Here is a 72,089-nt window from a genome sequence, read left to right on the forward strand (position 1 = left end):
ACAACACGCTGCGTATCTGCACTGGCATGCATCTTACCTTGTCCTCCTGCTGCAGCGCCAGAAGTGTCCAATTGGGTGACCCCCACAACAGCTTTTGGCTCAATGGTAGCCTCAACAATGTCCTCAAGGGCAGTGTTTGGTGTGACGCTGGATGTTCCCCCTCCTGTGCCAGCTGCATTCTTCACCCTTTCTGCAATCCTCTCCTTTGCCCTTTTCCTGAGGTTATACCACCTATTCTTCAGATCGTCTATGCTGCGGTGGGTGACTCCTACAGCATTTACCCTCTCCTTGATGTGCAGCCAGATCTTGTGCTTCTCTCCCTCAGGCACCTTTAGGGACAGCTTGCCAAACAGCCTGTAATGTTTGCTGCTCACCCCCTCGATGAGTAGTTCAAGTTTTTTATCTGAAAACTTGCGCTTCCTCTTCCTGGGCGTGTCCTTGTCCTGGGGTGCATCCTTACCCATCCTGGATGTGCAATAGCTGGTTTGTGCTATTACTGTTTAACTCCTCAGCTCCTGTGCTCTGCATCCTCCTCCTCCTCTGAGCTCCTCAGGGCACTGAATGTAGCATGGGCTGTGTTACTTCCTGCTTGTGATGTCATCAACCTGCTTCCGATGCGACTTAATTTTTTAGCGATTCCGCTAATACCGAAATCGCAAATACCGATTCGGTATTTGCTATTCTTGAATTTAGAGTCTCACAATCGTATTTTCCGATTTATTTAGCGAATATTTGCGATTCGGTATTTAATACCGAATCTGTTGATGCATCGCGGTATGCTAGTCCTTATTAGCGATTCCTTATTTTTCGCTAATAAGGACTTGTTTTACCGAATTTTGATGCATATGCCCAAATGTGCTTTAATGGTAAGAATATGCCCAATTGTGCTTTAATGGTAAGAAGAAACCCAAACACGTCAAATGCTCTTGGTTCCTGGGAACCCAAAAGATAGAAGTAGTCAAGTCCTACACCTTTTTTATGAAAATAATGTGCCCCAACCTGAGCGATAAGGCTCATGTTGAGAATAATACGAACAAAGCACAGTTTCAGGCCAGAGGGTTGGATGCTCTTTACAGGGCAACAAAGCAAACTCAAGGAGATGATGGACGGAGCGCTGAAACTTATCAGACACTCACCCCCAGTTCTGGGTTGAATCCATCATCATCGTTCTTTAGCTCACTTTTCCACCCCAGTTCATACACAGCTTTATGCAAATCAGTCTTGAACCTGTGCCTCATGAGAACAGTCCAGCCTGAACTGCCAAGCCAGGTCTTCCATGGCTCAATGGTAGCCTCAACAAGGTCCTCAAGGGCTGTGTTTGGTGTGACGCTGGATGTTCCCCCTCCTGTGCCAGCTGCATTCTTCACCCTTTCTGCAATCCTCTCCTTTGCCCTTTTCCTGAGGTTATACCACCTCTTCTTCAGATCGTCTATGCTGCGGTGGGTGACTCCTACAGCATTTACCCTCTCTTTGATGCGCAGCCAGATCTTGTGCTTCTCTGCCTCAGGGACCTTTAGGGACAGCTTGTCAAACAGCCTGTAATGTTTGCTGCTCACCCCCTCGATGAGTAGTTCAAGTTCTTCATCTGAAAACTTGCGCTTCCTCTTCCTGGGCGTGTCCTTGTCCTGGGGTGCATCCTTCTCCATCCTGGATGTGCAATAGCTGGTTTGTGCTATTACTGTTTAACTCCTCAGCTCCTGTGCTCTGCATCCTCCTCCTCCTCCTCTGAGCTCCTCAGGGCACTGAATGTAGCATGGGCTGTGTTACTTCCTGTTTGTGATGTCATCAACCTGCTTCCGATGCGACTTAATTTTTTAGCGAATTCACTAATACCGAAATTGCAAATACCGATTCGGTATTTGCTATTCTTTAATTTAGAGTCTCACAATCGTATTTTCCGATTTATTTAGCGAATATTTGCGATTCGGTATTTAATACCGAATCTGTTGATGCATCGCGGTATGCTGGTCCTTATTAGCGATTCCTTATTTTTCGATAATAAGGACTTGTTTTACCGAATTTTGATGCATATGCCCAAATGTGCTTTAATGGTAAGAATATGCCCAAATGTGCTTTAATGGTAAGAAGAAACCCAAACACGTCAAATGCTCTTGGTTCCTGGGAACCCAAAAGATAGAAGTAGTCAAGTCCTACACCTTTTTTATGAAAATAATGTGCCCCAACCTGAGCGATAAGGCTCATGTTGAGAATAATACGAACAAAGCACAGTTTCAGGCCAGAGGGTTGGATGCTCTTTACAGGGCAACAAATCAAACTCAAGGAGATGATGGACGGAGCGCTGAAACTTATGAGACACTCACCCCCAGTTCTGGATTGAATCCATCATCATCGTTCTTTAGCTCACTTTTCCACCCCAGTTCATACACAGCTTTATGCAAATCAGTCTTGAACCTGTGCCTCATGGGAACAGTCCAGCCTGAACTGCCAAGCCAGGTCTTCCATGGCCTTGAAACAAACATCCTGGCACCGGTTTCAGGGTAACACCCCTTATCAGCCAGGCTAGCTTGAATCCAGTGGCAAAGTGAGCAAGGGACTGAAGTCTGGGCATACCCTGCCAACTCAGGGCTTACAAAGCAAACACAAGGAAATGATGGATGGAGCTCCTCTGTCAAAGGCAAGGTTTGTTGAGTACAAGACCATTTTATTGCCACTACACCCCACCCCACCCGCTCAGATTGCTGCTACACAGCCACATTGTCCAAGCGCTTCAGGAATGGGGCAGTGGGCTGCACTCACTGGGGTGTCTGAGAACACAGCTTCGAAACGCCTTATAAATTACATTTAGTTGGAAGTGGATTTTAAGCACACCTGCTCCGCTCAGAATTTGGGCAGCACCTCGTAAAGTACAGAAGGCAGCAGGGACGCTCGGAAGCTTTAATTTACTTTAATTAGTAAGTAATGTAAACGGAAAGATGGAACATGGGCTAATGATGATCACTGGTAAGTAATCTAACATTGAGGGTCAATTCACATAAAAGGAGCATTGCAAGTAATAATGTAAGAATTTGGGATTGATTTAGAGATGAGCGCACGACAACTCGGTCACAAAAGAGACAGATATCCTATCTTCCGTAATACAAATGCATTATAGGATAATACATTTTCAAAAAGGCAGACAAAATATGTGTTTGCCTAATGCACTTGTACTAAATCTGTGATAGGGGGCGAGTGTCGGAAAATTTCAGTGCACCATCCATTATCTCCTTGTGTTTGCTTTACTGGGCAACAGGCAGAAGACATTTCTCCTATTTATTAGAGGTCTACCATGTAAAAAATCCCGCCTCACTGCTCTATGTTGTGAAATCTACTGATATCGTTAAATGGGGATCTTAAATATAATAGACAGACATGTTAAGAAAAACCACCTCTTGTAACTCCACAATTTCAGTGGCAGCATCAAGGCTGCAAATGGGTTAAAAAAATGCTTTTACTCAGGGTCTGGCGGGGGTCGTTCACTGGGTGGCTTGCCTAGAGAGGAGTGACGTAGATACATTAAGGTTTCTCATGAGAACAGAAATTCTGGTAGACAAAAAGGAAAAGTCACTGGTCTATAGAAATAGGCTGTAGATCAGCTTCAAATAGATCTCAACTAAGTCCTCACATTACCTGATCTACAACTAAAGGCTAGCCTAAAACAGGCCACAAGGCCAAGCTTCCGCCTGGATAGGGAGTAGTATCAAAAAAGAAAGGGGATTCCAAATTACGATAGATTCAATCATAGGGAACAGAATACAACCATGTTGGACTTGGCCTTTTCCCCCAAAATTTTTCGCTTTTGCACCCCCAATTTGAAATGTCTCCCCCATGGGATTAAACCTGTATAGGCCATGAGTGGTGTGAGACACCTTGTTAAAAATGTAATGTCATGTAATGGTGTAAGCACTTGTAAATTTCCCCATTTTAAAAATGCACCTGACTAAAATGTACTGTGTTTAAAATGGATGCCATGGCCATGGGTTTTGCCACTGTACTGCCATAGGTCAGCAGTCTAGCTATTATTACCCAGCTACCCCTAGCATTTGGAGGGAACGCCTGCCACCCAGGGTGCTCACCCCCTCCCCTTGAGCCAGTTTAGGCTAGTTATGCCAACATTCTAGAAGGTTCTGGCACTGCCTGGGAAGAGGGTATAAGTAAGGGGGTGTGCCACCAGAGAGTCAGTCAGCGCTGGGACAAGAAAGAGAGGGGACCTGCTACAAGGTGCTACCGCCACATGGGCCTGTGAGCTGGGCCCTGTACCCCTAAAACCCCCTACTCTACTGTCCCCATGGCCCCTGACAAGGGAGGGCCCCTACCCAGGTCCCGGACACTGTGGGGGACCGGGAATTACGCCAGCGCTGCGCTGAAAGAGCGCCAGGAAGGGAAGGAGCCGAGTGGATTCCCCCCCCAGGAGGTGAGGAGTGTGCCCCTGGGACCGGCTGTGGGATTGTCCGCCCCCTTGGGAAGCTGTGGCCCCTTTTGGATGCACGGGGCTGTGAGGAGCCTGCTTAGAAGCCCTGGACTGCCTACCTAAGCGCTGTGAAATTCAAGACTGTGGCTGCCCAAGCCCTGTATTCTGAGCGCCTGCTGTGCTCCCCCCTCAGAAGCACTGACCTAAACTGTACTGCCTAGGAAGCGCTATAACTTGGAAGCGCTAGAGAAGGGCTGGAGTTGTGCCCCCCGCTGCGTGGCCCGAGTAAGGAGCTGGGGAGTGTAGCCTGAGGGAACTGAGGTGATTACCAAGCGCCCCGGGAGCCTGCCCCGCGTTTTGGCGTGCTTCTGTGGTGAAATAAATAATTAAATACAAGGGAGCCTACCCCTTATTGCAGCCGTAAATCACCGCCGCGGCCCGGCGCCGCCTTGAAGGGACTCCCTGCGTCGTGAATATCGTCACGGCGACCCCCGGTGCCAGGAGAGGGCCGCCGAAGTGCAGAGAGGGCCGCGATAGGCCCTGAGGCCGTCAGGTTCCCCCATCACATGACGGGGGCCCGGCCGCGTCATCGGCCCGCCCCCTCGCCGCGCACCGATTGGCCTGCGCGACCGTGACCCAGAAAGGCCGCGCAGGGATTGGCTGCCGGCCGGACAGCCAGCGGAAGAAACCGAGCCCAAGCCCCGGGTCCCCGTGAGGTAAAAGGGGGACCCGGGTGAAGCGCTGGTGTGGAGCCCCGAGGATTGAGCGACCGGAGCGGGAGCCCACCCCGCCTGTCTGTGCCCTGGAGAGAGGGCCAGGTTAAAAAATCGGGGCCGGGGAACACTGTCGGTACCAGCCCCGTGTGAAGTGGGAGGAAAAGTCAGGCAGGCTTCCCCCCACGTGTGCCGAGACACCGTGTGGGTCCCCGCGAGGAGGAGGGGCCCGGGTGACGCCGCAGTTAGGGAGAACCCAGAGTGTTGCAGCCAGAGCCCGGAGGGGAAGGAGGGGGCCTCGAGGCACATTGTCGGTGCCTGGTCCCCTCGGCAGAGGAGACCCCAGAGGACAGCCTGCAGAACCTACCGAGCCCCTCAGGAGCCATTGAGGGGAGCCCGGTGAATAGGGGCGACGTTTAACTGTGTGGGGGATAAAGAGGGCAATGGGGTACATTGCCGGTGCCCGCCCCGGGGACTGTGTTACTTTATCAGGCGGCCGTCTGGCAGAGGGCACCTGCAACTTGGGCACGAGAAGTATTGAACTGCCCTACATCGCCTGCACCTAACTGTCCTACCAGGCAACAAGGGAGCGAGCCGGTTGCCCTTATTGAGTATTTTGGGGTAGAGAGCCTCATACCCCCTCATTGCAAATATGAGTTCCTACTGTATGGGTGGCCCTGAGGTCCCCAGTTATTAAGGAAGCCTGAGGAAGGAAATGTCTAAGGGAGCCTAGAAGTATAGGGGTGCCAATGGGTGCCTGCTGAAAGTTACCTGCTCATGCCAAGGCTTGATACGCAGAGCCAGGTGATATGCCCAATGTAATGTACATTTTTATCTGTTGCCTGAGGTTCCCTTGATTTAGGCCTGCTCCGCCTGATGGCTGATTCCCCTAGTTTATGGTGGAGGAAGCCTTGCTGTTATCTTACAGGTGTTCCTGGTTCAGAAGTAGGGCCCCTACCTGATGTTAGTACTGGGGGTTCTACCTAATGTTGGTCTACAGGTTGGCCTGACGTGTAATACCAGGCCCCTGAGGGGTCGTGTTGGAGTTATGAGGTTACTGATGCCAATGCATATTAATGCTTCCGCCTAATGTTTGATACCCCTATGCCGATTTATTGCAGGTGTTCCTGTATGTTGGGATTTACTATGATGCCCTGATGTTTTCTTTTACAGGGGTTGGGTTGGCGTTATTGTGCATGATGTATATCTATGCTAATGTGGTATTTTGCAATTACAGCCCTCCCCTAAGGATGAGAGTCTGAGTTGGCCCCACCAGATTGGCCCCAGATCTAATGTCATTTTGATCCCATCCTTTTTCCTTTCAGCATGGACTTATAGACTCAGCCCTTACTTCCCATGTAAATAATCCCCCCTTTATACACTTGGCTCTGGCGCCAATTGTCACCCTGTTGTGACACTACTGTTTTGCATTTTATTTTGCCTTGCAGGTTGGAAACACTACTAAACTACTTATCTTTTTCCAACTCAAACTGGTGTCCTGCCTCTTTTGTGATGTGCCTGGTGTGTCGTCTGTGGGTACTGCGTGAGTGCTTCACATGTCCTCGAAGTTTGGCCTGCCCGCTTGGTTCCATGCTACCCCCTTGGAGATTTGGGTAACCCCATTTCTTACAAACCATATATACATTGGAACCCATCCTATGAAGTGAGGAGATTCTGTTATGACTAGGTATGCTACCTTTAAATCCCATTATGGCAAAATGGTACAGAATCTCTGCTGAATGTAACCTCTGCCAGAATCGGATTCAAGATTTGAATCACATTCTTTGTCTGGTTAGCGCTTCTATTACATCGGCAAAATTGGCTGAGGCTAATTTGCTTGCAGGTATGAATACGTACTGCCTTGGAAATGCAGCAATCACTTAATTTTTTAGGAAAATGAATGCGTATGAGAATCTGTACTGATTAAATATAAGATCACATGTATATTTTTTATGACCTCATTGGAGTTCCACAACGTAAACTTGTACTGCCAACCCTCCTATTTAATATATTCCGCTGACCGTAGTAGGAAGTAGTGAGACAAACTAATTGTCCCACAAATGTGGCAAATTTTCTCTCCCTATTCTACAATTTCCTGATGACAGCTATGCTGGACCAAAGGGATCTTTCTTTTTTTTTTTTTTTATTAATTTTATTTTTTTGAGCAAGTTCAAAGGGTACATAAACAAGAAAAAGCATAAAATATACAAGGAATTTACAGAAATGAGATCGAATAACAAATGAAAAGTGGTTTGGACAATAGAAATAAGAGCTTATAATACATTATTCATTCTGTACAGATATATTAAACTAAATAAGTAATGCTAAGTTACCTAGATCATTTCACAGTCATTTCATATAAGCTCTCAAGTATCTAGAGAATTTTAAGGAAAGAATATCTACAGAGAGGACTTTTCTGTAATGATTTCCAATTAAGAGAGTTATTAATTCCTATAATTCTCATACCAGGTGGCAATTGGGGCCCATATCTGTTCACCTAGTGATCTCGATTTTTTACCTCTGGTTCTATAAATTGCTGTTTCTTGTTTGTATATACCTAGCAATCTGTTCAACCATCCCAGAAAAGTAGGGGCGTCGGGGTCTTTCCACCGTGCTGCCAGGATAATTCTATAGACAGCCGTACCTACATAAATAGCCAAGGTTTCTTTATTGTTATGACCTAGGGAGTCGTGGTATCCTAGGATAAAAAGAGTTGATGATGCTCTTACTTCATGTCCGAAGATTTCGGCCCAAAACTTAACAATGCACTTTTTAATCTCATCAAGCTTTGGGCATTCCGCGAACATGTGAATGAGATTAGCTGGTCCTAGTGAGCATCTTGGGCATTGATCATGTGCCCTTTTCCCCCCAAGTGAATAGTTTAGAAGGGGTAAAGTATAGATTATATATTGTTTTGTAGGTTTGAGCTTTTAAATTAGAGGCCAGCAAAACTTCAGATGATAAGTGTAGAGACATATCTATATCAATATTTACATTATTCAACTTGTTGACCCAGTTTGTTTTGGTATAATCGAGATCGTCAGGATGATTCCTTATAAATAAATCGTAGTTATTGCCTATTCTGGTTGTCTGTTTGCCTATGAGATCTAGAAGTGGTATGGTTTTTATATCTATATTTGATATCGACTGTCTGAGGGATGTAGTGATTTGTATGAATTTCAAGTAGTCTGTGCGAGGGATTTGATATTTAACACAGAGTTCTTCAAAAGTAGTTTTACGTTCTCTACCTAGGAAATCACCAACTGTTACAAGGCCTAGTCTCTCCCACCGCCTAGATGTATTATCGTTGAGATAGAGTGGAATTATTGAGCTCTGCCATAAGGGTGTATATTTAGTATAACTTGGTATTGTCAGTGTTTTGGTAGTTTTTTTCCGAATTTTTAAAGCATCTGCAAGGATCTTAAATGTAATCTTTTTAAAGTAAGATGGTTCAACTTGCCTTAACAGTAGGCCCCTGGCTTTGCTTCCCAACATTAATTCATAAATTGAAGGTATAACCTGGTCTCGACTGGTATCCATAGAAACTCGAGCTGTAAACAAGATGGTCATTTGTTGTAGGAGGGTTGCCCATAAATAGTATGTTAGGTTTGGAATTGCTAGTCCGCCTCTAGAATATGGTAGTGTTAATTTAGGGAGCGCTCTCCTGATTTTGCCGTAATTCCAGACGAACCTAGATATCGCTGACTCTAAGGTTTTGATTGTGTCGCTGTTAACTAAGAGAGGAATTGCCCGAAACATATATAAAATCTTTGGAAATACGTTCATTTTAATGTAATTTCCTCTGCCAATTATAGAGAGGTGAAGATTATTAAATCTAAGTAATTCTTTTTTAATAAGTGGGTCATAGTTTAGTTGGTTGATTTCACTAATTTTGGGCGAAATATTCACCCCCAAATATTTTGCATTATTGACTCTATATTGGCTGACAAAAGGCATGTTCTCAGTACAGATGACCATCGTTTTATCCCTATTCAGGGAGTATCCTGAATATAAACCAAAGAATCGTGCGATTTCGTCAATCTCAGCAATTGCCTCTGTGGGATTTGATGTTACTACCGCCACGTCATCGGCGTAGGCGAGTACTTTAGTGCTATGTATGCCTACTTTGATTGGTTCAATTATGGTTGAAGTTATGAGTTTAAGGATTAATGGGTTGATATATAGGGCAAAAAGTAATGGGGAGCACGGGCATCCTTGCCGCGTGCCTCTCTGGATGTTAATATACTCAGACTCGCACCCGCCTACCATGACTTTTGCCTTGGGGTCAACATAAAGGGCCTTAATAGATTTTATAAAGACCGGGCCAATATTGTTTGCAGCTAATATCTCCCAGAGGAACTGCCATGAGACCCGGTCAAAGGCCTTCTCTGCATCTAATAGGATCATCGACATCCGGCCTCCCTCTACTCCCATGATGTCAAAAAGGGAGATGACTCTACGAGTATGGTCTGTCGTACTTTTGCCAGGTATGAAGCCGTGCTGCCAGGGGGAGACCAGATGTTCGATGATCCCATTTAGGCGATTGGCAAAAATCTTGGCATAAGTCTTTGAATCCGAGTTAATGAGTGATATTGGTCGGTATGAGGTTGTTTGTTCCGGTGATTTATCTTTTTTTGGGAAACTGTCTATGTTGGTTTGTTTCCATGATTCGGGGGGTTTACCATGCCATTGTATCCCGAGAAAAAGATCGTAAAGAAATGGAATGATTAAGTTACTGAGTATTTTATAGAGATCTAATGGAATTTTGTCTGGCCCTGCTGCTTTTCCTGTAGCTAGTTCTGATAAAGCTAATTCTACCTCCGTTCTAGATATTTCTTTTTCGAGATCTTCTCTTGTAGCTTCATCTATGGTTTTACCCAGATTTGTCTCTATAAGCCAGTTATTCAAAAACTCTTTAGTATCAGATGTTGACTGTCTGTCTTCATTTTGGTATAATTTCTGATAATAATCTTGAAATGATGCTGCTATACCGTCCTGGGTAGTATGTTTCTGTCCCCCATACTCAATAATTTGGATGGAATTACGCGATTGCGTCTGGCGAGTTCTGAGAGCCAGATATTTCCCTACATTTTCTCCAGTTTGGTATGTTTTATTTCGATTTACTTGGAGAATTTCTGCCGCTTTTTGTGTAAGGTCACTATTAATCTCGGCTTTTAGAACTAGGATCTTACGGAGGGTGTCTTCCGCGTGACTCCCGTGATGTATCTGATTGGCGTGTAGATGTTCTAAATTTATTAATTCATTTGCTAATTGTGCAGCTAACCTGTCACACTCTTTTTTACGAGTCGCTACAAAAGTAAGTTTCCCCCCGTAGAGCTGCTTTGTAGCTATCCCATACAGTCAACCTAGATGCACTATATTGATTAAAATTAAAGAATTCTTTAGTCCATTGCCTTATGTGCGTTATATATTCCTGATTGGCAAGAAGTTTACGATCGAATGACCACTGGGAATAAACTTTCTTATACCTGGCAGCTTCAAATGTTAAAGAAAGTGCATTGTGGTCTGATATCGTCTTGGGGGCTTTAGATATGATGGCGTTTAGGGCAATATCAGTAGTCGATAATATATAGTCTATACGTACGTATTTTGTTGGACAGGCCGCATGGTCGGGCTGTCCCCCCTCCCCGCAACGGGACCCGGACCCTGGCTCTCCCTGAATCCCCAACCAGAGTCCCCGGCGACCACCCGAAGTACCCTGCAATCCCTCCACCACAAGACACCAGCTCCGGACCCAGCTGGCCCGGGTCACCATCCACACCCCGGCCTCGGCCCAGCCGCCATTTTGGGTATTACAGCACGAGGCCGCGTGGCCTCAACTCGACCCTAACCCTGGGCCCGGCCGGCCCCGACATCGAGGCACCAACCTCCGCCCAGGAGGCAGAGTGACCACTTGGCGAGTCAATGGGAGAAGGAATCGTCAACGGCTCTCCTCCGCCAGGTGTCGATCACCCCGGGCCGCCCTGGGCGCTGGCTCCACACCCCTGCTGGGTGTCTGGACTCCCTCATCCCGGACCTCCCGGCCCCCAGGCGCGAGGATCCGGACATCAAAGGGGACCAGACCTATAACTGAGGCAGGGCCAGACCAGGAAGGCAGTTGTATCCTGGAGTCGAGAGACCCGAGAAGAACTCATCCGTGACTGGCCTGCTGGCGCTGCCGCGGCCCTCTGCCTCGTGAAACCATCGTCTTGGCCTGCTGGCGCTGCCGCGGCCCTCTGCCTCGTGAAACCATCGTCTTGGCCTGCTGGCGCTGCCGCGGCCCTCTGCCTCGTGAAACCATCGTCTTGGCCTGCTGGCGCTGCCGCGGCCCTCTGCCTCGTGAAACCATCGTCTTGGCCTGCTGGCGCTGCCGCGGCCCTCTGCCTCGTGAAACCATCGCCTTGGCCTGCTGGCGCTGCCGCGGCCCGACTCACAGACTCCCCAGCTCGAGGATTGTGAGCTCGCCTTTTGCCACCCCCTGTACCGACCCGGTACCAAGACTGTCCCGCTACCCCCTTTTCCCTACAGAGACTAGAAGTGAGAGGACCCTCAGGTCCGAGATATCCTGTATCGCCAATATCCTTGCCTTACGAACCTTATATAAAGTATTGAACTCGACCTGGTGTGGTGCCTATTTGTGGGGAGGGAGGTGACTTGTCTGTACGATCGCCGGAGACGGTCCTCCTCTGGGACCTCTCCCTCAGTATTCGGCCAACCCTCAGAGTCCCCGTCTAACATTGGTGGCCAGCGGAGGGATCCGAACCTACGCATAATCGTACAGAAAGTCACTCGCCCCACGACACACAACCACCATGACAACAGAGAGCGGAACAACGGAAAAATTCCAGATGGAAAAATTGGAAGACTACAACCACCGAGAACTGAAGCAGTATTGCATAGAACTTGGCCTTCCAACCACCGGTCTGAGCACAAAGGAAGACTTCAAACGGGCCCTAGAAGCTTGGGCAGAAACGGGTACGGCCGTACCCCGAACACGAACAACCGAGACGAGCCCCGCACCAACTGAAGAAAGAAGAGCGGGTCTCTCCCTGGAAGAGATCCGAGAAAGAGAAAAAAGCAGACTCCACGAATTAGAACTAGCCCGACTTCGCTTGGATGGAGAACTCAAGCTGGCGGAACAAAAAATAACTCTGGAACACTTACGGCTCCGAGAGGAGCGAGAAGAGAAGCAAAAACAGAGAGAGCTAGAGGAAAAGAAACTAGCGTACGAACATGAGCGCAATCTCAAGGAACTGGAAATCCAGAAACAGAATAAAGAACTCGGGTTCCCCGAACGACCGACCCTGCCTGCCTCTACCGAGCCCAAGGTTCACATCCCCAAAGATGTCATCCGGGAATACCACAAGAACGATGATATACAGCAGTGGTTTAAAGCCTATGAGGTGGCCATGACCTCCCACCGGATTCCACGGAGCGACTGGGGAGCCGGATTATGGGGGAGGTTTGTCAACGAAGGGCGGGACGCCCTGCTGCAACTCCCGGACCATCTGATGACATCCTACGACCACATGAAGGCCGCCCTCCTCACTCGATACGGGCTCACACCCGAGATGTACCGCCAGCGGTTCCGCGACTGCAAACGGATTCCGGGTACGACCTGGGTGGAGTACGTGAACTTCTTTAGTCGAGCCTTCGAAGGGTGGATCAAGGGCAACAAAGTGACCACCTACGAACAACTTTTTGACCTTATCGTATGGGAGCACCTGTCGAACAACTGCTTCGTGGAACTCCGGCAACACCTCTTGGACAGTAAACTAACCGAACCTCGACAACTCGCCGCCGAAGCCGACCGGTGGGAAAGCACCCGAGTTGGCCGGAACGGACCCAGCGAATCATCCAGACCGTACCCAGGGCCCCATCGCCCCCGGGGAGGAGGAGGAGGAGGCCAGGGTCGGGGGAGAGACCCCGGCCCCTTGTCACCCACAAGCAGCCCCTCGACCCCGGTCGGCCGAGGGAGCCCAGCCATCCGGGCCCGTTTCCGGGCCAACGTTATGTGCCACAGATGCCAACGACCCGGCCACTACGCCAGTGATCCCAACTGCCCAAAGCATCCGAACACTGCCCCCCACCAGGTCGCAGCGGCCGCCCTAGGGGAAGAACTAATCCCGGAAGACCAAGAAGAGTACGAGACCGACCCCTCTGAGTGGGCACCAGCCGCCATGGCGCTGGTCTGCTTGGGGGAGAGGGAGATGATTCCGCGGGCCCCCCTTCCCGCCAACACGCAGAAGTACAGTCAGTGGGTCAACATTAATGGCCGCCGGGCGGAAGCCCTCCGCGACACCGGGGCCAGTGTAACGGCGGTCCGACGCCACCTTGTCACTCCCGACCAAATCCTGCCGAACATTCTTTGCCCTGTCCGATCAGCAGACAATTCCGAAAGTCTATGCCACATGGCCTGCGTCCCCTTCGAGTGGGGAGGAGTAACAGGGATGTTAAAGGTAACTGTCCGCGATGATGCCCCCGTGGATTGCCTCCTAGGAAACGACCTCGAAAGCTCTCCCTGGGCAGCTGTCGAACGGAGGGAACACCCAGGGATGCTCGGCCTCCCCGAATGGGTCTGCGTCACGACCCGGTCCATGACCGCCCGCGCGGTCCCCAGTCTAGAAGAGCCCGAGTGGCCGGAACCTCCTCCCGCGCTCATCCCAGAGGAGGCCGCCCCAGAAGCCAGTCCCTCGACCCAAACAGAAGAAGGATCCGACCAGCTTCGGGACGTCCCTGACCTGGCACAATGGCGTCAGGAGGGAGGCCCCACTCAGGAACAATTCCGGGCCGAACAGAAAACATGTCCCTCTCTCGAAGGACTCCGGCAGCAAGCCCTGGCCCAGAGCACAGGGGATACCTCGGGGGCCCACTGGATCTACTGGGACCAAGACCTGCTCTACAGCGAGCAGAAAATTGCAGAACTAGGAGCCAGTCGGGTACTGGTGGTGCCCCTTCGCTTCAGAGACTTTCTCCTGAACTTAGCCCACGATGTCCCCCTTGCCGGACACCTGGGACAGGATAAAACCTACGACCGCCTGGTGACCCATTTTTTCTGGCCCCAAATGCGAAAGGATGTCGCCAACCACTGCAGGGCCTGCCCCACCTGCCAGGCCAGCGGAAAAAGTGGCCGAAAAATCAAAGCACCTTTACAACCCTTTCCTGTCGTCACCACCCCGTTCGAACGAGTGGGAATAGACATTGTGGGGCCCCTCGACCCCCGAACAGCCCAAGGACACCGGTTCATCCTGGTCCTAGTAGACCACGCCACCCGCTATCCCGAGGCCATCCCTCTTCGGACTGTGACGGCCCCCGTGGTGGGCCGAGCCCTGATGGGAATCTTCTCCCGGGTGGGGTTCCCCCGGGAGGTCGTCAGCGACAGGGGCACGAACTTTATCTCCCGATATATGAAGTCTCTCTGGCAACAATGCGGGGTCACCTACAAATTCACGACCCCCTATCACCCGCAAGGAAACGGACTGGTCGAGAGGTTAAACCGCACCCTCAAGGGAATGATTATGGGCCTAGAGGAACCCCTTCGACGCCAGTGGGACGTGCTACTTCCATGCCTCCTGTTTGCCTATCGGGAGGTCCCGCAGAAATCCCTCGGCTTCAGCCCATTTGAACTCCTGTACGGGCACCCCGTCCGGGGCCCCCTCAGCCTAGTCAAGGAAGGTTGGGAGCAGCCTCCCCAGAAAACTCCCCCGGACATCTACAGGTATCTCCTGGCTCTCCGCAACCAGACCCGGCGGTTCCGAGAAACCGCCAAAGCCAATCTCGAGGCCAGTCAGGAGGACATGAAGAGATGGTACGATCAGCACGCATCCTCCATTGAGTTCGAACCGGGACAACGGGTCTGGGTGATGTCCCCGGTTGAACCCTGTGCACTCCAAGACAAATGGTCCGGACCCTTCAAGGTGATCGAGCGCAAGGGGCCCATCACCTATTTAATCGACATGGAGACTGCCCGGAACCCTCTACGGGTCCTCCATGCCAACAGGCTCAAACCCCATTTTGTGCGATCCGAACTCAGCCTCCTGATGGCTACCGATAACGGGACGGAAGAAGACTCCGAACCCCTTCCGGACTTACTGAGGACCCTCGAGCGGGATGGCTCAGTGGAAGGGGTCCAGCTCTCCGAGGCCCTGTCCCCGGAGCAACGCCAAGACTGCCAAGCCCTCCTGAGGCGGTTCGCCTCCCTGTTCTCCCTCACACCCGGAGTCACCCCCTGGTGCCTTCACGATGTGGACACCGGGGACAGCCCTCCTATTCGACACCGGGCGTACCGCGTACCAGACCGGGTGCGCGCCTGCATCCAGACCGAGGTGTCCAAAATGCTGACCCTAGGAGTGATCGAACCCTCCGACAGCCCCTGGGCCAGCCCAGTCGTCCTGGTTCCCAAGGCGGCCGCCCCGGGCGTTGCCCCTGAGCTCCGGTTCTGCGTGGACTATCGGGGGCTGAATGCAGTTACCAGGACTGACGCTCACCCCATCCCCCGGGCAGATGAGCTAATTGACCGGATGGGGGCCACCCGCTACCTGAGCATCTTCGACCTAACAGCGGGCTACTGGCAGATCGCCCTCACCCCTAGGGCCCAAGAACGTTCCGCCTTCTCTACCCCGGACGGGCACTACCACTTTAAAGTAATGCCCTTCGGCATGAAAAACGCTCCGGCAACGTTCCAACGGCTGGTGAACAAGGTACTAGCGGGCCTGGAAGACTTCAGCGCCGCCTACCTGGACGACATTGCTGTGTACAGCCACCAGTGGACCGACCACCTCCGCCACCTGCGGGAGGTTCTACACGCCCTCCAGCAAGCCGGCCTCACCATCAAGGCCAGCAAGTGCCAGGTTGGCCAAGGGTCCGTGACCTACCTGGGACACCAAGTGGGAAGCGGGCTGGTGGCCCCTCTCCAGCTCAAGATTGCTGCCATCCAGGCCTGGCAACCCCCTACGACCCAAACGGAGGTCCGGGCCTTCCTGGGGCTCACCGGATACTACCGGCGGTTCGTGAAGGACTATGGCAGCATCGTGGGGCCCCTCACAGAGCTCACCTCCAAGAAGAGCCCCAAAACAGTCAACTGGACCCCGGACTGCCAATCGGCCTTCGAGAAATTAAAGACCGCCATGTGCACGGCCCCCGTGCTCCAGGCTCCCGACTACAGCCGGGAATTCATTGTGCAGACGGACGCCTCCGATCATGGTGTGGGGGCCGTCCTCTCCCAACTCAACCCCGAAGGGGTCGACCAACCCGTGGCCTTCATCAGCAGACGCCTACTGCCCCGAGAACAGCGCTGGAGCACCATTGAGAGGGAGGCCTTCGCCGTAGTCTGGGCACTCAAGAAGCTCCGGCCCTACCTCTTCGGCACCCCCTTCCGGGTGCAAACAGACCACCGACCCCTGCAATGGCTGATGCAAATGCGGGGGGAGAACCCGAAGCTGTTGCGCTGGTCCATCTCCCTGCAGGGGATGGACTTCACGGTGGAACATCGTCCAGGCCAGGACCACGCCAACGCCGACGGCCTGTCACGCTTTTTCCGCCTCAGCGAGGAGAGTCCCCAGGAAGATGGCTGACTCTCCCCGCCTTCAGCTGGGGGGGACGCATGTTGGACAGGCCGCATGGTCGGGCTGTCCCCCCTCCCCGCAACGGGACCCGGACCCTGGCTCTCCCTGAATCCCCAACCAGAGTCCCCGGCGACCACCCGAAGTACCCTGCAATCCCTCCACCACAAGACACCAGCTCCGGACCCAGCTGGCCCGGGTCACCATCCACACCCCGGCCTCGCCGCCATTTTGGGTATTACAGCACGAGGCCGCGTGGCCTCAACTCGACCCTAACCCTGGGCCCGGCCGGCCCCGACATCGAGGCACCAACCTCCGCCCAGGAGGCAGAGTGACCACTTGGCGAGTCAATGGGAGAAGGAATCGTCAACGGCTCTCCTCCGCCAGGTGTCGATCACCCCGGGCCGCCCTGGGCGCTGGCTCCACACCCCTGCTGGGTGTCTGGACTCCCTCATCCCGGACCTCCCGGCCCCCAGGCGCGAGGATCCGGACATCAAAGGGGACCAGACCTATAACTGAGGCAGGGCCAGACCAGGAAGGCAGTTGTATCCTGGAGTCGAGAGACCCGAGAAGAACTCATCCGTGACTGGCCTGCTGGCGCTGCCGCGGCCCTCTGCCTCGTGAAACCATCGTCTTGGCCTGCTGGCGCTGCCGCGGCCCTCTGCCTCGTGAAACCATCGTCTTGGCCTGCTGGCGCTGCCGCGGCCCTCTGCCTCGTGAAACCATCGTCTTGGCCTGCTGGCGCTGCCGCGGCCCTCTGCCTCGTGAAACCATCGTCTTGGCCTGCTGGCGCTGCCGCGGCCCTCTGCCTCGTGAAACCATCGCCTTGGCCTGCTGGCGCTGCCGCGGCCCGACTCACAGACTCCCCAGCTCGAGGATTGTGAGCTCGCCTTTTGCCACCCCCTGTACCGACCCGGTACCAAGACTGTCCCGCTACCCCCTTTTCCCTACAGAGACTAGAAGTGAGAGGACCCTCAGGTCCGAGATATCCTGTATCGCCAATATCCTTGCCTTACGAACCTTATATAAAGTATTGAACTCGACCTGGTGTGGTGCCTATTTGTGGGGAGGGAGGTGACTTGTCTGTACGATCGCCGGAGACGGTCCTCCTCGGGGACCTCTCCCTCAGTATTCGGCCGACCCTCAGAGTCCCCGTCTAACATATTTGTTATGAGGATATGAATAATATGTATATCCAGGGTCATCTTTGTTCTTCAGAGTCCAGATATCTCTTAAATTGTGACTAGCAATCAACTGCTGTATTGCCCTAAATACTTTGGGTTTCCGCCCTGTGTACGCATACTGGGATTGTCTATTCTGAGTATGGCCCATCGTTATGTTGAGGTCCCCACATATTATTAGCGTGCCTGCCCATGATGCCAACTCTAGTTTTAACTCAATAAACAGAGTGGGATCATCAAGGTTTGGCCCATAGATCGAGCAGATGGTGATACCCATATCGAGTTGAATGATGGTCCATCTGCCGTGAGGGTCTGCCTTTTTGCGCGTTGGTCTACCCAGCTTCGCCCTTGCTAGGATGGTAACTCCCCTGATCTTAGAAGTCTGTGTAGTTGAAACCAAAATGTTAAACCCAGGGAGTTTTAGTTGGTCTATTTCGCCTATTGGAATGTGAGTTTCCTGTAGACATATGATGTCCCATGAGCTTTGATATATTATTTGATACAGTTGAGCCCTCTTCCCCCTGTCATTAAGCCCTGCTACATTCCAACATCCTAGATTTAGCTTCCCCATAGTATTCTTCCTAAAATTAGACGATATGTAGTATTATTTGAATTCATGCGTTGAACCACAATAGTTGTGCTATTTACCAAACTGATAGTATCCTTTAGCCTGCTCATTTTACAATGCATTTTTTCCCCGCCCCCCCACACCCCTGCCCAACACCCCCAACAAACCCCTCCCCCCTTCCAACCCCCAAAAAGGCAGCTAGACTCCATGAGAGTCTATAGTGATGGATTAGCACTGCCTGACCAATACCAGAAAAACATGCATCATAAGAAATAAAATGAAGGAAGAAAACAAAAAATATGTGAATATTGTGAGAAAGAAAAAAAAGAAAGAAGGAGAGAGGAAGAGAAGCATATGAAATGTTATCAATGTTAACTTGTATCTAATCTAGTGCGTTCAGTATAGGACTATTCGGTCCTATAGTTAGGGTATCTTCAGAACTCCTCTATCCATGTGATGCTACAAACATTATCTTACTGGTTTATACAGAGTCCCAGAAGAGTCTTAAAGACTGCAGTTGTATTTATTTTATACTCTCAAGGTACTCTTTTGCTTTAATCTCTGATGTAAAGTATTTTGTTTGACCACCATACATAACTTTCAGTTTGGCTGGATTGTTCAAATATACCACCGCTCTTTTCTCTTGAAAAGGCTTGAGTCGCCACCTCCTTTCTACTGTGAAGTGGCAAAAATCCGGGCGTACAAAGTACGAGATAGAATCTTTACTGCGGTGCTTGTCTGGTGTAACTTTATCCGAGATGGCCTGTCGGAGCGTAAAGTTCCCGAAATAGACTAAGACCGCTCGTGGGTATTTCCCTGTTGTTGCTGTGGTTTTTAAAGTAAGTGGTACACTGTGAGCCCGCTGTATCTCGTAGTTCCTGTCCCAGCTAGCAAGTTCAGGAAGGGTATCGCACAGCAGCTGTATAATAAATGATCGACAGTCCTCGCCTTCAGATTTTTCGGGTATGCCAAGGACGCGTAGGTTATTTCTACGCAGCCTATTTTCATAGTTCTCTAGTTTCCATCTTATGTCCTGGAGTTCAGCTTCATGAGCTTCTACTCGCTCATTAGTCGTAGCTGCCTGTCTCATTCAGTACTATTCGATCTTCCATATCATTTATTCGTTCAGTGAAGGCACCTACGGTTTTAGAAAGCTTGCGTACCACACCTTGGACTTTTTGTAATGCGGCACGTGCCTTTCGACCATCCTTAGAAGTTTCTTCGCGGTGAGATGCAATGGCTTGTAGTACTGTGTCCATGACTTGTGTTAGCATAGCCCCTGACGGGTCAGGTTGATCTGAAGTCGACGCCTGAGTTAGAAGTGGCGGTTGGGGCATTACGAGAGTAGGGCTTTGGTTCGAGCCCAGGTTTGTTGGGGTATAGTCCCATACCAAGTCGTTTGCCCCGTGGTGCCCTCCTTTTTTCTTTTTTAGTATAGTCCTCCTTCTGTCGCGCGTCCCCTTTGGGGGATCTGAGTCAGACTCTGAGCTTATATTTGATTCGGGATCTTCTTCTGCTTCGTCGTTCTCTCCCTCTGTATCCCCCGACCAGCTGATGTCCTCCGAAAACGAGTAAAAGTCTGTGGGGTCTGTAAGATCTTTATCTGTTTCTATTGTCTCAGCCAGATCGATCGCGATAGTTTCTATCACGTTGTCAGATGCACTAGCCCTTTCGTTTACTCCTACATCTACCTTCAGTTCGGTGGTTGCTTGTTTGTGTTTAGTGCCTTGTTGTTCAGATGTATTTCGAGCAGTACCATGCCCCCTAATGGTGTTCTGTGATAGTAGGGGGAAATGGGTGTAGTTATAGGTACTTCCATACTCTGTTGAGCGTTGTTACCATTATCCTCACCAGTAGGAGCAACAATAGTTAGGGGGGGTCTGTTTTACAAGCATTTCTGACGTATCTGTTATCACCGCTGCGGCACCCGCTGCTACGACAGAAGCTATGTTAGATACTACGCTGCCATCACCCCCTAGGGACATACCTCTCACAGCTTGTGGGTTCAAAAGGACCGTTGGAGATGCTAAAGGGTTCAAAGTCCCGGGAGTCTCGGAAGCGGCCATCGCAGAAACCCTTTGCCTCTCCGTTTGTTCCACAGGGGCCGAGCCTCGGGGTGCCCCCATACACTCTGGCATAGATACAGACTCTAGCCGGTCATCAGGTATCCCAGTTGGTGAGCGGTCTTCCACCAGAGTAGGAATTTCGGCAGCAGGGACCGCTTTCAAAGACTCAGAGGGCATAATTATTGGATCCTGCTGTACATGTTTATTCAGGGCTTTGTGGCTTGCTGCTCGCTGCATCAGTGATATCACAGTCGGGGCAGTCAGGGGAGGAGACGGTGCAGTAGTGGATTTTGCCGCAACTTTCCGAGCTGGTGTTCTTTCCACTAATCCTCTTGCAGGGCTGCCATCCGTATCGCAGCGAGCAGCTCCGCGTCTATTCAACGCTTCCTGATCGCGGAGAGCTTGTTTAGCCGCTCTGGTTTTTGCTGCTGCGGCTGCAACCACGGCAGAGTTCTTCGGAGCCATGTTAGCGGGAAAAATGGCGTCTTCCGTGTTTCTTGCTTGCTGTTGCCGCTGCTGGGAAAGCTGGACACCTGGTGAGGGGCGGTTACCGTTCAGTAGCCGTATCACTGTGAAGCCGATCAGAGAGGCTAACAGTGAAAGTTGGGCTCTCAGTATCGAGGTTTTGCGAAGGGAAGGTGAGTCTACTGATTCGGCGCTCTGTCCAGTCTGCACCACGGACATATTTTCAACTTGATTTCGCGTTGAACATTCTTGCAAATTCTTGTTGGTACAGGGACAGCGTGAGGTTATTTCAGCATATTATCTAAGTTTCCAGCCAGTAGCTAATTTGAGGCTTTTTCATCTGTTTTTTTTCTCCCAATATCGGCATGTTCATCTGGAGCTGGTCAGGAGCTGCAAACGGCGTACTAGCCAGACGCCGCCATCTTGCCACCCGTCTTGTTATCCTTGTCCCAAAGGGATCTTTCAACACTGTTAGTCTTCTGCCTAGAAAACAAACTAGTCATCAACACAAACAAAAATGTAGTATTTGGTAGAAAAATTTAAATACAAAGTGAATGGTCACTGGATAACTCTATGGTAGAACTGATACAGGCATCTTCTTATCTAGTTTGGGGAGAAATTTGGGGAAATGCGTAAAAGGCTCTATCCTTGAACAAATTCTTTACGTTTCAGCAGGAAACTGAAAGAAAAAGCAGTAAGCCCAATTTTGCATATTATGACTTCCAAACTATAGCAGACTCTTGGGCAGTTGCTTTTCATGGCAGATTGTCACATTGGGCTGTGCCGTCTTACAGAACATTGGGCTTTCTGAAAGTGCCACAGAGGCGAGACTCAAATTTCATCTTTCAACAACAACAAAAAAATCAGGGAGTGTGTAAAGGTCTTTTAGTTATCTTCCATTTGAATTTCCATTCAGCCCCCACTGAGCTGCTACATCTGAGCTGGCTAGAAATGTTAAGTTAACATATCTTTGAAATGCCCAATTATCGTTTGCACCAGCGAGGAGACCAGTAATGAAAAACACAAAATGTTGTGCTTCAAGTAAGATTACTTTCAATGAACAGCACCACAGACCCTGGTTCCCAGACCTTTCACCGCTACGAAGCCAACACTCTATAGCCCACCTCACATTGCCAGAGAACACCCAGGGCCCATTGTCTTACCCCAACTGTACATTCACCTGCCGCTGCACACCAGACCCACACGACCCACAAGGACCAGACCAGACCAACTCTGCTGCATCCTGCTCAACACCCACTCCCTCCACAAGCACGCCATGGATATCTGGGACCTGCTCAACTCCACCTCCCCGACATCGCCTTCCTCACACAAACCTTGATGAACCCAACTTCAGTCCCTGCAGCCAATGCCATCCCAGACAGCTACAAAATCAAACAAGGACGGCACCATCCAACCGGGAGGATGCATCGCCATCATACATAAATACACCCTGTGCCTCACTATATCAGATGACCTCACAACCAACATTGAGCACCTCCACTTCCAGACCAACCCGAACACCACCCTCTGTGACACCCTCATCTACAGACCTCCCAAACCCTGTTCTCCCCCCCCTTCAGCAAATCCATAGTCCATCTCATCGCACACCATGCTCTCGCCTCCACGGACTACATATTCCTCGGCGAACTCAACTTTCAAACTTTCACCTGGACAGCCTCAACGATCCCAACACCTCATCCTTACTGGAGAACCTCAATATTATTGGACTCAAGCAACTAGTCACCTCTCCAACTCACTCTGCAGGACACACGCTTGACCCCATCTTTGCCACCAACCTCACCTTCAGCCACACCTCAGAGCTGCATTGGACTGGCCACCGTTGCAGCCACTACTCTAAACACACCATACACCACTACCCTCGCAGAAGCTGGAACAAGGTCACCAAAGACCAGCTACCCACCCGCCTCAGCAAAACCCCACCACCACCAACCACGGACGCCAACGCCTCAGCACACAACCTCCACCTATGGATCTCAAACTGCGCAAACACACTGGCTCCCCTCAAGAAACCCTCAGGCAAGCAGCCCTCCAAGAAAGCCAGCTGGTTCTTCCCCACCCTTTAACAGTCCAAACGCACCTGTAGAAGGCTCGAGAAATGATGGAGGAGCAGCAAGATCTCTAAAGAAGACACAACCTTCAATACCGTCATAACCACCCACCACCACTGCATCAGAACAACAAAGGAAACAGCCATACAGGAACCCATCTCCCCTTCCCAGCCAACATCATCATGAAGGCAATCAATGCCCAACTCTGAGTTTGTCGAAATAAAGCACATCCCGGACCTCTCCCAATCTAGCTTCAGAAGCAACCAGAGCAATTACAGATTACATCCGCACCATTCTTGACTAAGGTGCAACTGCAACCCTCATCCTCGTGGACCTCTCGGCCGCCTTCCACACCAGCTCCCACAACACCCTCTGCACAAGACTCCACGATGCCAGCATCCACAACAAAGGCCTTGAATGGATCCACTCCTTCCTCACCGGCCAAAGACAGTCAGACTTCCACTATTTCACCTAGAAACCAGAGATCAGCTGCAGAGTACCTCAAGGCTCCTACTTGAACCCCAACCTCTTCAACATCAACATCAGAAACAAGACTCAACATCGTCTTCTATGCCAACACCCAGCTGAGTCTCATCCTCACCGACAACCCCATAGTTGCCAAGAGAAACTTCCACAACAGGATCAAGGCAGTCGACACCAGGATGAAATACAGCTGCCTCAAGCTCAATTCAGACAAGACTGAAGTCCTCATCCTGGGCTCCACCCCCTGCACCTGGGACAACTCCTGTTGGCCCGCAGTCCACAGAACCCCCACACCCACCCAGAGACCACAGGACTCCTCGCTCTCCATGAACCGCCATATCCTCCTCCTGCTTCTACACGCTCCGGTTGCTTTGAAATATCTTCATGTGGATCCCCCACCGAGTCTGGGATCACCGTGATGCACGTGCTCACCAGCAGCTAACTCAACTACGGCAACACACTCTACACCAGCATCACTCAAACCCTCCAGAAGAAACTGCAACACTCAGAGCACCTCTGCCAGACTCATCCTGAACATCCCCCACCGCAGCCACATCACAGGTCCCGAGACCTCCACTGGCTCGCAGTCAACATAAGAATCACCTTCAAGCTTGACCGTGTTTTTAGGTTCTGTTTCTGTTGACATTGATATTGTTCCTTCTAGTGTTAGATTATTGGATCTTTTTATTGCGGTTGCCTTTAAAGTAATTCTATCCTGTTGGAAGGATAATTCTAAGTTATCTATTCTTACATGGTGGAACTTCGTATGTGATGAACATAGGATTGCTATTGCTTCCTCCTCTTCTGTCTCTTCTAAAGTTAAAACCGATCTTCTTTGGCTCCCCTTCTCCAATTATCTTTCATCTTCCCCCTCTCCTTGATAGTTGAGCCTCTATATCTACTTTCTCTTCTTCCTTATTATTCTTCTTTCATATTGCTCTAATTTTCTTTTTCTTTTCCAATGAACCGTATATTTTATAGTTCTTTCTTTGCCTCATTTGTGTATCTTGGTTCTAATGTACTATTGTATTATCTTTGTATTGAATTTTATTTCAACAAAATAAAAACTTCTTAAACAAAAAAAAAAAAAACAAGGGACTTTAATAGCGGTATAGCCCATCTACGAAGGGCTATAAGGCTATTAGAACATTCTGTCACTAGAGGACAGAATGTTCTTACAAAAAAAAACAAAGCCTTTTGGGAGCATGAGGGGATTGGAATGCCCTCAGGTTCCCTGAAGCCTTTGTTCACAGCCAGAGCTGTGAACAAAGAAACATTGGAATGTTGGAGCTCCAGGTTTATACCAGCCATTATAAGCCCAGAGCACTCCATTGTTTTCAATGGAGCTTCCAACATTCCAATGTTCTAATTAGTGTTACAGCTCTATTGGTACGATTGAAGCCAGTGATAAAGTCACAGAGCCTTTTGACAGCCGCTTTGAGGAACTCCATTTGTGGCTGTATGCAAATTACATTCAGTCTAGGTTTACTGCTGTTTAGTAATGGCTGCTATGGAATATGTTTTTCAGCTTAGTCAAGTGGGCTCTCCCATGCATGACGACCAAGAACAAGTCAATTTAGGGGAACTTATACGGATGAGTGTAAGGATATTCTACATGTGTAATTTACCTTTTTTTTTGCTTTTCGGTCCTCTCGTTTCTGGCCTTTGATATGGAAGAATTTCATCCACTGTACTGCTTCCCTGAAATTGGTTGGTAAGCAGAAACCACCAGTACTTACTTTTTAGTTTAAGTCCTGATGCCAGAGGACAGACTGGGTGAGGGGCTGAAAGCAGACTACAAGCTACATGTGCAATACACGTGAAGGCTAAGTGAGTAACTTTTTTTTCATAACAGTACTAGTAGACAAGACCTAATTAGATGTGGAACCCATATAGTCCAGATTCCCCTAAACCAACAGCACTAAATACTGTGAAAGTCCAGATTGCAAGCACTAATTGTAATGTAATATTTTCGGACTGGCACCTCAATCAGACCAGGATACATGTTTGAATGAGACTGGAAATTTGATTTAGGGTTTCCTTCACCTTAACTGAAATTCGGCACATACCTGCAAACATGCCAACCATCCCTCGTGGATCATGGTACGCCAGGCCAATATCATACTATAGACTACGATGTTCAAACAATAAATATATATATATATATATATATATATAAAGTGGGCCTTTTCTATCCATGCTCCGAAAAACTACAACATTTCCTATATCAATCATGACAGCCCAAACACTCCTAAAAGTTAGAAGAGAACTGAAGGCTCACCTCTTTAAGGAGCACTATCACAATACATGAGTTTTCTCTGCAGCCTCTTGGGTAGGTTAGCCCTATAAAAAATGCCAGATACACACTTGCAAATGAATGTTTTTCGAGCCCCATGCCTAATGAAATTCACTTGGTAGGATTGGCCAGTTGGAGATAATTAGTTCTCCGTGTTGGTGGCTAAAAGGCCTTTTACAAAAAAATGGCCAATTACAGAGGGAATTATCTTCATTTAAAACCTTCCATATAGGGAGGCTGCTGTGGGAGCAGACACATAGCGCAGGCTTGTGGAGAGAATATTTTCACTGTTGATGCCTGCCAAGTTAATAAAAAAAATGTTGTCTTATTGTTTACCACAAGCAGCAATACAATGAACCATTTAAAAAGGTTACAGATATCTCCAAACGATGGACATATGTCTGACAATTTAGTGCACATCTTAGACCACTACATTAGGTATCATGTAAAAGTATCCACATACTCTCCCCTTCTGGTGCTGCCGATGACCTAATTCCACATTGCAATTACTCATTCCTCTTCCTCAGCAGATTCATCCTGACACCCTCAAACTTGGTCAAGAACGCTCTCAGATTTGCAGGTCCTCCGTATTTTGAGATGGTTTCGTAAATTGATGTCTGTTGTGTGAGACATCCGGAAATGAGCAGTGACTGCCTGTGGTAAAGCCTTTTGTCCATTATTCAGTGAACCTTTAGTTGCCCCAGTGCTATCTAGTGGAGGCCCCAATGAACCCTGAAAACCATATCAACTTCTGTATACAAGTATCGAAATTCGAAAATGCATCTTGAATGTAGTTTATTACAAATCTCCGGATTTGCCCAGAGGCTCTAGGTGTCTCAAGAAGCAGGAAAAGTTGACCAGTCATTGGGTTTCGTTTGCCAAGCATGTTGGCAGTCCAGGAATGAAGAGAACTGCAACATGTTTTGGCAGTTTCACAGAAAGGACGTAACAGTGGTCCCCATTTTGATGGATGTGTGTGTGTGTGTGAGAGAAGCACTGTCCAGTTTGTTGCTCTATAAGCAGCCTTGCGTTTTGGATATGCAGAGCACTCGGGATTAGAACCCAAAGGACCCCGATCCATTATCTTACTCCTGCACCATACATTTGGGTGGTTCATGTGTTGAAAGGCACCATCTGAGACTTCAGCACCAGGTCAGCTGTTAAAAGGGATTTGGCATAGTACTCCAACCCACAAGTAACATGCTGAGATGGAACTTAAGTATGGACACTGAACAGCTGTGACGTTAGCTTTAGCCCAATATATGAACACTGGAACAGCTTTTTAAACAATGAAAGATAACCTGCTATACAAATGTAGAAGGCATAGATATGGCATGGTAAAAAGCAGATCTACTGTGTGCCAGTTTTTAAATTGTACAATCTTGTGACAGAACATGCCTGAACTGGTATGTTGTGCAAAGTCAATGCCTAACTCGGGCCTGATTTTTTTTCCTAAAAAGACACACTCCAATACAATATGCAAGTTTTATATTATAAAAATCCCGTTCAAATGTTTCCATTTAAATTTCATGCATCTCACTTAACTGTATGCGTATTAAAATATTAACACTAGCTGGACATTGATATATTGACCATTATTTGTGTTTTGCGGAGTTTCGCGTCCCTAGTAAAATGGACCTACTGGTCATCCTTGGAACGCTTTGCCTCCCCCTCCTGAGAGTTAAGTGCTAAAAGGGGTACTCTTTTCCCGGTTTGGGCTCTCATAGCAGAGATGCCCCATGACACCTGTGGCAATCTATTGTTACAAATAGAGGCACAATAACCCCGAATTGTCCCGGAACACCGCCAGTGAACCAGCTCTCAGGATGGTGCTTAGGGATTTGATATGCAACTTTGGGTAGAAAGGTTGAGGATTAGAATTGCTGAGAGTGGGGAGATTTTCCATTTACTTTTTAACTTATATGGATTTGTTGACTGTCTGAATTGAAAAGAGATTACAAGAGGGAGAGCGATATTACTGCAATGGGGCGAAGGTTGCTTCACGAGCGGTCTTAAAAAGAACGCCACAAGACTAGTGCACTCTTAAACCACCAGTCTGGACATTAAACCAGCTACTTAAGTCTCCAAGAAATGTAATGGTAGGTGGTGACAGAATGATGTTCAAAATATTCACAAATATTAGCTTGCAAAGAGGTATAAGGATTACAATGAACAAAAGGGTAGGGTTCCAGGAAGATACAGCAGTGTAGGAGCATTAATTTGCAGGGTTTGGCACATTTCTGGTAGACTTGCTGTTCCTGTGTAAAGCTGATTAGCTCCATTCTGGGAAACTAAGTGCAAGGAGGATTACTGTGTATGTGATGTCAGCCAGCCCAATTTTTTTTTAACAAAAGCAGATCAATACTCCTGGGCAGTACATCAAAATTATGTGCACTGTTTGCAAAACAAACTGACAAGGAGCATGGTAATTGTGGATCGGAGACCATGTATTTAGGAGAGGAGAGCGCTATGCTCTCGGTACACCACGGTATCACAGTTAATAGTGTGATGCATAATCGCAGGGTGTGCCATTGAGCTGGAAATGCAGCGTACTTCTATGGTTGAGGGTTTACCCAGTAGGTGTCCCTGGGGTAAAGAGATGGGCAGCTTCAGGAATTAAAGAAGTTGAGTAGCAATGCTGTGGTCTTCAGGTCTTGCAGGTGGCAAAAAGGGAAAAAAGGCGCCATGTGATTGGTCCAAGTAACAGTGAACAGGACAGACTAATGCTGCAGGTCCAAAACAGTCTCATATGAAATTAGCCCCAAAATGTACAGTACAGAGGAATACACTTTGAATTTTCCCAAAACACTTATTTGGCACATCCAGTTGGTTTTTTAAAAAGACCACATAAAAATAAAAGCTAAATAATGCATAAAGTTTAATATAAACTATGGGTGTTACACTTTTCAAGATATAAAATACTATGCTACATCAATTAAATTGGATTTTAAGAACGGTAACCACCTCTCCCCCATGGTAAAGTTAAATACAAATAAAGAAAGTTACTTTCACTGACAAAAACAGGGTATGACAAGTTTCATTATGGGTCCATAGAAATTTACAGGTGTTAGAACACTGGTATAACATCCAGTTTTCAGATGGCTTTTGTTTGAAAAGGTACTTGGTAACCACTGTGAAAATTAAGTTAAGTTTTAGAAATCAAAAATTGACCAGGTAACAATAAATTATCCTGGACAAAAGGAGACAACAGTCGGGTTATGTAGACAGTAAACAGAACTTCATCAGTCTAAGCAATAAGAGTTTCGAAAACTTTCCAGCGTGTAATACAAGTTATGATGTTTTGAATACTATGATAATTCATTGCATCAATGCAGGCCAACCAAAGCACCTTTTTAAATTATGGCAGTTCAGCTACCCAACACTTCAGATATTTGACTTAAATTATACTTCCAGGACAGAATTCAAAACAGGATAAATACTGAAGGGTTAGCCGCCTTCTCCCCCCGCCCAATTAAATATTCCAACTACATACATTTTCTCGCCTAAATAAGCCTGTTAAGATGTTAACGACAACTTGCAAAATGACATTTTACTAATCAGGACTTCTAAACCACTGAAGCCATTATAATTGCTGCTGCAGAGGTTTCAAAATGTGTCCCCAGCTTAGCATACTGATCATTTTACTGAGCATACTTACTGCCTGGGGAGACAAAAAAATACTAGAGTACCGTCAAAAGTAGCAACCTTTAGGACTGAATACCACAAGTTAGGTCAGCATCTATGAACAAGGCAAAATGGTTACAACATGCCTGCAGTTTTAGATTGTATTTCTCCAGGTGACTTTTTTGCATATTTTAATAATTAAATCCAGATAAATCCTGAATGTACTTCCATTCACACCAGAAATGAAAAACAATTACTAGAATTGGACATCAGCTTCCAACGTCAAGTACAAATGTAAACCTAACTTTAGAGCTCAGAGATGCAACATAACCTATCTATTTGTAAAATGGTCCTTAGGAGCCAGATATGCAAAATACACCCTATAACGAATGTATGAATTGTATACAAAGCAAATACATAGCCCATGTTGAACTGCTTTGAATTATGTGAGGTTAAGTGAAAAGTTAAACATAGTGGAGAGAAAGGACAAGATAACAGTGATATCATACCAGACGTGTTTGAAGGCCCCGACAACACTATGTAGTAATTAGTGCAAGATACTTTTCAACTGTTTTCTGGCTGGTAGATACACACTCGCTTGACATTCACATAAATAAGTAAGCATAATTTATATTTTGAAATTAAGCATGGCTTGAACAGAATTTCAAAAATGAAATGTCCGTCTCCACAGAACACATTTATTACAATAAGACTGTTCATAAATGTGTAGGTGTGCTACATACACAAATAAACTTTCTAAGTTAGTACGATACTATTTAAAGTACAGAATTCTTAAAACGCTTACACCAGCAAATACAATTTATAAAATTGCGTATTTACAGTGTTCATCCTTTAAAGTGGGCTACAATGTAGCTCATCAAGTAAAAAAAGTAAAAAATAAAAATCCCTTCTTGAAAAGTTTTCAAAATTAGTCAACACGCATTTATAATAAAAATAGCAGTTGACCAGATGAATAGTAAAATATATATTTTTAGGAAAATAGATGAAAAATCTAAAATACTGCATATAAGTAGCATAATGTAGTTTAAAGAGTGTGGCAAATCTCTGTAAACAAAGTATACAGAAAGTTTCTTAAAAAAAAAAAAAATTCACTGCAATACAAGAGGCCATGATTTCCAGGAATATGCCTTTAAAAGGGCAAAAGTCAAAGGCACCATGTTCAATCTGCTTTAGCAGAAATGGTGATCTTGTGATGCATTTTTAGACAGGCCAGGCAGCTACTAAGGAGTGTAGTACAGCAGGGAGTATTCAATTAATCACTTGAATAGATGACCACATTTGTCTATTTTCCTTTTTAAGCCATACTTTATTTAGAGGCTTGGATTCTCTGGACAGAAAAATCTCTAAAGAGTTGAAACTGTTGGTTATTTGTAGGGCTTCATGCCATAAAAAATGTAAACTGAAAATGCAGGAAAAACTTGCATTCTAATACATCATAACAAAACACCGTGTATGTTAACTTTTCATTGAAAACGTCAGAAGTGCTTTGCATTTAATGCAAATTGCATTTACCGATTCCTTTATCAATGAAGTACAAGTCTCTTAATAAAGCACATTTTAACTAGTGTGTACACAAGTTTCAAGATTCAACAAGAATTTCTACAATATGGTCAATCTCATTAAGTTCTGATTTACAGTTACTATTTGTCGTAGGTTGAGTTGTGAAGTTATCCAGGACATCACAGTGGCCAACTTTGGAATTCCCCATCATTCCGGTCAACACTGTATCAAGATCATAGTAAGAAGTGTCAACATCAGAAAATAAATCTTCAACAGAATTTGGAGTTTTATTCTCCAATGTCTCAAATATCTGATCTATTGACTTCTGAAAATTTCCCCTATTTTCTTGCTGGTTTTCCATTTCCCAAAGATTGTTCTGCAGGATTCGTGGTGCTTGAACTTCACCGACAGCTGATGCATCAGAAATTATTTCTTGTGTCTGAATTTCCTCATATTCACTATAACCAGAAGTCTGTTTTCCTTCATGTTCCTTTGAAGAACGACAAAGGATGTCTGTTGAAACCAATCTGTCCAAAGGTGGCTGTCCTGTACTTTGAGCACTGATCATTTGCCAAGTGCCATCTTGAGTCATTTCCTCTTGAATTTGCCGAACAGTATTAGCTATGAGCACAGAGCGACAAAGGTTTGGTTCCACAAGCATGTGGCACAACTGAAGTTTGACCAAGGACATGTCTAACAAAGACTGCCTTTGGAGATTGTATGAAGGTATGGTTCTAAAGCCAGCTACTGTTCCTTCGATATCCTCTTCGCCTTCAAAACATTTCCTCTTCATGCCTCTTGCGAACATTATGTCTACAAAATAATAAAAAGAACAGATTTTAATGGAATGCACACACGCAAAACGGACATGAAACGTAGTGATGACATTTTGCACGTCATTTCAGTGGCTAATCTCAAAACATGGCACTCCGCCTACATCTTTCCCTTTTCTAACAGGGCATCAATCAACAATAGCAAATAAATAGGCGGACCTTGGAAAGAAGCGTCTTAATCTTACATATGAACTCTCCTTTTGCCAAATGCTTTGAAAGTACATTAGAAGTTCAGACTGACGTAAGGCAAGACAAAAAAAGACCCCAAAGTGCAAGTCAACAGGGTATCTTAGTGTGGCTTAAGTTAATAAAAAAGCCAATCTTAAGTGATATTTAAGGCTGAGGAGGCCTAAATGACTGCTTAGCATATCCTATCAAGCCTCATTTTGGGTCACCATCAAAGTTAGCCTGATCTACAGTACTTATGCATGAATGATTTTAAATGGAATTGCCTGCAACCCGGTTGGATTAAGCGCTAAAACTAATTATGAACCCCCCAAAAAAGGCATGAAAACATTTAGCTTGCTGCAGGCATCAAGGCCTTTCAAGTAAACCAAATTAATTTGATGAACGGCAAATCTAAGACATTAGGAAATATTTATTTTTTCTGCATCATTCTTTTGTGGGTTAAAAGTTGGACATCCGGTTTATCAAAACTTGCAGATTTGGATCCAACAATGTTAAATCGCAAGGCCTATTAGGAACAAATTAACCTAAATGCTAGGTTATGCACTGACATTTACCCAACACTTTTCTTCTACACATACACACTATATGCGGCACTCTGAACAACCAGTCATCCAAAAGATCGAAGTATTTGTACAGCCAAACATATGCAAGCCATCCCCACGTCATAAAACCAATCACTGTTAAAGCGAATAGGTCTTACCTTTCCAACCCATTGGCTTTGTCAATGCATATCGCTAGTGGCGTGCTTCAACTACAAACGTCTTTCTGATTCAATAAAGCACTGAAAAAAGAGGCAGGGAGTGATGATGCGTGTGCAAGGGTCATGATCTTGCTGGCAGCCATGTCATGCCGTATCATGTGCTATTTCAAAGACTTGTTCCTGTGTGCACTTGGATTATCGCTCACGTGCCAAACTATCTCAGTTTTACACCAGGTGATGGGTTTGTCTCAAATTCAACAGAGACATGTTGGGCATACATTTTTCCCATTCACTATCTAACCTGAAAAATTGTATACAATGGATTTGGAGGATGATTTTACGGTTACAACGACTCATCTGCTATCTGCAAAACAGGCATGCATCTCAGTGTCAGGAACTTGAATGGCAATGGTGGTGTCTCCCAAAGAAGCCAATGGTGGTGGTGGTCCCTCCCAAAAAAGCCATGTTCTTTGCAGCTAAAGATCCTCAGTGGGAGCTTCAAAGGTCCTTTGGCCCAACCCTAAGTGAAAGAACTGAAACATTTATTACTTTCCAACGATTCAAACTTTGTGAAAGTTTATTTTAGGGTGAAAGAAAATATACAGAGGAACATCTCAAGCTGATCATTTTGTCCGCGGGACCCATGCATGAGTGGGGATGAAACTTTTTGGGTGGATTTCTAGCATGGGTCCATCGTGTTGTGCTTACAAAAAGGGAATTAAAAAAGTGTATTAACATTTTGGAAATGTGAATGTACACAGTGTAGATCAGAAAAATGTGCATTAGTTCCACAGACCTAGGATTCAAGTCTGCAAGCTGCAAACAACGTCACGCAGCCAAATTTCTGAAAAACATTCTCATACGCCTTCCCATTTCTGGTCCACAGTATTCAATCCAATGATTCCACACGGAAATAATTTTTGGGTTGGCTACTTAGAAGCGCATGTTTAATTAAAAAGAAAACTGACTGTCCACGTGAACTCTTTGTTCTGTGCTAACCAGAATAGGAGCCGATTCAGATTTGGGAGCAAATCTTGCATTTCTTTCTGAAGGAGAAAGTACCCTCAGCACAGAACGCTGATGCACAAAGGCAAATATCACAACCTGCAGCACAAGAGGAGGTTGGGTAAAATTCAGGACAAACAGCAAATAATCGGTTATGCAGGTTGTTTTAATGCACTCCCCGACCTGCAAGACATATGTGAAGAAAAAAAAACGCAAAACCCTGGAATCACCGAACACACTGAAGTCAAACATTTGGCTCTTTACTTTGTGTAAATTATTTTATCCAACATAACCTAAAACCAACACAATAGGATCCATGCCTGATTTAATATCCTGAGAAGACCCCACACCAGTACGCTTGTCCAATCTTTTTTTAAATTCTCTCTCTCGATGCAGCAGTCTAATTCCGTGACCCGGAGTCAACCAGAAAAGAATATCAAGATTTTGCAAGAAGATTGACGTCAAAATGCCTACCAATACTGCACCGAAGGTACTGCAGCCCATCAGTCCAGTCACTGATATCAATGACTCGACTGCCCTTCAGATCTGCTAGAAGGCATCGCTCTACTCCAGAGAGTAAACTAAAGACCTAAACCATTTGCTTACTGGTTGAACAAGGCTCCATGAGGGGCCAAAAGGGAACAACCACATTTCACTGATGCTGATCAACTCTGCTTGATATTTATGAATCCAGGGCCATATAAAAAGGAAGGCGTTACTGTATGGGGCTACACATGCCCACCAGATATCTGACAAATGGTAGGTATTTTTTAGCACTAGGCCATTGCGAAATGCTTAAGCACTGCTGCGGACACCCTATCTTTAAAAAATAAACTGCTTTTGGTGCAATTCTCCTCAGGAAGCACAACCACAATATAAACTCCTTACCAGTAAACCTATACACAAACATTTGGAATGTTATCTTTCGATCAGAGCTGAAATCCCTTTTCCCTCAAAGACATTATAGCTAACCTTTCCAGGTTTGACCGCTTTGATTTAGTCTCCTCACTGATCTGTGCCCGGAGATTTACTGCCTCCATTTTATTAGCCTCCGCCTTCCATGTGGCACCAGTCGCCATTGTTACGCACATGTTATGACCTTTGTAAGACTCAATAAACCCATGTCCATGGCTTTTAAATGTACCTACACCAGATTATTGAAACTTATAGTTTATGTAATGATCCATTTGGAACTTTTGGGTAATGTATGTGGTACATAAAAATGAATGTGTAATAACCCTACACAAAGCATTTAGCATGGTCTCCCATTCCTTTCTGACATCTTTTCTCTGACAGCTGTTCCTGATTCTCTCATACCTTTGTAATACAGACTTTATAATAGCCTACGGAACCAGTTACCAGGGTCACTCTTTCCCACATTTGTAATTCCAATGTGATCTATATAGAAGCTTCTCAGAGTGACCGGCTACTTAAGTATCCTTAATAGGATTCGGACAAGTTTAACGATGTACAAGAGCTAGAACACAATGAAATCACATTTCAAGGAGCAACTGATTCAAACAAATCCCTCATTCTCACCTTTCTACACTACCTGAAATCGTGTTTTTATGGTTGTAAAACAATGTGCTAAAGAGTGGTTGTGGCATACAATGCTTCACTATGACTCTTCAGACATCCATTTCTCAAACACTAAAATCATTCATCTTCGCTCTCTGAAACAGACATGCTCCCTCCCTTAATCCCTGCATTAAAAATATGAAAATATCCGACATCTGATTGTTCTTCCTCCAAATTTTGCAATTCTATTCTGTCTGACTGCACTTTTTCCCGATTTTAAATTGGGACTCACTTCTTTCAACAGATTTAGCTCCCACGTTCAAAAGTTCACTACATATTTTTCAACCTGTCTTCTGCCATACTGTTTTTACTACCCCGCATCCCCAATCAATTGCCACTGCTTTCTCCAGACAATCCACTTTTTTCTAGTCAGCTGACTTGAGCTTTAGTTTGCTTTTATTTATTCCTTCCCGTTAGAAAATGTAAAATGCAGATAAAATGATTTATCACGATATTATCTATCATTAAGTATCTGAGATCCTTTAATTATAATTGTATTTTACCACTGATGTTTGCACTCTGCATTTGAACTTATGGTTTTCCTTTTCTTATTGTAACGCACTATAACGCATTTGGAGCCTATACTCTTTACAACCTCAAAAATAAGTTAGACTGAAAATGCAGGAAGATATTTTGAAAATTTGAAAAGCCGAATTGTTTTGTCATCCATAGAAAGTCAACGAGATCTAAAAGTTAAGCCTTTTCTAAAAGCTACCAATGTATACCGTTGTGCTATTTTCAGGAAAAGGTAGTACAGGGCATTTTAGGCTTCACTCTGGGATCCAAAGCGGTTCTAATTGTATACCCCAGTATCTTCCGTATACCCAGGACCACTGAAATCGGGTGACAACATTGTACAGAAATGGAAGGCAACTCAAGCAGCATAGGCGATTACAGGCATGTTTTACACATTGCTACTTACGTTAGCTAATCATTTTCATATTAACAGTTACTGCTACAAATTGGATGACAATCCTACAGAAAATAGAGGTTTCTTAAAACGGCAAATACAATTAAAAATTGTAATGCTCAACAAGCAAGCGAAAATCATTTTAATAGCCCTTTCTTACTCTGAGTAAATAGACTGTAAACTTAATTTATAAACATTGCTTAACACGTTAGAAAAAGAGCAAACACTTCCTACTTTGAAAGTCAGGGGCATTCCATCAAGGTTTTACAACCAGCCTTCTGCAACTGATGTAACAAGCATTGGCATTGCCAATAGGTCTCACTTGGGGACCTTATAAGTATTTAGTTTTGCAGCACAATATCCGATTATGCAACAAGGATATTGTGCTGCAAAACTAAATACTTATAAGGTCCCACAAGCGAGACCTATTGGCAATGCCACCGCTTGTTTCTTCTTCTTTTGAAAGAGGTAACACACTGAGATGAAAGCTAAGCTGCGATGACACCTGGGCGCCGGTTTTCTTGGAAGAAGCGAGTCATAAATATCAGTCACTCCCACCCCCGCCTACCAGCTCACCGTGTTTGGGAATTTTCTGTTTCGTCACTGGAGGGGCAGTGAGCCGGAAGCACACGCGTGTGAACCAATCATGACTTAGGAATGTGCAACTGTGCAAAAACACTTGTGTGCACGTCACGAGAGCCGAGCGGCCGGAGGTGGAACACAACGGACCGTTTTCACGCTCAAAGGAGTAACGGATCAAAGCGGTGACTCGGGCACGGAAACGCATCACTGATTAACTAAATATCAAGTTTAGTTAGGACATGGATTGCAGTCGTTCGTAAAATCATTTGTAGTTAGCAAAAGTGAATTGCGCAAAATGCCCTATTTCACCACATAAAATTGGCGGCAGCTGGAAAACATCCCTCGGCGCATAGGCGATAATGCCGTCAAACAAAATGACACCGCCAGTTAAAACGATGTACCTTTCCGAAATGCCATAGAATGAGAACACAAAGCCCACATACACTAACCTTGGCATAAAGTGCTTTGCTGCCTCGTCAGGGGTAGTAAGCACTACTACATCAGTGTTCAATTTGAGCAGGAGGTTATAGTTGGGGCTTACGGCGATCATTTCTGAGGGCTGGAACGTAACTATTTGTTATTTTATCGGACTGTGACCCAGAGCAAGAGAGAAGGCGGCAGAAAAGGGAGAAGAGAGAATGGAAGGAGGCGGACAGCAGTGCAGAGTGAATAAGGAGGGATGAAAAACAAACTGGAAGAGTGAGATAAAGCGTCAGAGAGAGTAGGGAGGGGATGACAGACGCACAAGGTGGAATCAAAAGTAACATGGTAACTAACTAGCAATCTCTGACACTCGGCAGCAGGTGGTAGACTTCTTAGGCCTGGCACGTATACTTTTAGAACTTAAGAACTGCCTAGATGAATGGAATTAAAATACAAGTAAATGAAAAAGCCTGTGGTTCACTTCCATCCAAGTGATTATCTCAAAAGCACGGCAAGTTGCAAGGGATGAGGGAACACGGCCTGGGGGAAGCTGGCTGGGGAGAGAATGCAGAGCGCACGCTGGGCGAAGCCCTTTGATGTGCTGTGAGCGGGCGGGAATGAATGATTAGGGGAGGAGAAGCGGGAAACTGAAAGTACGGCCGGCCATGAATAATTAGGGGAGGAGAAGCCCTGGCCGTGAATGCGCGTGCATGTTGCTCACGTGGTTCACATGAACTGCATGAAAACGCCATGAAAACGCCAGCAAAAAGCTGGTGGTTTCATGATGTTTTCGCCGCTTGAATTCTCGCTCCGCTCGATGCGCGTAGGTCACGTGGTTCACATGAACTGCATGAAAACGCCATGAAAACACCAGCAAAAAGCTGGTGGTTTCATGATGTTTTCGCCGCTTGAATTCTCGCTCCGCTCGATGCGCGTAGGTCGCGAGACCTAAAAAGTTCAGTTTTCATACAATAGCACGTTGGAGGGCACCTCTTTCCAGTAAGCAAAAGCAAAGTAGAAAGCAGCCCAACACCGCTATCAACGCAAAACTAGGGGGTAGATAATGAGTCTCTCCACATCCAATAATCAATGCACATACAATATAACCGTAAAGGCTACTGACCACAGCAAAACAACAAACAACCAGCTTTTATCAAAGCACTTTCTCACTTTGTTTCTGGAATGCTATATTAGCCTGCAGTAAAACTTTAGCACGGACTAAACAAGCCTCCACACACTTCCTGCCTTCAGAGACATTGATAGGCCCCAATTACAGCCAGACCGTTCCACACTGATCTAGCCAAGCTGTCAAACCTTGATTCCGCGGAGAACAGTCTGCCTGGCCCTCAAAATAATTTCTTAAAAGAACTTATCGTCTTCAAACCTACTTTTTTTTTTACATGACAATCATACTCCTATGAGACTAACTGGATACTGCACAATCTAGTACGGGTTAATTGATCCCTTTCAGCCCCGTTCCTAACGGAGAAAAGTGCATGAATGGTATGTCCACTCTCCCATATGCTCTTTCCTTTAGTGATGGAGCTGCCAGCTGATTGGAATACCAATAAAAGCGTTTTCAACGGGGTGATGGTTCAGAAAATCTGGAATCTTATATGCGGACGACGTGCTTTTCATTTAACACCCTAACAGTATCACTCCACGTAGAATGTATATACTTGGCATCTATGGACACGCCTATGGGTCGGCTGGGGAAAGTCCACATACGTTTTTATTAAGAGATTATCCCTCTTCCCTGGGCTCAACCTCCATACAGAAGGCGGGAGACTCCTTTTTATACCTATATGGAAATGTCCATGTGCCAATGAAGAAGCTGAAAGCAAAACCTCACTTCCTTGCTCTGGGGACATCGACATTTTCGAATATGGGTTGGGGCGCTTTACAAAGGGATTTCCCTGTCCCGTTAGTGTACACTTGCAAAACTACCCATAACAGCTACCAGCTGCAAGGGCAGTCATACAGCTTATGATGTAGGTCATGGTTGGGCCAATATAATGTTTGTGAAAAATAACAAGGACCCCCTATCGAATTGATACAGCAATTCCTAGGGCAGGGCACTAACAGTGTATTGTACATTACTATACAATTAAAACTTTGTGGTTGTTACAAATCTAAATATGTATTCGTCTCATCAGTACAAAATTTTTATGAACTCAGTGTAACCATCAACTATAAAGATGCAATAACAATTTGTTCTAATTAAAAAAAGTCATTTATTAAAAGTTAAAAATCAATATATAACACATCAAGTCCTATGTATGTAATTGACATATACATACATATGTTTAATCATAAAAAAGTTACATAAAAATAGAGAAAATTCAAGTCGTGGTAAAAAGAGTAATTTTCTTTGACGCAAACTGCGTCTTTGTCAGGAAAAGCCACACATACCTAAAACATAATATTAGAGTTACACTGCAGCTCCTGATACATTGCAGAGTGAGTGGACCATCACCTATCATGTGCGCATTAAAGAACAGTGAGGGGTTTCAGGCATATTTCCAGAAATAAGAAGAAAAGGAACGTGAATCTTAGCAGATGAGAAAGGTAGGAAGCCTTAGGTCACCCGGATCGTGTTGTGAGGGCAAAAGAAGAAATTCAATAACCTAGAAGTTAAAAGCTTACTAGAGTAGTCAGTCGTATCGGATATATGGTCCAATGTCTATTTATTTGTTGTCTGGTCAAGGAGTACCCTAGGATAATCAATAGAAATTGAACTTTATTATTTCTTTATCCGACTTCTCCAGATTTAGTTCTTATTTATTAGGTTAATTAAAAAACGCAGATATAATTACCCTAGGTTATCTCTTGCAGGGCTCTGCTATGTACTTAATTAAAATTGTCACGTGTTTGTAGTGACTTAGAATAGTCTTTTAAAATCTATATAAAATGAACAATTAGTGGTTAAAACCTAGGACATCGGTGAGTATGTAAACTAAAGATGAGAAAAGACTTTATATAGGTAGCTAGCTATACCTGAAGCAAACGTGATTTCTTGCTTCAACTATGTATATACAGTTTGAATGAGGTTAATTCAATTCGAAAATAGTTAACATGATGGTTGTAGTGGGTCATTCCTTGTTTTTTCAGCTGTCCACAGTATATGAGAAAGTTTATTTATGAAGCCAAAAATATCAGCCAATTGAACAGAACCCTATTCACTTTATATTGCTCACGAGTGGGGAGATAGTACGTCCTGACTGGTCGTGTCAGTATGCCAAAAATGAAATCCAGCATTGAAGTGCCTTTTAAATGTTTTGCCTTGATGCGCTATATATTGATTTTTAACTTGTAATAAATGACTTTTAAATTAGAACGAATTGTTATTGCATCTTTCTAGTCGATTGTTACACTGAGCTCATAAAAACGTTGTACTGATAAGACCAATCCATCTATAGATTTGTAGCAACCAATATAAAGTTTTACCGCTGGGAAACTAGTCCCAACAACTGCCTGGTTATGGAGAAAAGATGATCCAGGCTTCAGGCTAGGGATAGACATATTTGACTAGTACAACCTGCTAGCTCTGCCATATGACTAGTCACTCCCATAAACCATACCGTTGGTCCCAGATTGCCATTAGGCACTGCGACTTATCAAATGGCAGTGTGTCCCGACCCTTATGAAAGGTTAGTTGACTCCTGCACACTGCATGTCTGAAGGTGTTTCATGCCTAATATTTGATAAGAATGTCCCAAATGGGGCTGTATGGTCTCAAGATCATATTAAGTCGGATGTTGACCTGCCAGCAGAAGATAGGCTGCAAACATCACTGTGCTTCGCCTACTTGCAATTGGGGCATGCTCTAGATGGCTACTGTGCAAGGTAAGGTAGAATATCTAAACACTTGAGGAATATGGGCATCTCCAAAGTTGATCACTTATTAAACAATTTCCCAGATCTTTTCGTGGATCTAAATGCCAAGTGGGAAAATGACGTGGCGGTATTAGACGTACAGAGGCTAAAATGGCAACATCCTCCTACTCCGCCATCTCCAGTTTAAGTATTAAGTACATACTCTATCATCCATCCAGACTATGAAAGATGCGCCAGGCTCAGGGTCCTTACTGCACATGGTGCAGGATCTCCAGAGGCACATTCTTCCATGTAAGGTGGGAATGCCCAGTAGTATCACAACATTGGCAGAATATAACTGAGTTGGTAGGCAGAGAAACCGGTTTGGACCCAAAGATGAGTATTCTGGAACTTATGGATGAATGGGGAGGGCTGCATTGCCTTTGGACTTTGGTTGGACAAGGCCTTCTAGCAGCTAAAGGACATTGACAACACAGACCTTAAAAACACTAACACTGGCTAATCCCATGTCTGCCTCAAGTATACTATGTAGTCACCCATGCACAGTCAGCGCATAGGCATTAAACAGTTAATTTTCCGAGAGCATTTCCTCTGGTTGCTCTCCAGAGGAGCCAACGGCCATATGAGGATACTCAGTTATGAGAATGGGAACGCAACAAATGTAGAAATAGGACTATGTTGTGCAAAATTCCAGACATGCAACCGTACCAATGACTAAGTGTAGCAAAATCTACGCACCCACTCACTAGATCAGGGGGATTTATTTTAGCGGCTACTGTTCAGTTCAGGAGAGATCTTGAGCAGACAAATAACAGGTTTTCTGCTCATTCTGAAAGTGGATGGGCACTAAAGAAGTCTTTAAATCTTGTTTTTATATGGTCACATTTGTTGTTTGTTCAAACAGGGCAAACGTTAGCTCCGGTCTTCTTACAAACTGCTGCTGGTTATTGGTGTTGTATCAGCAGTCAGAAAAGGTTTTTTTGTGTCACTCTGGAGTGAAATGGAAACTGATTTTAACAGGAACAAAACACTTGCTGATGTGCAAAAGAATGTGTGGAAATCTGGTTTCAGCAAATATTTGTACACTACATAGTTTTATTAATACGTCAGTGGAAATGTTTGTTGCCTTTTCAATGGAAAATGCATTGCCTGTAAATTACAGTATGCTACCACAATGCTTTGGAAATATATTTACTAAAAGTTTTTAAACAAGAATGAGAAACATTCCTGCCACGCCCTGATGACAATGCTATTCGTGAACAAAGAGGCAAGTCAGGTGTCATGTGTACCCTAAATTCAGGCTAGATTAGTCATATGCAGGGGGCAAAAGTTTTATCTATTAAATCAAACATGGGTTTTTGAGCAGCAAACATTCTGAACACAACTATTAAGGTGCTCTTTCACATACCGAAAAATGCAGACTTTGTGAACAAAATATTTGCCCAGGATCACACCATTTGAGACCAGTTTACGGATCAAGTGCATTAAAATTGGGTCGAGTAAAGTATCCAGACTTGCAGATTCGATCACATGTACATTCTTTTTCAAGGCCTGATAAATACTGGTTTGTCTATCCTGGGATCCATCCTGACGACAACTGTTCTCAGTTTATACTCAAGCACTAAATGACACCTATGTTACTGCGCTCTCACCAAGTGGGGTCTGCAGAACATAAAATGTGTCAAAGACAGTAAAGAGATAGATCGTCTATTTTCCAGATGGAAGAACATCCCATTGACAATCTTTGGTAGGGTTAACCTGGTGAAGATGGTCATCCTCCCCAAGTTGACATACCTATTTAATACGATCCCTTTAGCGTTCCCCAGTAAGGACACCAGTAAAATCCAAAGTAAAATTGGAAGCTTTATTTGGGCTGAAAAGGGAGCTCGACTGTCTTGGAAAAAGTTGAGGCTCATACGGAGAGGGCTTGCTCTTCCATATGTTCGTTGGTATGCTATCGCCTTTCAGTTTAAAAACATAAGGATGTTGCTTGTAAAACCTGATGAGTCATCATGGGAGAGGCTATTGGGCGAGATGGTTACGATGGAGGTCGTGGAGAAGGTGGTTTTCTATACAAGTTTGGTGTACCAAGGTTCTTTAAACTGATGCGTCTGAAGGTTCTTAGGTCTGCCTTGGATATTTGGTTTAAGGTCCGATGTAGATGGGGGGATTGGGTATTACTCAGAGTTTGCCCATATCTGGGACTCCCCATCCTGTTTGAAGGACAGTCTTGCAATCCCAATAAAGAGAGCAGGTATTACCACCTGGTCAGAGCTTGTACCTGAAGGACTATATCCATGGGAGGTATTAAGGATTAAGGTGGGGGTAGCCTTTCTATGTTTAAATATCCGCAGCTTGCCTCTTGGTTTACAGCGGAAAAGGAAGATATAAGGGGAGATTGGGAAATGGAACAGTTACTGCAAACGGTGCAAGGTAAAAAGAAAGAAGTTTCTATTTGGTAAGGGAAGCTCATGGAAGCTGATGACATGGAACCCCCCCACACCCAACATGAGGTTTGGAACCAGTCTCCCCTAGAGTCCAACATCTCAGGCTTTTATAAACCTTCCCTGAAACTGCTTTACAAATATGTTAAACCGACCAGTTTAAAGAAGAACCACTTCTTTCAGACTATTACACTCCCGCAAAAATTGCCAAGTTTGTCCCTCTTTCCTCCCCCAAATGTCCAAGACGTAACCTTAATGCCAACATTCACATTTTCTGTGAATGCACTGTCCATGGGGCTTTTTGGAAGGAAGTGGAGGGTATACTGAGTGGTATTTTTAAAGTCATTATAGGGGTGAATATCTCTGGTAATATTTGGAGATGATGGCGTGTCCGGGAGAAAGTTACTGCAGCTACATAGAGGGTTGTTATATTTGGTGCTGTTGGCCCGGAGAGAGATTTGCTTGAAGTGGAAAGAGCTGCGACGCCCGAGATGTGAGGACTGGCTTAAAGCTGCATTTGCTTTGGCCCGCCTGGACCAGGGAGAAACTAGGGAAAGCGAAGTGAATATTTGGCAGGCACTAGTGATCTGGGGGCGGGATTTAAAATTTATATAAAACTTCCCTGGTACCTTCTGGTCCAATGATTACACCAAGCCATCATCGAAGGGGCTGGTCTGACCTAAGCAAGTGCAGTCACCGTAGGGTGCTCCGTTTATATGACGGCGTCATGTAAGTTCTGCAGATGCTTATTGGTGAGATGACAAAAAATATATATATTATTGAATTGTCTCAATACCTGTGAAAGGTAGCCCAGTGGACTAACATCCAATTACAATCTGTTCTGATCCTGTGGACACATTTGAATGAAGCATCTAGGGTCCACTTATCCTTCCATGTGTTTGAGTTCACTACAATTATTACCACCGAGTTTGATAACAAGCATCTGCCCATAGTGCCAATAGACACTCTCAAAGAGATAATGTGCTTTACAGAAGGAATTATCTCAGCAAAGCTGTAGAACCCGCGATTTCAGTGGACAAGGATGTAAACTTGACCCTCGTCCTGAAGGACATAAGCAAGCAGTAGTTGCTTTTTAGACAATACGGACCTGTTCAGGATGCTCACTGGGTTATAAATAAAAATCAAGAACTTCTTTCCATCATTAATGGCACTGCCACTTTTCTCGGTCTTAAGAGGGCGCTAAAATCCAGTGGTGTGCAGTCAGGTCGTTTGAGTAAGAGCCAGGCTGTACAAGCAGGACTGGATAATGGGAAATGTGCCTGGCTATAGTACCTGTTCACTTAAGTTTCAGTTCCCACAAGGAAAAATAATAATAGCATGGACGACTGCAGTAGGATTATTAGCTGGAACCATAGTTCTAATTGTGCGGATGTCCATTGTTAGCTGTTTGTGCCTTCAATGACTGTCAGCATCCCAATGTCATTGTATGCTAGTTTTTGATTACTTGTTTTGTTGCCCCTGCCTGCCTTAGTACCAGAATCCAGATATCTGCCATGATCCCACGTTATTGCCCCTGTGCCAGTGTGTTGCAATCTACCACTGCCCCATTAACTGTATGGAGTCTTTGAGGCACCAGGTAGAAGTTTGTGGTATGCCAGGCAACCACTGAGTCAGGTGGATTGTAGCTGTTACTTATTGGTGGATGCAATAAAGAGCATTACTTATAAGGAGAATAGCCTCTATCTGCTTAACACTAGTGAATCCTTAGAATGCCCTTTGGGTTGGCTGCGGCAGGTGTATGCTTCCAGAGGATGATGAAACAGGTTTTGTTGGGCATCTAGCCAGTCTTGTACTTTCAAGATAACATTTTAGTGTACACCAAGGATAGACCTAATAGTGATGTAGTTCTCAAAAAAGTGCTTACCTGGCTGAAGTATAGAGGACTTACCCTGAAAAGTGGAAGAGGTGTGTCTGACTCCGGACCACTGGGTTCACAGTTCGATACCTGGTGCCGGCAGCAAGTTAGCCAGCACCATGTGACTCTGGGCAATAGCTCGCTTAACCTTCCTACCGGCCCCCGGACAACTCTCCGGAGGTTGCTGTGTGCTTAACAAATGCTGTTATTTCATTTCAAAGCTAAAAGTGCCTGTTTAGGGGTGGCACGGTCACCTATTTAGGACATTTTGGGGGATGGCATCAGCCCCCAAACTGAGCTGGCTGAAGCTATATCCCAGGCACTTGCACCACAAGACAAAGACATGGTCAGATCATTTTTGGGTTTATCAGAGTACTAATCAAAATGTAATTGCAATGTTGCAAGTGTAGTGCTGCTGTTGTGACTCCTGCTCAAATCTACGGAAATAGTATGGTTCTGTGGAATGTGCTGAGGCTGTTAAAATGGTAAAGGTGGAAATAGCATGCAAGCCAACTTAGGACATTTTGATGTCACTAGGAAATCCATACTTACCAAGGATGCCAGTTTGAAGGGTTTGTGTGCTGTCCGCTCCCAGTTAGTTGATGGTGAAGAAAGTGATACGCTTTTGCCTCACGTTCACTCAAAGGGGCACATATGTTGACATATGTCACCTTTCGGTTGCTTATTGCTGTATGTGCTTCACCTTGATATTAAACTGGTGCTAATGTCAATGTAGTGTGAATAGGTATAAAAAAAGGCACAAATTAGTGCAGTAATACAATCATAAAATGTGCTGCATTACACGACACAATGGCCCTGCGTCAAAGATATGGGGGAGCATGTCAACTACCTCAGAGAGAAAAACGATGGCTTTTGATATCTCGGTATGGCAAAACAATAGCGTGAGGAAAGAGTTACAGGTTCCACCAGTCTAAGACCAGCTAGTAGCAGATGCCCTTTGCTCTCAGGATGCAGAGTACAGGTGGGGAAAGCATGTGGAGACCTGTGGGCAGTGAAGTGTCAAAACAAAAACAGGAGACACTTGTCGGGTCAGGACAATTAGCAACAATAGAACATCAGGGTACAAGGCAACAATTGACTGCACTTATCTACAATTATGGTCTTTTAATGTTCAAAGAGTCTGGGTGCCAGGAACCTGAAGCCACATACCCTTAGACTTCAAAGGCCAAAATTTTACAATAAAGCACACTGGTTCAGCACTCCCCAAATCAAACAGTAATCATCAAGTAAAAATTTAAGAAATCCATTTAGTAGGGCTTAAAATTTCTTTTTATTATTTTGCTTCATACAAAACGTAGCCAACGCGTTTAGTCCAGAGCACTTCTTCAGGGCAAGAGCGTTATTTGACTAAGACACTGATAAATCCTACAAAGAATACATCTAACCCACTATGCGGTGAGATGATTATACGATTTCACGGTATTACTTATACCACAGAGATTGGATGCGGAACATGGCACAACTAACTACGCAGTCTTGACAAACAGTAGTAGTAAATAAACAAAGGATGGGTTAGCAGTATATCAACAAGGTAGCTATCCTTTTCAATCCTGGATTCTTGAAAAGAAAGATTCCACGAACAGACGTATTCTTTGTAGGATTCATCAGTGACTTAGTCAAATCACGCTCTTGAAACGCGTTGGCTACGTTTTGTATGAAGCAAAAGAATAAAAAGAAATTTTAAGCCCTACTGAATGGATTTCTTCAATTTTTACTTTATCGGGTCAGGACAATGTCCCCATTAGACAGACTCCAGGATTTCGTGATTTGCAATACATTTGTGAAATCTGTACTTTTGTAAAATTTAAAGGAATGCAGACCCTCCCTTGCATGGTCCAGTGGCTTGCCACTGGGCTAATAGAAACAGGGTCCTCACAGCAGACAGGTGACTGGATGTTTATTTACTCTTCACATGCCCTGCTGTTCATTCCGGTTAGTCGAAAACGACCATGCTGCACCTGACCTCACCCACTTTGGAGACCACCAGGTAGGTGGTTATCTCAGTCCCGGCTAATTGTGCATCAATGGACATTTTTGTTTGTTTTGGGCTCGCCGCACACAGGGCTGGCCATGGGGCACATTCATAAATGTTTTGAGCCCACTGCGTGCCCCGTATGAGGTGGGCCTAGGAGTACATTTTTTTTTATGTCGTGGGCCCAGGTTTGGATATTATGTTTTGGGCCTGTTATGTACCCCGTTTGCAGCAGACCCAGTGGGGCTTTTCTTATTTGGGTCTGCTGCACAAATGGCATGCCCATAGTGGCAGTAATTTTTTTTTTAATGTTTTGGGCCTGCCCTCTGTGTGGTGGGCTCAGGAGAGGATTTTATTTGTTTGTAATTTGGACCTGCCGCACACAAGGTATGCAGCAGGCCCTGGGTGGCATTACATTTTTGAAGGCCTTTAGCATGGGTGTGCTGGGCCCAGAGCGCCCATTTTCCGAGGGGCACATTGAGCTGTGTGCAATAAGGGTATGCCAACAGCAGCACCCTTCTCATCTTGCTCCAAACTTGTCTCTGCCTGTCAGTTTCTATCTGATAAACTAGCTTAAATTGGTTTTGGTCCTTCATTATCATAAGGTGGGCGATGTTTTAACGCCCCTTTTAGCCCCCTTCCTCCTCTGGCACACATCAACAAAACCATAATTTGCTTGAGGCAGCTCAGCTATCAGTGTTTTAGGTGAGCCCGGAGGGGTGTGTTCTGGGGCCAGTCCCTACTCATCCAGGTAGTGACCAGTGAACACAGAAGAGACCCCCCGAGCTGCCTCATTTAACTCATGACCATCAGCAAGGGCACCAAATTTGTCTCCGCCCAGGGCGCGACCTTAGCAAAGTGCGGTTGGCATTTATTTTTGTTCAATTTGTGCTCGCCGGACACAGGGGGCATTGTTTTTTTTAAATAAAGTGCCACAAATTTCCCATAAGTGCCAATTCGTGCAAAATGTGCTGATCCGTGACGTAATATCCTGGGGTCTGATACCACCATGATCGGTATTACAGAAAAGGTCTACGCATGAACATGGACATTTCTGAAATTAGGAAATATTCGTATAAATGCCCCCCACAGAGAAATTTTTAAAACCCATCAGTTTACACGTCATTTGCTCAAATACGTTTTTGCGGGAGTCAATAAAACACGTTTTTACTCAGTGGCTTCTTTTGTAACTTAACCCCGGAAATGCAAAATATTTAATTTAACTGATGCATTGTAAAATATATACGTGGAATGGGAGCAAGATGCCCTTACACTATTGAGAGGTGGACACAGTGGATACAAGTATTACATGTCCTGTTGGAAGAGAAGACTAAATAAACTGCACACCAGAAAGAGTACAGCATTTTCACGTTTCCAGCGTGTGCCTATGCTTCGGTCAATTGCTTACTACATTCTTCCCAACACAAAAGAATGACTAATCTTGAATGAAAAAGGTGAACAAGGATCGCTGTACAAATGCATTTTATGGGTACGAAATAAAACACACAAAGGGATCAGTTTTATAGAAACGACCCCATCGCGCGTACGTATACAAACATCGCGCGTACGTATACAAACATCGCAAACGTGACGTCAAAAATGCATAGCACTGACAATCAGACAAACAGCTGAGAGGAAATTATGCCTGGCACCAAAACAATGACTTCCTCAATGTTCAAAAACGTAGAAAAATAACCATTAATTTTAGGACGAAAAGACGTGGTTGTCTAAGAGTTAAAACACAAAAAAAAATTTAGATGAGAAAAAGGACAATCACGTGCGCTCCCATCTGTGGGCTGAAGTCCATGCGGTCTTTTGGAGGGAAGAATGAAAATCATTCTAAAAGAGGCTCTGCCGTTAACACAGCGGAATAGACCGCCTTGCTCAACTACCACTGCCAGGCCACCCCTCCCCCCCATTCGAGGCACGCAGCGCCGCCATTTTGAACGTCTCCCTCATAGGAGCTCAGCGGCTTTTTCAAAAAGCGTCGGTAGGCGGGGAGAGAGCGGGAGGTGGAGGTGAGGCCCTCAACTAAGGAAAGAGCGGGCCTCCCACCGGCAGTGAAGTTAAAGCGTCCCAGACCAACCGAGGCACTACCCAAGCCTTATTGTCAAGAAATAAATCAGTGCCCCGCTCTGGTAGAAGAGTAGTCCAGATTTTTGTCTACCATCCGAGGGACTACTTTGTTCTTCGATGATCAATACTCACATCGTGGGTATCAGTCGGGCTCTAAAGAGAGAGGCATGCAAGAGGCCTGCGTATGATTCGGCACGGTTCGTCGGCCCGGTTCACGCTCGCCGCTTCGGCCTTCAACCGCCAACTCTACCCACTGCTGCAGATCGATTAGTCGGGCTTCCTCCTCCGCCTCCTCTCGTAAAGAGCTAGAAGGCATTGAGCTTGGGGGCGGGACCTATAGTTGACTGACAGCTTTATAACCTACGCCCATTTGTTAGACCCACAAAGGAGTTGCCATGGATGGCCGGAACTTCTTGTTTATGATTGGTGGTTCGACACGTCACGGAAGGTGACTAAAGCAAACCGTTCGACGAAAGAACCGTTTTCATACGCACGTTGGTACTTCCGGTAGCAGCCATGTTAGGTGTGGTGAATCCTTTCAATCTGCTAGCAGATTCGACTTTTGTAGAAATACACCCAATATGTCCGCTGTGTTTTTGGTATCGTTGTCCAGGCTTTTTGATTAACGGCGGTCTAGTGTTTCTGATTTTTTTTTCTTTTTTAGTAGAGATGTATGCACCTGTGAGTGCTGGTGCTGAGGCATGAAGGACAACGTGATTTTTGGAAAACGGATGTTGTAGGGCAGGTTTGTCTGGGAAGACAACAGTTTCACCCCATAATTTTATAAATATGCTTGTTTTCCGTGCTCAATTTGTAAAATAATGAGTGCTGGTGCCCAAAGCACTGCTTAGAAGCCCACAGACTGTGCATTTAGATGTGAGTGCACGCTGAACACCAAGGCTTCTAGTCTTGAATCAACCTCATGCATCTTTAATTCTATTACAGGACCGGAGGCTTCGGATTATGCTAGCTCTTGCTTTAATTGTAAATCACAGCAGCCAATAAAACATTCAATTAGTTAACACAAACTACATTGTCCATGATTCTTTGTATCAGTCGGTGTGACCCCCCCAATAAGAGCCATGAACACCGTCCCATCATCCTCATTCTTTGCTGCTCACAGCAGAGCTAAATACTTCCTTATGATATACGATATTAATACTGAGTACTATATTTATGGTGTATGACAAATTTACATAGCACGTAGCGCTACAATGAATTGAAATTGTATGGTTTGTTTATCGATTTATACCGTTTATCGAATTTGAACGTATTAGGCGTTTTTTGTGTGTGATTATTTGTATTTTTTAAGGCGTGCTTCGCGAATTGTGATGGGACTTCGCCCCGGTTGGCAGCGCTGCTGGGGTCATTCATTTTAATGACGCGCTTCTCGGCGCGAGTGTACCGAACCGCTTGGCGGTTGACTTTGACCGATTTTACAGTCGCACGCTTCACATGCTGGTGTCCTGGGCTTCCCTGATCGCCCGTACACACCACAGGAGCCGGGTGGCTTGCGACCGACGTGCGCAGCGCAAGCAATCCCATAGGGCTCTTTTTGGGCTCGTGTTGGGCTGCACACACCGAGATCGGTCAGCGCTTGTTCTTTTTCGCCGCGTTAGGAGGAAAGTATGCTGGAGCAGAACGCCTGACTGGCTGCAATAGACGGCCCCTGGAGGAGTGAGCACACCCTCCACATACATTCGGATTTCGGCTCCTACGCCTATTAAAGGCTGAAATAGTTTGAGTACAGTTTTGCTGAGGGGGCTTGGTACTTTTAACAGTAATTCAATTGTGTGCACGTGGGCTGGCCCCCCATTACCACTCCAATACTGTTTGATATTGAGATTGATTCTGCTCCACTTCATAAAGATGAGTGGGTGCGCTATGAAGATGAGGAGTCATGTTCAAGTTTAATTTACGGTCCTCAAACATTACATATAATAAAATACATCTGAAATTACATAAACTTAAATACACTAAACACATCTTAAAATACGATACAATTAATACACCCTCCATTAATTAATTAAATCTGGGTGGGTTAAAAACTCATTTAAAACCATTAAGAAGAAGTGCCTTCACTCTTTGTATGAACTTCCCAATAGCAACAGCAATATCTAAGTGGCTTATTTCAGTCACCAAAATTACAGCCTGAGCCCTAGACTTAATCTCATATTTACTAAAGATCGGTCTTAAAAACATGATTCGAATATCAAGAAACTTCTGGCAATCTATTAAAATATCTAACAAATCACATGAAGAGCCCAAAGTGCAAATACATCTTCCCATCTTATCAATCATTGAGCTTTTTACCACAATATTTACATAACACGGGGTTACCCCAATTCTTGTCCTTAGAACCTCTCTATTCAACCAACAATCGGGTAGTCTGACAACATAGGGAAAACATTGTTCTTTTTTCCATGCCACAGTCATAGAGTGTACTGAGTTTTTTTTCGCAAGGTACTTTTGATTCTGTGCCTGCGATATTTCATTTCCCAATGCTCTTAATACCTTCTTATCACAATTAATCATGTAAGAAGATGAGGAGGATGTCTATTATGAGGGACAGCAAGAGACTGTCCTTGAAGATAGTATTGTGGAGGCTCTGGATGCCTTGGTCCAGTCCTAAGTGAACAGGGCTATTGAGAGCACAGTACCAAACACTGTGCAACAAGCATTGGCAGGTGCACTTAAACCAATTGCTAAGCAGCTTGAGAGTTTTGCCAAGCGTCATGGGTTTACTAAGGATAATGCAAAAACTGTTAATCCTCCAGCTACAGACGCAGTAAAGAGAGTCAATGGCCACATGCTAGTGCGTTGAATTCGCTACCCCAGCTCCGAGTGGGGATCATGAGTACTCAGCAGGAGGCAAGGCGAAGAGTAAGCAGAAGTTCTATGTGGATACTGATACCACCAACACCGATACTGACACTACCACAACAGATGAGGAAGCCCCTCCCAGGAAGAAAGCTAAGAAAGTGGCTTCTTCCACTCCAGAAGTACCATCTAATACTCCCTTTACCTTCAACCCTAGCGATATTATACATCCCCGATCTTCGGATTGGGCTCCGGCGCCGGAAGTTACCAAGTATCTACACGAGAACCTTCGGAAAGGGTTCGATAAGGAGGTCCGTAATCAGCTCAGGTCAGAGTGTCCTCGCCTAATTTGTCAGACAAGGTCGCTGAAACTCTCGAAATAGATGTTATCTTACTCACCTTTCTAAAAAAGTTTGCAAAAGACCCTAAGAAGGGGATAGATCGTGCCTGGCACGAATGTCAGACAAGCTCCTTGACGTCGTTGGACCTCTAGCGAAGATCCTGGAGATGGCCCTGGTGGCCAAAGAGACGGCAACTCAGGTGGATCCGGATATCCTGGCAGGATGGACACAAAGGGCAATGTGTCTGTTGGGCAATGCTAATTGCGCCATTTCCCCGGAAATGCGAAAATCCTTGCTCATGCGTATGGGTTCCAATGTCATCGATCTGGTGGCCGCGGAACCAGAGCCTCTTGCCGAGGGCAACCTGTTCAGAGACCATTTTGTTAAGGATGTGTCGAAATATATGGGGACATTTACATCCCTTGACAAGGCTCAGTCGGGCATTAAGCGTGTCTTCCAACAAGGCCTTTTCAACAGGGCCGAACTAGTCAAGGGATGTTCGTCAGGCTGTTTCTATAACCAAGGTCCCCCCAGAGGCGACTATGGTTGCGGTAGAGGAGAGTGGGATTTAACTAGAGGGAGCACCTTCTACCCCACTCGTCGTCTATTCAACAAAAGCCGATTCCACGGAGGTCGTAACAGAGTAGGCTTCCAGGCGCAAAATTCCTCAGGTAAGCGTGGCAGACTTGTCTCCATTACTAATGGGGGGTTGAACGCAATTCTTTGTTCACAATTGGCGAATACTGACACAGGATGCGTGGGTACTTCAAACTGTTTATGGGTTCCATCTAGAATTTTACAGAACACCCTATCAAGCCACTCCACCGCCCCACTCCATTTTTCCCAACAAGAGTACATTTTTATAGACATTGAAATAGCCGAATTGCTGCGAAAGCACGCAATAACACCATGCAACAACAGGCCTCATGACTTTTGCAGCAATGTCTTTTTAGTCCAGAAAAACGGTGGTGCCACAGACTGGTTTTAAATTTGAGGGAGTTCAATCAGTACTTCATTTACGAACATTTCAAAATGGAGGGAATCTATCTTTTGACGGATCTACTACAACAGGGGGATTGGATGGTCAGGATAGATCTCAAGGATGCCTACTTGTCCATTCCCATTTTTCCTCCACATCACTGTTTCTTTCAATTTCAATGGAAAAGTCAGTGGTTTGAGTATTCGGCCCTTCCTTTCGGGCTTTTCTCGGCTCCTTGGTGCTTCACCAAAGTGATGAAACCGGTGGTAGCTCACCTACGAGAGCAAGGGGTGTGCATAATTATTTACCTGGACGACATCCTGATAATGGCGCAGAGTCCAGAAGTAGTTTTGCAACATCTCCAAATGACGATGTCCCTTTTGCAGAGTCTGGGATTTGTAATCAATCACACCAAGTCAGCGCTAACCCCGGCGTAGACAACAGATTTTCTGGGTTTTGTGATAGACTCCCAGATGGCCCAATTGAGTCTTCCCAAAACGAAGTTAAAGGATCTCACGAAGGAGATTACTGCAATCCTCAACAAACAAGTGGTTTCTCTCAGAGTCATTGCCAGAGTAGTGGGACTATTAGCGTCATCCATTCAGGCGATTTTCCCGGGACCGCTGCATTACAGAGCATTGCAGAGGTTAAAAATCCAGCATTTGCAGAAGGGTCTGTCTTATACGTACCTGGTCCCGTTGTCACAAGAAGTGAGAGAGGAGATGCAGTGGTGGCTGGGTCACGTGGAAGTGTGGAACGGCAGAGCAATATTCGGCTCACAACCCGAGGTTATCATCGAACCCAATGCCAGCCATTGGTGCTTGGGAGCGCGCTGCGGAGATATCTCTACAGGCGGAAGGTGGTCTCCCCAGGAACTATCACTACACATAAATTGTCTGGAACTCCTAGCGGGTTCTTTTGCAATTCGGACTCTGTCTCCCAAGCAGACCTCATGTTGTATCCTTCTACGGATGAGGTACATCAACAAGTTGGGAGGATTTTTGGCACTATTGCCTGAATTGTCAGATCATGGTAATAGCGGAATACATTCGGGCCAGTCCAACCTGACAGCGGACTGGAATTCCAGACACCTCAGAGATTACAGTGATTGGCAACTACTTCCGAGCATATTCCAATGGTTGCAGGACCTTTGGGGTCCTTGTCAGACGGACCTGTTCGCTTCCAGGCCGAACCGGCAGCTTCTCAACTTCTTCAGTTGGATGCCGGATCCAGCAGCGAAGGCGACGGATGTCTTTCTTCAGGATTGGTCGGGGACATTGAATTATGCGTTCCCACCTTTCCTTCTAATTTCCAGAGTGACGTCACACATTTTTAAACAACAAGCAGAGGTGATTCTAGTGACGCCCCTGTGGAGATCTCAGCCCTGGTTCCCGGTGTTGCTGGAGATGATCTGCGATCTTCCCAGGATGCTTCCGTGGTCGAAGTCCCTACTCCTGGAACCTCACAAGGAGCAGCATCCGTTGATCCTAACGGGGCGATTGTCGCTGATGGCATGGCGGCTTTCCGGCAACAGTGGGAAATGCCTGGATTTTCGAAGACAGCTACAGCTTTCATCAAACAAGTTGGGCTCCTTCAACTAGGAAATGGTACTCTTCAGCCTGGAAAGGCTGGATGGGTTGGTGCCTGGAACAGCACCTGGATCCCGTGGGGGCAGGCCTATCCCATATTGTAAATTTTCTTTCGGACAAAGCAGCCGAGGGTTTGGCTTATCGTTCAGTGAATAATTTTAGATCAGCCATTTCGGCGGGCCATAGCCAGGTAGACGGGAAACAGGTTGGTATGCACCCAATGATATGTAAACTTCTTAAGGGCATAAGGGTGGCTAACCCTCCTAGACCTAAGTATTCAGGCCTATGGGATGTCTCCTTAGTCATTTCTCTCTTTAATAGCTGGCCAGCGAATAATCTTCTGTCTGGAAAACAGTTGTTTGCCAAATTGGCAATGCGTTTATGCCTGTCAGCTTGTAGGCGTTCATCGGATGTGCAGGCCTTAGACATTACATGTAGAGTATTTACTCCGGAATGAGTTTCCTTTACTATCACAGGTCATACAAAGACTCTCTCGAGACACATTGAGTATAATGCTTTTCCTAGCAATGATAAGTTATGTGTTGTACAATGTTTAAAAACATATGAGGAATGTACTCGTTCTTTGAGACCAGAGGGTTCTACTCAACTTCTGATTGCTTTGCAGAAACCCTTTAAGCCTCTGTCGGCTGTGACAATAGCCAGATGGCTTTGTTATGTTATGAAAGAGGCTGGTATTGACATTCAAATGTGTGGTGCAAGTTCCGTGTGGGGTGCCATGGCATCAAAATCATATATGTTCGATTCTAACATTCAAGACATTATGCGTTGTGCTGATTGGTCATCTGAATCAACTTTCAAACAATTTTATTATAAGCCGGTGGGGGATATAAAATCTGTTGTTTTTGATAAAGGGTTAAACTAGCATAATCCGAAGCCTCCGGTCCTGTAATAGAATCGAAAATTTGCTAGCATTCGCACCAAGAATTTTCAATTCTATTAAGGACGCGGAGGCGAGGATTATCCCACCCGCTATGTTACAATATCATTGCTCATGCTTACCCACCCATTGATGATGTAATGTTGATGATTTTCGCAATAAGCAGAAATTACGGGTTGTTGTTTTTTCTTTTTCTTTCTAGAAGCAGATAAGAAATCTGAATAAGAAGTTTCTTCAAGTTGAAGTCTATGGATGGATCTTGGTTTCCTGTTAATTTCTTTGTTGGAGGATGTTATTGAATCATTTTGTTGACTTAGTGGACTTTTACAGTTCGAGCAAAGAATGAGGATGATGGGACTGTGCCCGTGGCTCGTATTGGGGGCTAAGAGGCCGTGACTGATGCAAAGTGTCATGGACAATGTAGTTTGTGTTAACTAATTTAATGTTTTTATTGGCTGCTGTGATTTACAGTAAAAGAAAGAGATAGCATAATCCTCGCCTCCGTGTCATTGATAGAATTGAAAATTCTTGGCACGAATGCTAGCAAATTTTTGATCCACTGCTAGACACTCCCTGTTCCTTTATCCCACTCTCACAGATTCCTGCTCTCTACCTATGTAACGTTTTTTTCTATCATTCTGTTGGCGTGCAAAGCTAAAATAAAACACAGTTTTCCATCACATCATGCACAAGGCTGAACTACGCTGTATTTCATCCAATAGGCCGTTGGACCTTGGACGCCAAATCTGAGAATCAGGAGCAAATCATCACATAAATATTAATCACTTTTTATCATCTAAGTTCAGTTAATAATGAGAGTTGTTGAAGATTTTAAGGGTTTTATTAATTCAAAGTTTAGTAAATTTGTATTTATCCAGAATCATAACTGTTATTCATATTAGTTTCAAATAATCAATCTTTTACAGAATCAATAGGAAAAATAATGATTAGTTCAATCAAAGTACAATTGTAAGATACCACCTCACTGTAGACCAGTTCTCATTCATTTACCTTCTTTGAGTTTATTCAAAGTTGTTTTCAACGTCTGTGCTTTTTACAAAGCAGCCATTAGGGCTAGAAAAAACATGTTAGGTTAATTAGTTTGAATTATGGTTTAGTACATGAAGCTTGGCTGAGACGTTTTGGCTTAATTTAGGGGGATAGTAGGAGCGCATAGCGTACCCGATAAAGAGCTTTTTGTTCTTTTGCCTTACCCAATATTCTTTTTAAATCTCAGCCATTCTCTGTATGAGTGTAAATGTGTTTTAAAAATTTGATTACGACTTGTACTTAAGGAATTTTAAAGCTGTTTATGTACATATATATTTTTACCTGTTTTTAATGTTTTATGTGTTAATATGGCTATGTGCAAGATTTCTATGTATTTTTATGGTCTATTTCCATTCAGACCAAATAAAGTTATATTGATCAATTGGTTGATTGATTAGTTCAATCAAAGTACAATTGTAAGATACTTCCTCAGTGGACAGTGTACTAAAATGAAGTACACTATGTAGAGAGTGCGAGAAATCCCCAGAGGAAGATAGAGGCAACAAGTAGATAATAGTACCTCACTTTTTGTGGTAGTCTGGGCAAACAGTTAGGCTTATCCGAGGATAGTGTAAAGCATCCGTTGTCCTCACACAGGCAATAAATGAGATACACACTCAAGAATAAATCCAAGACCAATTTGTATAAAAATAATTATCTTTATATATATTTTGAGAAGCAAAACTTCAAATTGGACATATACTTTATACAGTTCAATACTTGGTTAAATACTTCATAGACATTTAACTATGGAGCGAAAAAGGCAGTGCAGTTCAAAGTATGCAGTACTTTCAGTCTCTAGGCACTCCACGTTCGATACCATCAGATATTTACCATTGTGGTCGTCGGAGAAAGCAATGAAAGTGTATGGCTTAAACGGAGTTCAGAAGACTGTCAAGCCAGTTACTGTTGTCGCCGGCAGCAGGTCACTGTAGGTCAATGGAGCCAAACACCACCAACCCAGCGATTGCTGGAAGGCTGGTGTTGGTATGGATAGTGGAGGACTGCCGACTCCGACGCCCTCGCACTCACTGGAAGGAGGACTCCGTCAAGGAGTTTCGAAGATCAGTGGCAGCAGGCAGGCTTCCAGTGTGATGCAGAGCAGACCGTCACAGAATAGGCGGTCATGCCAACGTCATTGCAGTACGCTGTCAAAGTCATCGGCAAGAGAGTACTGGCTTTCAGGAACTAGGCTGTTTCCAGGGTTGGTCGTTATGTTGAGAGGATCCCTCAAGGTGATGGAGGTGTGCAGGGGTTGATTCCAACGGACTCGTGAACGAACAGGCCTAGGAAGCTGCAATGGTTCTTTTCAGTGGTGAGTTCTGTCAACACGGAGTGTGCCGATCCTCAACCACAGCAGTTTCTTTACAGGCGGACGCTGTGGACTAGTGCCTCTAGCCCAGAGGGAGGTTCTTGGCAAATTACAAAGCCTGAGGAGGCTCTGGTGTTTTTTGGATGCCTTGCAAGTTCCAGGAAGGACAGCAGGTCCCAGTTGTTGTGTCTGATTGCAGTTGGCAGGGTTTGCACCAGTTTCTTCTGCAGCCAGGCTCAGTTCCTGGTCCGCCTGTGGTCTTCTTCCGGCGTCTTATTTAGGTCTGTCGAATCTGAAGTCAGGTTCTCGGGGAGCCACCTAAATACTAAATTTAGGGGAGGCCTGGTGGTAGCCAATGGTCTTTCTACCTGTAGGGAGTCTACACCCTCTTTATGTTCACCCTACGAGGGGGTGGGCATATCCTGATTTCTAATTGGCTACCGACTTAATCTTCAAGATGGCTGATAGTGAAAAGTGGGGTCTACCTCATCTTCTTCACCTGAGGGGTGGTACAGAATGAAGGTAGACCCACCTTCTCCTTTACCTAGTTTTCCCACCAGTCCTCCCACCAAAAGAAGAGCAGGACTGGGGGGTCGCCATCTGCTTCTAACAGAAGAAGCTGGGAGCAGGGTTTCAAAGGCGGTATGTCCTTTGAAGTTCCCGCTCCTGTCACAGGAGGTCTTGCGGGGCGGAAGGTGTGGCCACCTCTGCCCAGAGCCAGCATTGTTTCCTGATCCAGAGAGCTCTATCTCTCTACCCAGGGGCCCATAAACATGTCTGGTGATGGCAGGTGGGCTAAAACTAGACAGGGACCACACCAGTGGTTGGTAAGGTTTCAGGGGACCCTCTAAATGGGTTTCCTGTGTGAATTTATTAATAAATCCAACATTGGCATCAGCGAGGATTTATTAAGACAAGATGTTTGGTATCAAGCAATGTATAAATCAGTGAAGCCATCATGGAGCTAGGAAACTCGTGTTGACGAGTATCCAACCCATGTACTCGTTATGGATTCCTTGTTCACTTCAACACCCAGAATGGGAGGAATATTGTAGGGACCTATCGGCTTATGCTGATAGGCCCTCACATAGAATATATTGCAACCTGCCTTAGGGCTACAGGCCTGCAGTAGGGGTGGTTTATCTATATCTTATGCAGTGTGAGGGTGGCATGGCACACAGGGCTGGGTGCCATGTCAACTCTTCAGTTTGTCCTGTACCTGGACACGCAGCCTGTGTGTAGCAGCACCTCCTGGTCTGGGGGAGAGGTCCCTGTGGGGCCTTCTTCTTCCCCAGGTATCAGGAGTTTCACTTACCAGACCCTCCAGGATATCGCGATTTGCAAAAAAACGCGAAATCGGCAGTTTTGTAAAAATGCAGCGATTTTTACAAAACTGCCCGCGAAGTCTGGCACTTTCTATTGGCTCCGTGGCTCTCATCACCACAGAGCTAATAGAAAGGGGTCAGGGGTCAGGTCAAAGGGTCTCTCTCATCCCGTGCGCCTGCATTACCCCCCCTCACCTGCTCCTGCTGCTCCTCTGGCTGCTGCCTCCCTCACAGGATTTTGCATCGCGGGGCTGGCTCTCCTCTCGTCGGCTCTCCTCTCGTCGGGTCTCGGTAAGCAGGGTGGGTCAAGCAAGTTGAAGTCAGAGTTTGCCTCGGGTCCCGTCGCGTGCCCTGTGTGCGGCGGGCCCGGGGCCACATTCTGTGTGGGCCTGCCGCACATGGGGCACGCGGCGGGCCCCGGGGGACATATTTAAAAAAAAATAGTTTTGCCTCGGGTCCCGCCACGTGCCCTGTCTGCGGCGAGCCCGGGGCCACATTCTGTGGGGGCCCGCCGCACATGGGGCACGCGGCGGGCCCCGGGGGGCATATTTCTAAAAATAATTGTTTTGCCTTGGGTCCCGCCGCGTGCCCTGTGTGCGGCGGGCCCGGGGCCACATTCTGTGGGGGCCCGCCGCACACAGGGCACGCGGCGGGCCCCGAGGGGCATATTTTAAAAAAAATAGTTTTGCCTCGGGTCCCGCCGCGTGCCCTGTGTGCGGCGGGCCCGGGGCCACATTCTGTGGGGGCCCGCCGCACATGGGGCACGCGGCGGGCCCCGGGGGCATATTTCTAAAAATAATTGTTTTGCCTTGGGTCCCGCCGCGTGCCCTGTGTGCGGCGGGCCCGGGGCCACATTCTGTGGGGGCCCGCCGCACAGGGGGCACGCGGCGGGCCCCGAGGGGCATATTGAAAAAGAAAATGGCTTTGCCTCAGGTCCCGTTGCGTGCCCTGTGAGCGGCGGGCCCGGGGCCACATTCTGTGGGGGCCCGCCGCACATGGGGCACGTGGCGGGCCCTGGGGGGCATATTGAAAAAAAAAATGGCTTTCCCTCGGGTCCCGCCGCGTGCCCTGTGTGCGGCGGACCCGGGGCCACATTCTGTGGGGGCCCGCCGCACATGGGGCACACGGCGGGGGGGCCCACATTGCATTCCTTGGGGCCCAAAGTCAATTTTTCTTTCTTTCCGGTGCTTTTTGTCACAGGGTTGCCCACAGATTAATTTATTAATTCATATTTTAGCTGTGCAGGTTTTAGCAGCATTATTTCTCTGCCACTTTCAACTGTAGATGTTAGGTGGATTGATTTTGAAGCACTTGACTTGTATTTACCACATCTTGAAATGTGCTACATGATCTTGGTATGTTTTCTCTATTTGTGCAGGTTTTGCAATGTACTCTGGGTGTGCATTCGTTTCTACTGACTACAAATTTAAATTGATTTGATATATATATTTCAATTGCTGTCCAAAATATCTGGGCCATGCAGTGAAAGGCATGGGAGGCTATCTATAGAAATTGGTGAAAATCTGGAAGTAGCTGTGACTTGATATTCTGGGTCCTGCATAAGAAATTGTATTGTAAACTGATGGGCAAGCTGTGCCAAAATTATTGTTCTGAATTTGGACCTTAATTACAGAATCTTGACCCTTTGTCATGAATTTTTACTTGCACTGTTCAGAATGTTTGTCCTGAATCTTGACCCTTTGTCATGAATTTTTACTTGCACTGTACTGAATTTTTGTCCTGAATCTTGACCCTTTGTCATGAATTTTTACTTGCACTGTACTGAATTTTTGTCCTGAATCTTGACCCTTTGTCATGAATTTTTACTTACACTGTACTGAATTTTTGTCCTGAATCTTGCCCCTTTGTCATGAATTTTGACTTGCACTGTACTGAATTTTTGTCCTGAATCTTGACCCTTTGGCATGAATTTTTACTTGCCATTGGGCCAGGTGCCGCAGCGCACTGGTAAGTTTGGGGTTCTGAGCCCCTCTGGTGACTTTCCTAACTCTTTATTTTGGTTCTTTTGCAGAGCATCACAGGGAAGAATCTGCTGTTGCAAGAGCCAATTGGGCCAGCTGCCGCAGCGCACTGGTAAGTTTGGGGTTCTGAGCACCTGTGGGGAATTTCATAATTGTTTGTTTTGGTTTTGGGCAATTGTTGTGTTCTCTGTGGGGAAAGGAACTGCAGTTTCAAGAGCCATTGGCCCAGGTGCCGCAGCACACTGGTAAGTTTGGGGTTCTGGGCACCGGGTGAGTTTCCTAACTCTTTATTTTGGTTCTTTTGAAGAGCATCACAGGGAAGAATCTGCTGTTGCAAGAGCCAATTGGGCCAGCTGCCGCAGCTCACTGGTAAGTTTGGGGTTCTGAGCACCTGTGGGGAATTTCATAATTGTTTGTTTTGGTTGTGGGCAATTGTTGTGTTCTCTATGGGGAAAGGAACTGCAGTTTCAAGAGCCATAGGCCCAGGTGCCGCAGCGCACTGGTAAGTTTGGGGTTCTGGGCACCTGGTGAGTTTCCTAACTCTTTATTTTGGTTCTTTTGCAGAGCATCACAGGGAAGAATCTGCTGTTGTAAGAGCCAATTGGGCCTGCTGCCGCAGCGCACTGGTAAGTTTGGGGTTCTGAGCACCTGTGGGGAATTTCATAATTGTTTGTTTTGGTTTTGGGCAATTGTTGTGTTCTCTGTGGGGAAAGGAACTGCAGTTTCAAGAGCCATTGGCCCAGGTGCCACAGCGCACTGGTAAGTTTGGGGTTCTGAGCACCTGGTGAGTTTCCTAACTCTTTATTTTGGTTCTTTTGCAGAGCATCACAGGGAAGAATCTGCTGTTGCAAGAGCCAATTGGGCCAGCTGCCGCAGCGCACTGGTAAGTTTGGGGTTCTGAGCAACTGTGGGGAATTTCATAATTGTTTGTTTTGGTTTTGGGCAATTCTTTCACTTTCTTTGCACGTGGCTGACCGGGCACGTTTTGGTCCAATTTGTCTGTCTGTTTGCTCAACGCCGTTCGGTGACTGGCATTTACTATTGCAGTTATGGCCCAACAAGTTTGTCACTTTACTTGTGCTTCAGGGTTGCATGCTTTTCTTATCATTTGAGCACCGGCGCTTTCTGAACTTCGCCTTCAACAATTGCCTTTCCCTCCTTTGAGATGCATTTAGTAATACCAACTATCTTTGTAGGTGAGTTAACTGACTGCGCCACAACAAGAAAAGCAGAATGGAGAAGTTTCTGCAGCCTGCAAAGGGTGTGAAACACAGATCACATCTGCCCACCCAGATAACCGCAGCAGATCGGGCCAGAGACTACAGCACCGTGATGCACGCTGACGGTGGGGTGCTGTTTTGCAGTGTGTGCAATGTGGCGGTGGACCACATCCGGAAACACACTGTGGATATGCATGTGCGCCCCAAAAACACTTGAAGCGCTGTTCAGATGATCCTGACCTTGAATCCTCGCCAAAACGTGCACGCCAGATTACTGTGAACTCGCTATTCACAAAGAGTACTGCTGCCGGTGCCGCAAACCATGAAATGATAAGTGAGTGGGTTAACGTCTGCACCGCTTTGAACATTCCGCTGAGCAAAACCGACCACCCTGTGTTGCGCAAGTTCCTACACGAGCGAGTACGGAATGGTGGAGCGATACCTGGGAGTCATCAGCTGCAAGAACGTTATCTCCCAGAGAGATACATAAGTGCCAAGAACGAGCTGAAAGAGCTATTGAAAGATCAGAAGATCAGTGTCATCTTTGATGAAACACCAGATGTCAAAGGGCGGTGTGTTTTGAATGTGCTAGTTGCAGTAGTCTCTCCGCAGGGTGCCCGTCAGATCCATACCCACCTGGTGGACACAGTCTTCCTATCACAGTGCAACCATGGGACTGTAGCGCAAGCTGTTGTAAAGGTGCTCACAGAGTACAGCATAGACTTCCAGAACGTTATTTCCTTTAACACTGACAACGCGGCATACATGCTCAAGGCCTACAACATGGTGTTGAGGAATCTGTATACAAACTCCATACACATCACCTGCTTGGCACACATCATGAATCTTGTTGGAGAGTCATTTAGGAAGCCTTTTGTTGAGCTAAATGCTTTCCTTCTGTACTTCTCCCGCATTTTTTACATGGCCGGTAGCAGAAAGAGAAGGTACCTGCACCATCTTGCTGAGAACCATGGGATGAAAGCACGGGTGGCACCTGACCCTTGCAGTACCCGCTGGAATTCTTGGTTTGCAGCTGTCCAGTACCACTGCAAGCACTTTGAGGCCTATGCTGGGTTTGTGGAGTCTGAGATGCAACTCAGCAAGTCGCCCCCAGATTCCCTTGAAAATCTACAGAAGATTTTACACAGCGACCAAAGGGAGTGCATTAAAGTCCAACTGGACATTGTGGCAGAAAAATGCCAAACCATTTTAAACCTGATGGAGTTATTCCAGAGTCAGACACCAGTGACCATGAAGGTATATGATTATTTGGAGGACCTCCACATGAACCTAACCAACAATTCAGTGCTCACTGTGGAGTCACTACAGCCATTTCTACAGACCACTGCAGGGGCAAAATTAAGTCTGGCACAGAAAATAAGGATAACCGCCCAGCTTAATGACGCTTTTGAACATTCACTAGATAAGGTGGGCAAATACATGGGGGAGGCCCAGCCAGGCATACAATTCTTGAAACAAGTGCGCATTTTTAATCCTGCGCGACTCTGCATCCTGCCTAATGAGAAGAGTGCCTATTCAGCCATCCCTGGTTTGAGCGAAGTTCCCGATCAGGAGCTTCGCCTCTACTTTGAAAATGTAGGCCCAGAAGCAGTGCAGGCATCTGTTTCTGGAGTGATTGACACTGACCTCTTTTGGCGTGGGCTGGCTGACCGCATTCCAGCTCTTTCCCAACTTGCAGCTGTATACAAGGACTGTGTGACCAGTTCTGCAGATGCTGAAAGGAGCAACAGCATCTACAAAATTATTCTCTCATCCAGACAACGGTCCCTTTCAGAGCAATCGATCCGGGCATTATTGTTTTTACATTATAACCAGCAGCACAATACTGGTCTAGATTTGAGTGCTCGGAAGAACTGAACCTACATGGTCAAGATTAACATGCCTTTTAACCAAAACAAATGGGCTGAATTGTAAATAAACAAAATGTACATAGCTCCATGTTGTAAAATAACTCAAACAATAAGATATCTGTGTTTGTTGTAAAAAAAAAAACCCAAAATAAAATGCCGCCAAATGCCGCTAAATTTCCATTTTTGTGCCGCAAAATTTTCATTTTTGTGCCACTAAATTTGCCAATCTATGCCGCTATATCCTGGGCGGTCTGTTTACTGGGGCTTACAGGGGAGACAGAAGTTGTGCCAATCGTAATACAGTTTTAGGGAAAGGCGATCTGGCACTAGGAATCTGGTCAGCAGTGGCTCGGTGGACTTACAGTTCGAAATTCCATCAAACATCAGGCAAAAAGTGTGGGGCTAACCATGTCAAAAAGAGTCACTTTCCTACATGGCTCCCAAGCAAAAGAGGATGAGACTTCCTTTCCCCTAGTGAGTCTTCATCGTCTAAGTGGAAGAACCTAGAAGGTCTATCAGCGTTGGCAAGAGCAGTCCTCGGTCGCTGTTCCATTCAAAGTCTATTTCCTGTAGGGATATGAATCGCATGAGCAGTTTGGGGTTCTCACTTTTCATCTGCATTCACCATCTGAGAGGCCTATGGTCGGTTTGAACAATGAAGTAAGAGTCAAACAGGCATGCATATGCCTCTTCAGGGACCAGACCACAGCATAGGCTTCCCTCTCAGTGGCACTCCAACGCTGTTCCTTGGGGAGTAGCCTTCTACTGATGAAAGCCACATGCTGGTCATGACCGTCATCATTTATTTGGGATAGAACCGCTCCTATCCCATGTTCAGAGGCATCAGTCAGCATAATGATTTGCTTAGTATAATCTGGAGCTTTCAGAATAGGTGTAGAGCACATTGCTTCCTTCAAAGCGTCAAAAGCCTTTTGACACCTCACCGTCCAGCTCACCTTTTTGGGCATTCATTTGGAAGGCATTTATGTGAGGGGGCCACCATGGTGCCATAACCCTTCACAAACCTCAGATAATACTCAGTCAAGCCAAGGAAGGCCCTGACCTGAGTGGATTGTTGGAGCCACCCAGTCCAGAATAGTCTGGATTTGGGTTGCAAGGGTTGAACCTGGCCTTAGGTATACAACATTTTCCTGCCTAAATGTCACTTGCTTGCCTTGATATTGAGATCTGCTTTGTGCAGAGCCTCCAATACTTTCCTGAGGCGGATCAGGTGATCAGGCCAGGAGGAGCTAAAGACAGCAATATCATCAAGATAAGCTGCACTATAGGGTTCCAAGCTTGCCAAGACTTTATTCACCAACGTCTGAAAAGTGGCAAGTGCATTTTTCAGACTAAAAGGCATTACAGTAAACTGATAATGCCTGTCCGGGGTTGAAAATACTGATTTTTCTTTGGTTCCTGGAGTCAGATCTATCTGCCAGTACACTGATGTGAGATCAAAGGTACTCAGATTTTTGGCCACTCCTAACCTGTCAATCAATTCATCTGCCCTAGGAATTGGGTTGAAGTACCGAAATTATATTATCGCCTCCCAACAATTATCATTACATTACCGAATCCCCTTACCAATACCAATAAGCAGTCGGTCGGCAGTGTAGAAGGTTCAAGCGTTTATTAGACAAACACAAACTCTGCCAGAGGAGCTCCTTGCGACCTAACCCACGAGGTCTGCCAAGAAGACTGCTGGCACATTGTCAGCACATCACATATATACAGTTGCATTGGCATCATCATAGCCTAACATGGAAAAATACAAATTGGTACAAGCTAGTACAGTAATAGGAAAACCCATATAAGGCACACAAAGAGCTCCTTGCTTCGCTCAGGCAGCAAGGTCAGACGGGTGACTCCCTTCTGTCTTCTCAGAGACAGTCCACCCTGCACCCCTCCCGGAATGTGCTTATCGGCCCTTCCTCAGCTAACTACGACCTTGCCGAGTCTAACGAGCTGAAACAGCAGTTTCTGCAACAGTTGGTTTCTTCCCCAGGAGCAGGGTTTTTAGAGGCAAATGAGAATAGGGCCTGTGCGTGCACGATATTAAAGAAGGCCATAATATGGCATTCATACAGCGCAACGTGGTGTGAAGCTAAGTAAAAGTAAATACCGCAAATACTAATGTTGTATGTCTACGGTGTGAGTCTAGGGACACCATGCTAATTCTAACATATCGATTATCAATACTACATGATCAAGAATCGATTCTAGTACCTCAAACCCTCCTTTTAGCGTGGTGGAGCTAAATAACGACAAACAGCTACTCCTCGAATATTTCTTCATCGATGGCCATTAGGTCATGTACCTCTTTCTGCAGCATTTGGGCTTTAATAGAGACAGGGGTTGGGACGCACATCGTGGTGATACGGGAAGCACAGTAAGAACAGCAGGCAGGACCACACTGCATCAAGACACAACACGTAAAGATGATGGCAGCTGCGCCTCCTAAGATCAACATCAGCTTCCATCCCCACGTGGACAGGAGTCCCCAAAACCAACCTGACAATGACCAGGACCCATTTTTGGTATGCATTTCAGAGGCAATGCGGTGCAGCTTTTGGATGGCTAGATGGACCGAGGGGGCGGAGTCAGGAATATACACACAGCAAGAACTGCCGATGACACGGCATGCCCCACCCCGATCAGCTAAGATAACATCTAAAACCATACGATTTTGAAGCGCTACAAGCCTAGTAGCCTGAAGTTCCACAGTCAAGTTTGTTAAAATATCAGTGGTGATATTAATGACATTCTCCACTATTCTAGACAATCTCCTAATTTCCCTACTATTGAAAATAGGCCCCCAAAAGGGTAGTAGACCCGTACTAAAATCCGTAAATTGCTGCAAGGAGGTGTCTGTTTGATCGACTTCCGTCATATCGAACTGTCTACGTGATCTGTGTAAGGGTGCAATATGGGAACGGCTAGAGGTCACCTCAGCAAAGCTTGCTACTGGTGTACTTGTCACCGGGGCGGCTATATTCCCAGGATGGGATCGCATTGGGTATAACTGATGCGTTTTGTGATAGTTGGAGGGGGCCACATAAACAGGAGGAAACAGAAAGGATAGATAGCAACATCCCCCCCAATTCCGTGGTAACCAAGTGTATGCGTGCTCCCCACACACAAAATACACATTGTGTGGGGTAATCAAAGGAGGGCTAATACGTTTCCGCAGTCGATAGGTATAATTGCAGATGCTATTCCCCCTTTGTACCCTACCCATCCCTTGCACACAAAATCCTGCAGAAACATTCAAAATCGGGATAGGTACAGTGCGATCTCTGGTAACATTACGTTCAATGAAAATCTGAAAATATTGTGTGGCATTAAAGTCCTTAAAGTCATACAATTCATCTTGCAACCAAGTTTTGTTCATTTCCGCTAAATACAGTTGTATGCAACCTTGTGGGTCAATTGTCACCTGATTCCCATGTCCCGTTCTATTATAAGCATAGTGTGCTCGAACATAATCAAGAATAATGTTATGCTCATTGACATCGAGGTCCCTGTGATGCTCACCCCCATGCCGGTATATTGCCAGAAACAGTTTGTACCAAGCTTCACAACTACCTAGATAAGACAGAGGGCGGGAGAGAAACAGATCATGATTGCGCACTACAGATGGCAGGAGCCCACAAACCCAACAATCCGTAGTGTTAGTAACATTGTGTGTTTGGTGCAACATTTCTATGAATACGTTTTTAGCATATTTCTGGCGATGTCTTTCTTTGTGTGGTGCTAGGGTGAACAGGAAATGTTCGGGGGGTGCAATGGTAGTTGGCACAAACTTCTGTAATGGGTATTTATATTCTAAATATACGAACAGACTCATGAACACAGCTACGATAACAGTTATAGTCACAACAAATGCTATTTTGACCTTCGTGGTCCATGTAGAAAACATCGGTTCATAAAAAGGTATGTATCGAGGCGCAATAGTAAACTCTTCTTCTATTATAACACGACCAAAAGGGTACATTGCTAGCTAAAAGTCCAAAAATAGGCCTAGCAGTCCGACCTGCCAGAGGGTTCTTCTTTCCTGCGTCTGTCAGAGTCTCACAGGCAGACTCGTATCCCTATCCCAAAGTAGAAGCCGTCTTGCTTTAACAGAATCTTCTTTCTGAACAGAGCACAATGATCAAAAGTTCCAGCTCTCAACGAGTTCAGTCCAGTGTCTCGCTCAGCGCCCAGACCTGGAGTCTAGCAAGCCCTATCTTATGCAATGAAGTCCTTCCCTATCTCCTAACAATGGGGTCTGAGGCGCCGCGTGCCGGCTTCCTGAGCCGGAAATTGTATCGCTCGCGACCCAGCACTTCAGGGTCAGAAAAGAGCACACCCGGGGCTTTCCGTACTTGTGAGGTTTCGTCGTCTGGGGTACTTGCAACAGGATTCAAAGCTGTTGCACGTTCACTTGCAACTTCAGTGGAGACCAAGTCATCTGATCTCGCCGATCCCTCCTGTGGCCTGCGCTCAATTTCGCAGGCGTCAGAAAAGGGCACGAATGCATCAGCTCTTTCAGTTTCCTGTGTCAGAATTTCCCCTGGACGTGACCGCTCACCAGGGAGTGGAAGTGGTAGTCGTTTGAGATGCGAAACATGGATCCAATGCTTACGACCATCCACTTTAACCGCCGTCCGGGTGGCCAACAAAATCTGCCGTGGCTCAGACCATCTGGGAGCCAAGCTGGAGTCCCGCTCGAACTTTTTTACTAGGACCCACTGGCCGGGCTGCAAGCGATGACCGGGGCCCTCTGGCAGTGGCTGCAGTACAGAAGCTACCTGCTGATGAACAGAACGGAGGTCTTTAGTCAAAGCATAAAGATAATCAATCAACATAGGATATTCAATATCTGCAAAAGAACGAGGTCTAGGTACCCCCCACACGTTAGCAGGCCTCCCAAACAGTATCTCATAGGGAGAGAGACCCGATCGGGAGTGCGGGGTGACACGTAAAGACATAAGGGCTAGGGGTAAAGTGTCAGGCCATTTCAACCCCGTGCTCTCCTTTATTTTTGCCATTTTCAGTTTTAAAATGCCATTGTACTTCTCCACAAGCCCTGCTGATTGGGGGTGTCGGGCAGCATGGAACTTTTGTTGTATGTGTAAACCCTTACAAATATGTTGAACAAGGGCCCCATGGAAATGCCCCCCGTTGTCCGACCAGATCAAGCGAGGCAATCCAAAGCGAGGCACAAACTCTTTCAGGAGGGCCTTTGCAGTTGCCAAAGCTGTGTTTTCCTTGGTAGGGTATGCCTCGACCCATTTACTAAATGCACAGACCACGACCAGTACGTACTTTAAATTGTTGACGCGTTCCATATGAATATAATCCATCTGGAGCACTTCAAAGGGCAATGTGGGTGGTGCAAAATTCCCGCTCAAAACAGTTTCTCCCTTTCCTGGATTATGCTGCAAGCAAACCATGCAATATTGGACCAAGCGGACAGCCGTCCGTTGGATATTTGGGTTATTCCAAACTGGATCTAAAAGCCCGCAAATACCTTTTGCCCCTATATGCGCGGGTCCGTGTGCCATGGTTACCACGGCCTGTACCAGTGCATTGGGCAATAGCCACCTTCGTTTGTCGGTCAAGTCAATCCAACAATTATTTTCATCCAATCTCCCTACCTCGCGTTCCCATCTCTCTAATTCTGCGGAGGTGGCTTCCTTCTGTAGTATTCTCACACTTTCCATAGTATTATCAAATAGGCCAGAGTCCCCCCCCACCCATCTGGCAGAGGAATGGACATACATGGGTGACATCAGTGACTGTGCTGTCTGCTTGGCCACCTGGTCTGCAAAAGCATTGCCTTCCCCCACCTCATCCACAATTGCTTTGTGAGCACTACATTTTATGATAGCCACTTTCTTGGGTAGGGTGAGAGCATCTAACAACCTCAAAACTAGCTGTCCGTTCTGTATTCTCTGACCATGTGAAGTAAGGAAACCCCTTTCCTTCCACAGCCGCCCAAAACTATGGGCTACACCAAAGGCGTATTGGCTGTCTGTGTAGATATTGACCTCGAGTCCCTCACTCAGCTCACAGGCTCGCAACAAGGCCATAAGTTCAGCAGCTTGAGCTGATCGGTGGGGTACTCGGAGTGTTTCAACAACTGTTTTTAGGGTCGTGATCGCATATGCAGCTGTCGTTGTGCCATCTGTTAGTTTGAAACAGGAACCATCCACATATAGCTCCCCCTGGGGGTGATCTAGGGGTGTGTCCGTGAGGTCAATCCTACCCTTGGTCTCATCTTCTGTGCGATATATGCAATCATGTAAATCAGTGTCCTGTCCACTCGTAGGGAGCGGTAATAATGTGGCTGGGTTCAGGGTTGCGCATCGAGTAATTGTAATATGTGGTGCAAATAAGGTCAGCTCATACCCAGTAAGACGTGCACTCGTAAGATGCTGCGTTTTTGTTTTATTTAGTAAGGTGTCTACTGCATGCGGCACCATTATAGTCAAATTGGAATTTAAAACGAGTCCTTCTGACTGCCGGATTGCCACTGCCACTGCAGCCGTAGCCCTCAGACAGCTAGGAAGTGCTCTTGCAACATTATCCAATGTCGCTGACAAATAGGCGCACGGTCTTTGCTTACCTCCAAAGGCCTGCGTTAAAACAGACAATGAACAACCGTCGACCTCGTGTACATATAGTACAAAAGGTTTACGATAGTCTGGAGTACCCAGAACAGGAGCGGAGCATAAAGCAGTTTTTAAAGAGTCAAAAGAGAGCTGACATTCATCCGTCCAGGGTAGGGGTTCATGCACATCTTTAGTAGTCAAATGCAACAAGGGTTTAGCCAGAAGTGAAAAATTAGGTATCCATTGGCGACAGTAAGATGTGATGCCAAGAAAAGCGCGGACTTCACGCTGCGTGCAAGGTACAGACATGCTAGAAATGGTGGTAATTCGTTCAGGTGTTAGTCGTCTACCCTCCTTCAATAAGAGATGACCTAAGTAGGTCACCTCCTTTCGACAGTACTGAAATTTCGATAATGATACCTTGTTCCCCTTAACAGCCAAATGGTGCAACAATTTAATCGTAGCTTCTTTACATCCATCTTCCGTGTCAGACGCAATGAGTAAGTCATCCACATATTGCAAGAGGACGTTGCCTTCCGGCAAGTCCAGATCATCCAACAGAGCCTTGAGAGCCTGGCTATATATACTCGGACTTTCAGTATAGCCTTGAGGAGCGCGACAGAAGCGGAAGCTGCGACCAGATATTGAAAATCCGAAGATCTGCCTACTATCAGGATGGATAGGAATGCTAAAGAAAGC

General features: G+C 46.0%; 1 protein-coding gene across 1 annotated transcript; it reads right to left on the reverse strand.

Moving 5' to 3' along the window:
• Positions 1-28,664: 28,664 nt before the first annotated feature.
• Positions 28,665-49,730, reverse strand: CDCA4 (cell division cycle associated 4). Its single transcript, XM_078660291.1, has 2 exons — positions 49,534-49,730; positions 28,665-31,768 (listed from the first exon to the last, which is right to left on the reverse strand). The coding sequence occupies exon 2, from the start codon at positions 31,761-31,763 to the stop codon at positions 31,035-31,037; it is 729 nt and encodes a 242-aa protein (XP_078516417.1). The 5' UTR covers positions 31,764-31,768; positions 49,534-49,730; the 3' UTR covers positions 28,665-31,034.
• Between the last annotated feature and the right edge of the window lie 22,359 nt (positions 49,731-72,089).

The sequence above is a fragment of the Lissotriton helveticus genome, chromosome 9 (genome assembly GCF_964261635.1).
Source record: "Lissotriton helveticus chromosome 9, aLisHel1.1, whole genome shotgun sequence".
Taxonomy (NCBI): Eukaryota; Metazoa; Chordata; class Amphibia; order Caudata; family Salamandridae; genus Lissotriton; species Lissotriton helveticus.

Excerpts from the sequence above, each read along its gene's own strand:
- CDCA4 (XM_078660291.1), bottom strand. The coding sequence starts at position 31,763 with ATGTTCGCAAGAGGCATGAAGAGGAAATGTTTTGAAGGCGAAGAGGAT.